We start from the raw sequence: 72,089 nt of genomic DNA on the forward strand, positions 1-72,089 counted from the left end.
AAAAAGCTTATTAAATTAAATAGACCAGACTTAAACTTGTTAAAAAACTTTATAAGCTTAATAGACCGATATATATATATATATATATATATATATATATATATATATATATATATATATATATATATATATATATATATTATTTTTTGGATATAATTAATTTTTTTTCAAACCAACAGACTTTGATTACAGATTATTGCTCTATAACTTCTATTCTTATAATCAAGACTTTAATTACAATTTAGATGTGAGTTATGTATTCATTTATATTACTCATTATTTTTATTGGTTTTTCTATTATAGTTAACGTTTTTTTTTCCATTAACTTTTCTATTAAGTTTCTACCCCAAAGCAAACAAATATAAAAAGGCTTTTAAAAAGGTTATGAGGCTAGGCTTTTAAAAAGGTCAGACCAAATCACAATAAAAGTCTTTGATGGGCTATAGGCCAGACTCAAGCCTAAAAAATTCATCGTAAGATAGACTTAGGCCTTTTAAAGCTTAGTCTGACATATTCACACCCCTATATATCATCTCCGCTTTTTTTTATACAGTTGTTCCTTTGTTTAAATGTTGGGAAATAATTGAGAAAGGAAATCTGTAAAAAAATTTGAGAAAGGAATTTTTTTTATGAAAAGGAATATTTCGAATTTAACAAAATGAGTAAAATTTAAATATCTGGCTTAAACAATTATTTTATTACACTTTATTTACCCCCAATTTGACCAGCCATTTTAAACATATGGGGAATACATGAGAATAATCCTTTTTTTAAAATTATATGTACGTGAGTAGAGTAGAGTAGTGTGTTAGCTAGGTGAGTGTATTAATTAATTATGACTAAATAAGTAGCATTTTACTTAATGTATTCTGAATTTCTCTTATTATAAAACTAGAATCTTAAACGAATGCAATTTTATAAAAGTCCTAGAAAGTAAAAAAAAAAAAGAAGAGAATTTTGTATTAAAAATAATTTAAATAAAATAATTTTAAAACCTTCTAATATTTTATTTCTTTATTCTTAGTCTTGAAACACACAACAATATTCCAAATAGTTTTAATTTAAAAGTAATTTTTAAGTTAAAGTAATTATAAATTAATTAAGAAACGTGATCATTTTAATTTTAAAGATCTTACTTTTAAATTTAAAATAATTTTTATGATTTACAATGTTTAAAACAAATATTACCTTTATGTGAGTTTAACTTATTTTATTTGATAAAATATTTTTTTGACAACTTTGTGAAAGAGTTTTAAAAAAATAAATTGTTTTCTCTTGAAAAAATTGTTACAAAACATTCACATAATTTAATATGTATGCTTAAAATTGTTTTTCAATAAAAATAATATTATATGCAATTATATATGTAATCAACATTATTTCCTTACTTTCTTAAAAAAAAAAACATTATTTCCTTACTTCTCTTATATTTTTACTTGACATTTTTGCATGCACATATGGCACAAGGTATTCTTTGTTCATAAGTACGTAGCATTACTATTTGTGAGCTAACACAGTTACATGAGAACGATTAGATATAATTTTTTAATATTAAATAAAATTCATATAAATTTTATTAAAAATTATATATTTCACTTAATAGATCACACTTTTTATTAAATAAACTTTATTCAAAAATAAAAAGAATTAAATATCAAATAAAAGGATAAAAATATAAAACTAACATCTAAAATTAAATAAAATATTTTTTTTATCTATGTTAGTAGATATAAAATTATAAATGTGGAAGTAATTAGAAGGATACGGGTCGTTTATCATTTCAGGAAAACGCGTATAATCTTGATCATTAAAACTGTTGAGTTTTAATGGATGGAATTGTAAACTGCATATGAATCAGCATGACATGTAATTCAGAAAAAAATTTTAAATCAATCATAGCCTTACATACTCCATCACATGCTTCAAATAGTAAATATATTTATAAATTTTAATGTACTTATAACGAAAATTCCAGTGTGGGAAATAAATAAGAAAAAAAATGTTACTTCTAAAATAAAAGTATTTTTAAATTCTTTCAAAATTAGTCCAAACAAAACATGCAGTGAAAAACGAAAGAATCCAGATTTCTGCTTAACCATTTTTCATCAAAACAGGGGCGGCTCGCAGTTAAGTGGGAAACGTCATACTCTATACGTTAGATTTTACGCATTTAGACACAATGGTTGTTCGTGAATTGCCGCACGTGAATTGGAGATAAAGCAAACTTCTTGTTACTTTCCTATCATTTTTTAAAATAATTTTATAAAAATTAATAAATTTATGATAAAATCATTATTTATAATTAGATGATAATATAAAATTATTTTATATTGTTAATTCATATTTTTTTTACTTTTAAAAATATAAACAAAAATTATCATATACTACGAGGATTAAAAAAATATGTAAACAATATATTAGAAATTATTTAAGTGACTCGCTTCAAATCGAGAAAAAAAAATGAAAGATACAGAAGGTGAAATAATATAAAAGAAAAAAATAAAGATGAGAAATATATGAAAGAAAGTATTAATTGTTAGAATTTGATATTCTCTTTATACGTTGGGGGTAGATATCGAATCAGGTTAAGTTCAGTTGGCTAACTTGATTAGTCCAATAAAAAATATGGGTTAAGTTAATAAAAATATTTTAATTATTCATTTGGTTATATAAACATTTATAGTTTGATTTTGTTCTTTTCTGTTAAAAAATATTTAACACCAAAAAGGATGATGGATGTGATATTGACTTGCCTTTGACATGTGTGGCATTTTATGATTTAATTGTTATACTTGCACTATCATTTATGTTTTGTCCAAATAATTGAACAATCTTTATATTTTGGTCCTACCTCATGTCTAGGAAATGTATTTGAACTCTACAACCTCGGTTATTATCTGATTTAGTCAATAGAAATTAGTTGTAAGAAACATAATCTAAAAATAAAAGAAGGAAATGGGTGTTGATGAGGAAAAATAAAAGAAGAGAGGAAAGAAAGAAGAAGAAAAGACATACATATGGATAAGAATTAAAATATAATGATCTCAAACGGTTAATCTAACCAAATCTACTAAAAATTGAGTTGAATCACATAAAATTTCTTTTTGTATTGGGGTGAAAATTCAAATCCAATCCAACCTATGGTGAGATATGCTAGGGTTGAATTAGTCCATCATCCCATATATTTAATAATTTTATTTGTCTTCAATTTTTTTCTAAATTTCTTAATCAAATATAATTATAAATAATAAAAATAATGTTATAAGATTACTAATAAAAAATAATTAAAAGATTGTCATAAAAGTGTAGGTGTTAAATATAGTTTAAGAAAAAAAAAACAGTAAGTTAAAAAAAAGTCAATCCAACTCACATAGGTTGGTTTAACGGATTACTAAAACAAATTGTTTCTAATGGTAGGGACCGAAACTTAAAAATTGTATAAGTATATAAAACAAAACGGAAAAATAGTGAAAAACTTAAAGGGACTAGAACCTAAAGTGCACATCACGTCAACGCTACCTCAACACCACATCCTCAACAGCTAATAACATTAAGTTCTTTTTAATTAACAATAAAGACAAAAAATGAAACTAAAAGTATTTCAGAATTAAAGTGCACAAACTAAAAAGTAAAATTTACATAATTATAAGGATGAAAATCAATCCTTAATAAAAAGTCTAAAAGCATGTTTGCCCAAACTCAATCCCATCAAACATCTATTAATTTTTTTAAACTCTTACATTATTCTGTAATGAGCTTTTAATTTTTTTATTATATTGAGTTCGTATATATTTTTTTATGGGCCTCATCAAGTCGAGACTTATGAATGTATTGCTTATAAAATCATTATATTTACTATATTAGTTTTAAAAATATGATAATATTATCACGAGTCATTAAATTATATAATGTATTAAAAAAGTAATTATTTCACACATATATTATATATATTTTTCTATAAGCTATATTATTTATATTGCTAAGAAATAAGAAATACATTTTTCAAGAAAAAATATAAATTCACAAGTCAATACTCTTGCTATACAATCCCTAGAGAGTTGAATTGGATTATAAAATTAGTAACTTATAAATAAATTCGTTAAACCGGGCCAGAAAAATATAATAATTTGTCAGGCTAGGACTCACGAGTGACGAGTCAATATGAATCAACATCTATCAAACCATATATATTCAAATTGTACGCGTATTATATTTTGACAAAATTCCTTCAATTTACAATTTCATCCTCGATCAAGTCTTTATTAATTGTTCCAAATTCGTCATTTTCTTGGCACAAAGCTCGGTTGTTAAGACATGATTGCTATGATGGACGCAGAATTGGGAGGAATCTTTATAATTATTTAGTTTATTGAAATTCTAAGGGGCATGAAACACGTTTTGCCAATAGGAACTCATGTAGTAGTTATATATAAATAAGTAAAGGTTTCGATGATTTTGGTCCGACATTAATAGAGGGAAACAACATCATCGTCCATCATCTGTTTCTTATTGTTTCTCTTACACACACGAACGAAGTACATCGCCAACACAGCATCAGATATGAGAACTCCATCTTCCTCTCACAAAAGTGGACTTAACAAAGGCACTTGGACTCCAGAGGAAGATGCCAAGTTAATAGCTTATATCACTCGTTATGGCTCTTGGAATTGGCGCCAACTCCCAAGATTTGCAGGTAATTAAATCAAACAACATATCCTATATATACTTGTAAATGCATGTGAAAATTAAGTTAAGTTAATCATTTTGAAGTGTAAGTGTGAGTAAAAATAAATAAATTGAATAATATATAAGTGAAAAAGATATGCTTTATAAAGTTCAGATTTATAGAATTTCATGGTATAAGGACTAATTAATATCATTGGTGCATTGATTTTCAGGACTGGCAAGGTGTGGAAAGAGCTGCAGGCTTAGGTGGCTAAATTATCTCAGGCCCAACATAAAAAGAGGGAACTATACTAAAGAAGAAGAAGAGATTATAATCAGACTGCACGAAAAGCTGGGTAACAAGTATGCTCTCACATTCCAAGCTAAACTAAATTTCCCACAACATTGTACAGCATCAAAAGCTAGACAGGGGAACTATAAGATTTTCCCTTACTTCAACACCTACAGACCAATGCATCTTGCAAAGTCCACTCATAATTAATATGACAATAATAATTGGGACAAAACTTATAAGTAATTCATACATGTTTATTTTTTTAAGTGGTGCTTTTAAATTAGAATTGAATTTTTGCTTAAATAATCTGGATAATAATAAAAGTTTTCTTTTTTTATAGATTAGTACTCCCTCTAAGACCTTTTTAGAAATTTATTTCTTCTTTTTTTATAAAATTCTTTTCTAATTTTAAAAACGGGAATTAGATAAAAAATTCTTATAATTAGAAAAAAAGTAAGTACCAACATAAATTATCTAAGAGAAATTTATATTTTAACGGATATATATAGTAACAAAATATATGTATACAACTATATATAAGTTTTATTATTATTAGTGGGATATAAATTTTGTCTTTTCTTCCTTCACTTGCAGATGGTCTGTGATTGCCACTCATTTACCCGGAAGAACAGATAACGAAATAAAGAACCACTGGCACACCACTCTCAAAAAACGTTTTGGAAAGAACACAGTTCACCCCAATAAAAAAGTGAAAGCCACAAAATCAAATAGTTCTGGATCCAAGGAAATTCAGAAAGTTGGTTTCTTTCACAGTAGTTCTACAATAACAACTTCTGAAACCTCTGATTCTGTCCCTTTGTCCCCAAGAGAATTCTCGTCCACAACCTCGGACTATACCACAGTTGTCACTAACGAAAATTTCTTACTGGAAGACGGGTTCGATTTTCTAGAAGCATGCTTAGAGGACGTGAACGAGAATATTTGGACAGAGACAAATGCAGCTAGCATTTCCAATTCCAAGACCCCAATGCTAGATAATGGTAATGGTAGTAATTTTCATGGTTCAGATGCTGCAGGGCCCATCATGGAATATAACGAAAATTTGGTTCTGGAGAATGATGAATTTGCGTTTCTAGAAGCATTGCAGCCAACAGTAACAACTGAGAATTTTTTGACAGACATGTCCCTTGTTCCAAACGAATTACTTGCCCCTTTGGTGAACGAATCTGAGGAATACTTTTCTTCCTTGTACGATGTGGACCTTTGGTGTCCCAGTAATTTCCATGATTTGCACGTGGGCTTATTGCAATGAATGAATAAATTGTTTTTCTTTTTAACCTCATTTTTGTTGCAACACAACAGTCAGCATCCTAAATTCCTAATAATATTATTACTTTAGCGCAACTTTTTTCGCTGCGTACAACGTATAAGGATATGTTCGGAACAGGCCAACAGAAACTGAGGTCCAAAAATTGAAACTTTTTTATTTTAAAGAAAAATGGAATATGTGAAACTTTTTAGTTAATATGTGTAATTTTTTTATTTTAAAAATTTAATAATAAATGTTAATAGGTCTAATGTCCACGCTTTAGTTATTTTATTTTTAACTGGATATATTCATATATATTGTGCAAAATTGTGGATCACGATTACCCGTTTATGACTAACTAGAGATAATTTTTTTAAAATACTTTCCTTCTTAAATAAAAATAAGCAACTCATTAGGATTACTGAAAATTATGTATTTAAATTAGTTAATCTTAATTAATATGTCATATGTTTAAATTTAATTTATTTCAAAATACTTATAAAAATAAATAAATTAAGTGGCCTGGTGACTTATATATATATAGTTGATGACACTGACTTAATTTATCTCCCAATTTTCACTTACGCTTTGCTTGCTCAAATAAAAAAAAATGAGAAGGAAGGAAAATAGAAATGAGAGGAATTAGATAGAAATACTAAATTTTCATCGATTGAATGGGAGGAAAAATAGTAAGGGTAAGTGTTTTTTTTGTGAAACCTCCGGAAAACACTTCCTCTAAATTGGCATAAAATGGGAGGTAGTTAATCTATTTCTTTTTCATTTATTTGTTTTAAATTCTTAAAAAAAATTGATAACCAAAAATTATTTAAAAATAATAATAATTTTATATGCTAAGAAAAAAATAATGGAATAAAAAATAGTTTTAATTAATATAAAATATTTTTATATTTTATTTATTTCTTATTACTTCAATTTTACTCATCCAAATAAATGTAGAGAATGTACAAAAGAGAACTACAAATGTACCAAAAAATAAATGGATTTTTTTCACTTCTTTACTTTTTGTTTCTAATCCATTCAAATAACATAGATTTCTTGTTTAATTTCTTTACTTATTTCCTTTCTTCACAGTTCTTTTTTTCCTCTCATATCTATGCTTTTTCTTTAATTCCTATCTTTTTCTTCTCTATTTCACTTTTAATTTCAAACAAATCCATCCTGAAAATAAGCCATGTCAAGCTTCAACAATTAAGCCATTTATATACAAGTGAATTTGCTAATCTAATTTTGATTCTTATATTCAATTACCAATTACTTAATTATCAATGAAAAGAATATTATATTTAATTATGTCGTAAAAAGGATAAAATGTCTTTAACATTTTTATCTAACCATACTGGTGAAGAGAGCAAAATCAATTTTAATTTTTCTCAATCCAAACAATTTTCTAAAAAATCATCTTCTATTCTTTTTCTTATTTCCTACTTTTTCCCACCCTACTTATTTTTCTTTCTGCTTCTCTATACATCCGAAACAAACTCTAGCTAAGAGTACACGAACTCAAATAATACTTGGTTACAATATTTTTTTATATATAAAAACAAGGTTTTTCTTCTAAAAAAGAAAGTTGTAGGGCTCCCACCCTTGCTAGGGACTCTTACCATGATCCATTAACAATTCTAAGTGATTTTGAGAGTGACCTGAGTTGCCAGCTTGGTTTTTGGTCCATAGACCAACATGCTTTGGATATGTCAAATATACCATGGGCCAGGCTTATTACCTGTGGTTTATTTTTCAAAATGGGCTATGAGCGGTGTCTCACCAGTATGCACAATACTTTAACCCCGATGAACACATTTTGGCGTTGACTGAAAAGGAAAATAAAAGAAGTAGATAAAAAATGATTTAGCCGCCATTTATAATTCTTTTTTACTCTCTTTTTTTAATTCCACTTCTTCTCTCTTTTCACTTCTAATGTGAAAAAAAGAGTACAAATCAAAGTGATAATTACATGCTTATCTTCTTGGGGCACACATAATTACATTTATCTTATCTTTTTCTTATTTAAAGTCTTTTTTTCTTCCTTTTTAGTTAGAATTTATTTAAAAAAATTATGTTTTCCTATGTTTTAAGTGAAAAAGGTTGGAAGCTCACTATTGAAGGAAGAAGAATCAAAGTAAAGAAGATGTTTTGAACTCTGGCCTAGCCAAATAGTGGTGTGCTTGTCCAGCCAGAGAGATTTTAGTCTCGAAGTGCTCCTAGCCTAGCGAGAAAAAGCTCTTGCCCAACCAAAACAAGTCAGAGAGCACCACATTTTGAAGACACTTCTAGCCCAGCTAACACAAGGGTGTCTCGTCTAGTCATGTTGTTCTAGTATTCATTAATGAAGCTCTGGCCATACAATAATATTGGTTAGCTAGGTCAGAAATGTTGCACTATCACTTTTTTAATAGAAAAATAAAGCATTAAAAGGAACTTTTGCAATAGAATAGATCATTCTTCTTAGACCTAGGTTTTGGGATAAGGGAGACTTCGCGGGCCTTTCTTTATTTTTCACCTTCTTCACTTTACCATTTTGAAGCCCTTTTCATCCATGAGTAGCTAAGCTCCCCTTGATTATGGTTTGATGTAACTAAACCTACCTAAATTCATGTATATCTTTTGAGTTATTAACAAATATTTATTGTTCACCGTTAAGTGTTTTTTTATTTACTTAATACTTATTTTGATTTGATCACCAATTTACTTCATTTTATGGTTTAAATGTGATTAGAAAATATATTTGAATTATGAACGGAGAAGACCACCTAATGGGTATTGTTGCTAAGAATAGAGTAAGACTAGACATGGCAATGAGGCGAGTCGGATACGGGTATTGTCTCCCCAATTCCTTACCCCGACTCCTCAACATATCCCCATGCCCGAACCCGATACTCGATGGGTTTGAGTTTATTGTCTCATCCTCGTACCCGTCGGATATCGGGTATCCCCAACCCCGTTTCACACACCATTTAGAAAAATATTTTTTTTGTAAAAAAATATTAAAAATTTGATTTTAGAAAAAAATAAATTGATTGTTAAACATTTATTTTTAACTACTTATATATCAATAAATTTATTATAACGCGTGTGTCAACATAAATAGTTAAGAAAATAATATTAAATTATGTAAAATTTTTAAAATAAAATTAACTAGTAATAAAAATTATATGCCTTTTGATTAAATTATGCAAAAATTCTAAAGATTTTAAGTGGCGGGGCGGGTTCGGGTTCGGGGTCGGGATGGGTCTAGTAATCCCATACCCGTATCCGTACCCGACTTTTGGTTATCGGGGAAAATCCGAACCCGAACCCATACCCGGTCAACTCAGGTATTACCCGTCAAAATCAGGACGGATTCGGGCGGGTACCCACGGGTACGGGTTTTCTTGCCATGTCTAAGTAAGACTCATTGGTTACCTTTGACTCTTTTTTTTAAAGTAAATAACTTGGCTAAGCTATACAAGAGATTGATAGTTTAGTCATAGGACTTAGGCTCTTATTATAAGAAATTAGGTATTGAGCATTTTTATGAGTTGATAATAACAAAGGAATGATAAACATAAATTAATAGTTTATTTATGTATGAGAGAGTGATTTAATGAAGTCGAACCCCAATCATTCCCTTCTATTGTGTTTCACATCATTCTTGTTTGTATCTTAAATCTTTGAAAATAAAAAAACTTTTTTTATTTGTTTTATTTCAAGTTTTCACCTTAATTTTTAAACCTTAATCATTGTTAATTTAAGTTTGCTCTATAGTTTTTTGTCTAGTAAGTAACAAATATGTAAATTGTCAATTATTAAACAAGTCCTTTAGGAAAACGATACATAGACTTTTCATTTTACTACTTGCGTTTATAAAAAGTGTAACACATAAATTTAATTTTCATGCATTATCAATCAACTTATTAAAATAGGTTGGCTACTCGGATCATTTCATTCAATCTTTTAATTCGCACAATTCAACCCACATAACCTGCTAACCCGTCACCACCATTAAAAAAGAATATTTTGGAACACAATATGTTTTCATAATCCAAATAGACTAAATCACAACGTGCCAAAATATGTTGTTAGGTAAGACCCCAATATAACCAACAAGGACGATTTTTTATTGGTGGACCTAATACATAGATTTTAGTTGCTTTACTCATAGACTAAACTTGATAACCAATCAATGCAGATATTACATATGAAAACTAGCTAGTTCGTCACCATTCAAGATAAAAATAAGTGATTACTATCTTTCTTCCAAATAAAATACAAGATATATGCATAAGTTTACTAAAAGGGAGTTTGAATTTTTTTCCTTTATAATTCTTTAAATATTTAACTTCTTATAAATGTAGTAATTTCCAAAAAAAAGTATTTATTAATTTTACACTTAAAATTATTACTAGTTTTTATTTTAAATGGTAATAAGCTTAACCATTATTATAATGGACACAACATAATTTTATACTGATTATAGCCTTAGTTTTTTTTTAAGATTATAGCCTTAGTTACTATTAAAATAAAAAAATAGAATTAATTTTCCAAAATTTTACCTTATTTAACTTTAATTATTAATTTAATAGCAATAAACATAAAAAAATTTACACTAACAAATTTAAAAATATAAATATTTAGACATTATAAATTTCAAGGGAGGGAGCTAGGGACCCTGCATGCGCCCTACTCCATCCGTCCATGTACCAACACATGAGGTAATACTCCTCTATTACACAAATTCTAACTTGACTCGACAACCCATCCAAATTAACCCGTCAAGATAATTAACGCAAGTACTTTTAGAGGATGAGAACATTTCCAAATTAAAAAAATTTAAAACAACATACTAAGAAATCAAGAGTTGACTCTTTACAATACCCGTGCCTTTAAGAAGTTGTAAGCTGATTTAATTGCGAAGAGGCTTCTACATCCAGCATCCCTTGCTCTAACTAACCTCTACACCAAAAGAAAGAACCTAAAGTATTAACCTAATCTACCAACATGTATGTTTTTTGGTGATGTTAATCTTTATTTTGGTAATGCACCAACATGCGTTTATTTATTTATTTTACAATAGCAGCAATGAAGATCAAACTTAAGCCTTCATGTATCTATCTCAACCTCCCATTACTAGGACGATCCTACACTAGTGAGTTTCACCAACATGTATTTTAACTTGATCTTAGTTTTGGAACCTTAATTAAAATTATGGTTTGAATAACTTTAACTTACTTTAATTTAATAGTAAATGCATCCTCAGATGTATGATTTAGAAATTGTTTTTGTTAACTTCAAAGAAACTTTGTCCATATATAGAGAGAAAGAACACGAGAAGAGAATTTGGAGTTTGTTAGTTTTAAAATTGTTCCATGCCATATATCCTAAATAAAACAAGGTGTGACAGTGCTCCATATGCACGCACGCATGATAAGTAAGCATACGAAGCGCGCAGTTATAGCTCAGCAGCAAATGAGACAAGGATGAAGACCACCTCGTATTATGGAGTTTGGAGGCTTATCATTGTGAGTTTGTGACCACTTTAACGATAACGATGACAAGTGCCAACTCTCTTTCTTCTGTCGTCTCGGAATTCATGTGACTTTGGGCAGGGCTGGGGGGTTCCACGACTTTAATTGCTCTGCTCCTGCATGTAGCCCTCGCTAGACAATTCAACCAAGAAACTAGTACCAAATCTCTTCTTGCAAGATTCTCCCACATTGCATTAATTACGTACGTATATACAAAAAATGTTCATTTCCTGCACAATGTTTTTTTTACGTATACGTTATTCTTACAGCAGTAAATTTGTTTAGCAGCCGCTAAATCATTAATTAAGAAGCTATATGGATAGATTGATTAATGAACTTATAAGAATCCGTTAGATTTTAAGTCACATATATGTAATTCTTACCTACAGGACACGTCCTTGAGAAGTAAGAAACATTCAGTATGACCAAGACTCTTACCAAGAATTAGTTAAAGACCAAAGCTTATAAGAGTATCTTGAGATTTCATAAGAGTAACAAAAACCTAGTTACAGAAATTAGAAAAGAGAGAGTACTATATGCAATTCTTTCTTTGCATATAAGCAGTCTTAATCTTAATTATATATGAATAAATTCTTGGAAGTACGTATAATTAAATATTGCTTAATTAAAAGGTGCGTAGAAATAGTTAACCCCTGTTACATATGTGATTATGTGTTTCTTGCTTAGCCAATGGATTCCTAGTTTTTCATTAACGGATATAAAGTTCACAATTAAGAATACAACAACGTTAACAATAAATTTTTTACATGACTAATTCTTATTCCGCATTTTCCTTTTTTTATTTCTCCCTTAAATTGTAAGAACTATTTATTGTAAAAAATAAATGCAAAGAGTAGAGTTATTCAATTGGCAATATCAATGCAACCCCATCGAGCTGAACTTTCTATTCATGCAGCTTATCTTTTTCACTGTGTCGCTGTCTCACTGACCCATTGATCTCGTTCGTTCGTTCATAAAATATGACCTCAGTGTGTGCATGACACCCAAATTTATTTGTCTAGCCTGTCTATAAACTAGTTTTGGGCTTATTGCAAAATTGGACGTACTTAGTGACAAATCTTCCTACGTACTATTTTCTTTAATCGTATTTTTGTCCCAATCTACTGTGGCGGGAGCGTGCACTATCCAGAAATTATGAACAAAGGCCCGCAAGGATTGGTCATCATTTTCAAGTTTTGTCCTTCTAGGTAGGAAATGAGTGAATCAACTTAAGTTATAATTGCACATATTGTTGGCTTCACCTGTTTTGTTTTGTGCCTATATCTCAAGCAGTAAAATTATTAGAATACGACATGTCTCCATTTCACTATAATTTATGTTAAGCAAACCCTGAGAAGCTATATAGAAAACATGTTGCTCGATGTACGTTTACTTTAGTTTACCGAACAGCAAAGATCCTTTCATGTTCAACCCCCCACCCCACCACTCCCCACGCACACAGGCACACACAAACCTGTTTGCACGGTTTACAGTGCGTCCTTGTAAAAAATAGAGTAAGGAAATGAAAAAAAAGTACAAATAAAAAGATGAATTTTTCACTATGTACTGGAGAGAAAAAAACTTGAGATTTTTTTTTTAGAACTCATCAAAACAATTTCCTCTCAATTTGACATAAAATTAATGGGAAGAAAATGACTTCTCTCTTTGTAATTCTTGTTTGTTTTACTTTTTTAGAACATAAAAGTAAAAAATATAGTACTTATTTTTTTATTAAGAAAAAAAGATGGAGTAAAGTCTTCTTTTTTAATTATTATAAAAATATTTTTCTATAATTTATTTATTTCTTTTTACTCTTTTCCACGTATTTAAATAAGTAAATAAGTAGAGAGAATTTTCTCCACCTTTTTACTGCTTATTTCTATTCATCCAAACAATACAATATTTTTATTGAAATTTTCTTTTATCTCTATTAATTATATTTCTTTCTTTTCTCCCTGTTTCAGTTATAATGCAAACAAAATATTAGGATTGGTATCCAGATTCAAACTCTAATTTTGGACCTTTATCAATTTATTTATTTATAAAATTTAATTAAAATATATGTACAAGTTTTTTTTTTATTTTCATTCAGTTTTAAATTATCGTTTATGATAAAATTATTGACTCTAATAATATATATTTTTTAAAATTTTATATTATATCTAAAATAATCACACTCTTACTTGCACGCTTAATTGTATTAATGGTACCCCACCGACATCATGCTTTATGCGAGTTAAAAACTTTATAAAACATTTTACATGCAAGGTAAATATAAACACAGAAAATTTACATCCAGTTGGATAACTGCGTGCTGTGGCGAAATTCAGCTACCGAATATAAACAAGGTTTCTGATAAAGGGTGTGCGTAAGTGAACAAGTAATATCTGTTAAAAAAAAGAGAAAAATAAATAACAGTTTCATATATGGTAATTCTTAACATATTTTTAAGCAAATAAATATTCAGTTGATAATTTTTAATCTGCACCATCCAATTATTTTATTTTATATCAATAATGAAAAATGAGGATAAAATTGACTTTCAACTAATAAAAAAAAAGTAAGAAAATACAAAATAACGGTTGGTGATATACTTTACCCGAATCCCCGCTACATATGTTCTATCTACACCAAAAAAGCACGTACCTCAACAGTAACAGGAATCTTCAGTGGCAGGTTTAAGTTTAGTTTTAAATTTTTTATCATTAGAATTGAAAATGCTGCTGCTATGTAACGTAAGTGACCATCTGCGACTGAAAACGCCACTCATGTCGCCATTATAATAAACACTGAAAAACGTTATTAGTTGCATGAGGAGGAGGATCATAAAAACAGAGAAAAAAAACTTTATAAAAGAGCAAAGAGTAAGACTATTATTATTTTTAAAAGAAAACAAACCCACGGTGGTCCCTATTCCCTCTGAGAAGTTGCAATCCATTCCCAGGTACAACAACAGAGATCTCAAAAATGGGTCCAAACAAATATCTTTGATAAAGAAGTGAGTATTTGGGACCTTTCAACGATTCAAATAAATTAAAATAACACTCGTTCACTAATTTCTCACAAATTAGACGCTCACGAGTTCTGTAACCATATTGATGACTTAAATAAAGATTAAAGAACTTGACAGATAGATGAAAGAAGATTATAAAAAGATAGATGCACACAAGAAATTATTATTTAGTCCAAAGTATCATGTGCATGTGTATATAATTCTGATCGACCTTCACGCAGCATGTACATGATTTTTTTTAATTTACGATAAAGAATTAATAAAACTTGAGTATTTTCAAGTTGATAGATGAAAGAAGTAAAAAAATAAAAAAGATAAATACATATATTATATGAGAAATTATTATGTGGTCCAAAATATATTGTATGGTTTCAATTGATCATCATGTGGCATATTTATGATATTTTTAATGAAAAAAAGATCATGTAATAATAATATAAAATAATTTTATACCATCATGATATTTATATTATCATTTATAATAAATTTATTGACTTTAACAAAATTATCTTAGAAGTCGTGTTCATAATAATTTATGATTAAATTACTCTGTAAAATTAGCATTGTAATACCGTTAAATCTTCTTTAATTTACGAGAGAAAAAATGATAAAGCTTGATTATTGTTAAGTACTGTAAAAATTAACCGGGATTATAGACATTGGAGACACTCACATAGAGATTGGGGACACTCTACTTCTTAGATGCTCAATTACTACCATAACGGTTTTTTGCCTCAACATATTTACAGCTAATAACTCAGACGAAATAGTATGCATTTATTACCATCTCTAGTTAAAAAAAAATGGTATTTATGCAAGTTTATAAGGGGATTTCGCTATTCTTGGTTTGCGCAGACCTGAACTCACTTAAGAAAGAAGCAACATGAACAATATACATGGGTGTCTAATGTCAATACATAAAAGTACTATATTTTATTTTCCAAGAAAATTGGCTGCTTCACTATTACTATTGTGATTATTCCTTTGCCAGAAGCTAAGAGACAGAACCACACTTGACTACAAAACAACCAACCAAAAAAAAAAACACTCAATCCTACAATTCAAAGTCACGTTTTGTCTTTTTGTTTGCTCTCTTAGGAAACCCAAAAAAAAAAAAAAAAATCCCATCTTATCTTCCATGCTCCTCGACACACCCAACAGATTTAATGAAGGCCGTACAAGGATCACGTTACAGTGATTTTGTCCACTAACTAAAAATTGATCGAATTCTCTTCTCCTCTCTTCTCATACTGAGTCCATCACTATCTCTCTTCCTATTACTATGTTCTCATTTGTTTTCCACATTATTTATATTTTTTGGTTAAACCACTAAAATATGATATTAATCGCTCGTGGATGGACCAGATGATATGATTAAATGTGGTCTTGTTGTGGTACTTTCAGCATTGATGAAAATGTGAAAACGGGACCGTGCGATTGTTGCCATAATCGGTGGTTTTCCTTCTTTTGAAATCCTGCTCTTGTGTCACAACGTTGGTTCCGTTGGTTTTTTCACTTTCCAAACTCAGAAAATGTTCGTCTAACACATTAACCGGTGTGTCTGAAGTTGAATTTATATTCAACACTGATTCGTACTCCTCCCTGGTTATGTCGTGTATCACATTATAACATTGCACCACAGTTTCCTGCAGTAAAATTATCGTACCCTCTATTATCCATATCCATGTAATAATAACAATAATAGTAATAGTAAAAAACTAAAAATAAAGAACTCGTTTTTTTCTTACCACTCATTTTACACGAGATAGTAATTCATACGTGTTGGATAACAAAAAAGAAAAAAAAATGAAAGAATTTATGTACCTTATTAATATATGAACAATCGGATATTGCTCTTAAGAAGCACGGATATTGAAAGGGAAACAACTCATGTGAAGCATACAGAAGGGCTGACGCAGCAACTGTAGATGGCTTGAATTCCAAGACCTTTATCTCTGAAAAAAAAATAAAGTAAAAAAATATTATTTAACTGTAATTCTATATTAGCAATCAAATTAACTCATCTTATTTCCAATGTTAAAGTCAATTAAGCATTAATTATGTTTACACTACCTCTTTGTGACTTGAGTATGATTTCTGATGCTCCATCCTTCAGAACCTGCCTCAATGCAGGGTCTTTAAGCCTGAACAAGTTGACGAAGAAGGGAATGAAAGAGAAGGGGGTGATCGAACGCATTCGCCATTGTAGAGCCCCCAAGACAATGCCTTCCATTCTTTGAATTGTCTGTGCCTCAAAAATGGCACCCCCATCACCATGATTCATAAGAACCTAGTCACAAGTAATACTAGTTCAAATGAATACCAATCCCTCTTACAAAAACTTTGGTTTCAAATTTCAATTCAGGCAAATTGATTACTTAGAAGGCACAAACACTTTACCTGGACATCAGTGGCAGAGTACTCTGTTTTCAACATCTTGGCAGCTAGAGAAAAGCAAGAGATTGCAAGGAGCTTGTTTGCCCATGGCTTTGGTTGCTGTTGCTCATACCCATTTTCAGTTAGATCTTGAGGAAGCATATTCTAATTGTTTGGTTAATATTCTTTAGATAACAATACTAAACAAGGTTATAAATTGCAGTTTCAGTCGCAATTTCGTAGCAATCCTTCATATTAAGGAAAATTAATCAAAATATAGACAAATGTGACCACGATTGCAACTACATTGCAATCAGAAAAACTCTAAAAACCTTGATGTTGCAGTCAAAATCGCGATTTTTTTTCCAAAAAATGGTGCTAACTGCTAAGTATAAACCAAGTGGAGAAAAATTATGAACAAGTTGTTTGGTTTGGTAACTTACCAATATTCCTTGGTGAGCGAGGAAGCGATCCAAGTAGTTAATAGCTAAGTAAGGAAGAACCGGATCGAAGGTGCAGGACAACTGAAGAGAAACGAAACAAGCAAGCCACGAAAGACAAAAAAGACAAGATTTTGAGACAACAAAATTGTCTTTCTCAGAAAAAAGTGAATTGTGGTTGGTGTTGCTGAATTACCTGCGAGATCAAAGAGACAACGTCTCTTCTTACAGAGATGTCGAAGTCGCTGGCCTTGAAACTCTGACAGTAGTTGGGTGGAGGGATGTGGTCGGATTCGATGAGGAAGAGGGAAGGGACAGCGTCACAAGGAAGGTCGTGGAAGTTTCCAAGAGGGTTTTCGAGGTCAAAATCCATGGTTAAGTCTTTTCTTGTGAAGTTGGTGTTAGTTAGTGAGCAACAAGAAGAAGAATAAGCAATGTAAATAAAAGGGAAGAAGAGAGAGAGAGAACAATAAGGTAAAAAAAGGTGTAGAGAGAGTTATGTAGTTTCTTCAAATGAAAGCTACTACGAGGGAGGTTGAGCTTTTCTTTTGGGAAGTACCAGCCTCTCTCTCTCTCTCTTTATTAGTGTTCAGAGAGTATCTGTGTCTCTCTCTCTTAGGGGTTAGTGTGTGATTGGCAAATAAAATATGGGAAATAGGAGAGAAGAGGACTGGGGGCTGAGGAGGTAGTTGGTTTGGTCCCTCACCTGTGCAGTGCTCAGGGCTGCATGAGGTGAGGATGGTGCTAATGCTGTGCCAAAAATAAAGGTTAAGACCAGTTAATAATCATAATTTCAGATCTCATTTTGAGGACTCAGATTAAAAACTTCAAAAATCTATTGAAGACATAAAAAAGAGAAAAATATAAAAATAGATGAGAATGTGAATATTGTGATTACAATAAAAAAATAAAAGAAAACAATCATTTTTAATTGTGTTTTTTAATTAAAAAGATTAAGTCTAATATCACTTGAATCAATAATTTATTGATATTTTTAATTAAGGGTTTAAGAAAATAAAATGTATAAAAATTATCACTCGGAGTAACGAATTCTTCATATTTTTAATTAAGAGTTTAAGATAATAAGATGTGCAAAAATTATTACTCTTAAAAACTGGTTCTTTGAAGACAATTTTTTAAAAAAGATATAAAAAAATATGCAATAAGGTAGTTGATATAATAGAGAAAAAAATATTATTATAAAAATAATATATCTTTTTTTAACCGAAATACTATTTGTAAAATAATTTTAGTAAGTAATTGCACAAAAAGAGATATTAACCAACAAAAAAATATCATTCACAAATCATGATAAGAGTTTGGCTTAATTGATAGGATAGAGAAACTTAAAACACCAATCATATTCTTTTATGAAATTCTTTTTCGCATTCTTCAACATTTCTGTTTTTTTAAGAAATGTAATGCACACACAATAATTTTTTCAACTATTTATACAATACTACTTTTATGTTATTTTATAACATGCAATAAATAATGTGTACAAGAAAAATTAACACAAAAAATATTGTTGTAAATTTATTATACAAATAACATTTCTAATAGCATTGTGATTGATAAATATATTTTGCAATTCAGTCATATATTAATAGATAACATTATAAATGAATGCCTAAATAATTAGGTAAATTAATTTCAAATTCCCCTTTAGTTGTCCAATTAATTCATATTTTTTATAATAATAAATAATTTATTTGTATATTTCAGATTTGAGTATTCACAATAAAGAATGAGACTTTTGTTTTTCTTTTTTCCAAAATTCACTTTTTATACTCACAACTATAAAAAAGTCATTTAATGACGATTAAAAATGGTTTTCAACGATGGTTCCAAATCATCTTTATAGCCGGTGTCATCGAAAGATAACACCATCAACGACAGTTTTACGAAAAATCGTCATAGAAAAATCGATGATATTAAGATAATTGTTATAATAATATAATGACCGTCTTAGAATGTATATTTTTTAAGACGATTTTTATCTAATAATTGTCTTAGAAAACATATATTTTAAGACGGTTATTATAACAACCGTCTTAGAATATCATATATTTTAGACCTTTTACTGTTTCATTGTATTTTATGTAGAACCTATTGACTACATTTTCTCTTGAATAATTAAGCATTCTCTCTTTCTAAATTCTATCCAAAATATTTTGTTTTATCTTCCTTTTAATCCCACCCTACCTCTAAATTCAACAAATCTATGTAGATCTAAATCACTAAATAAACTAATATGCAACAAAATTTTCAATCGTTCCTGAGGAGCAACTGCAGTACGTGAGCGGCACAAACACAAAAAAGTTTAGTGTGGTTAAAACTTAACACAACATACACCAAAATAGATCCCAGAATTATTGTCAAGAAATAGTTTCCAAGAAAATTGGATTATGGGTCGTTATATTTGCAACTAAATCTCATCTCACTAAAATGAAAATGAAATAAGTGAATGAAGATTTTCTAGTGAATTTCATTATAAACCACACATACAAGCACAACCTTATTCCAAAACCCCAACACCAAGTGGTTCTTCACAAATCACAAGTCATCCAATCCAATTAAAACAAAACCACACCCATTGACTTCCAAAATCACTCATTTAATTCAAAAGTCAGATTCAAAAAGGCCTTCTACATCGGTTCTAACGGCCTTTCTACATCGGTTATGACGCGTGGTGGTAAACCGGGGTCATTGAATCACAACATCGGTTTTATGACCGTCTTTGAAGGGCGGCTTTTCTACATCGGTTGTATAGCTACAACCGATGTAGAATGGGTAGGTCTCTATAGCGGTTCTAAGGCTGAAAATGATGTTGAATGGGTAGGTTTCTACATCGGTTGACTGATAACCGATGTAGAAAATGAAAGGTTATTATATCGATTATAATTCAACCGATGTAGAATGACTAGATATGGTAACGTGGCTACATCGGTTATCAATCAACCGATGCAGAAAATGAAAGGTTTTTACATCGTTTATCGTCAAACTGATGTAGTATGAGGAGATTTTCTATATCGTTTATCACTAAACTGATGTAGAATGGACACAAATGGAAAGGTTTCTACATCGGTCTTCAATCAACCGATGTAGAATTTGAAGAGTTTTTACATCGTTTATCACCTAACCGATGTAGAATGATGATATTTTTTACATCGTTTATAATTGAACCGATGTAGCATATGGATTTTTTTTTTTACTTTTTGGAAATTTATAAACTCAGGTTAAATTAGTACAAGAAGCTACGTTGCTTATATGTAATACAGTACATATAATGAAATTCAACAAAATATTTTGAACCTATGTAATACAATACAAATTCTCAAGCTTACATCTCCAGCATAATGGTTAATTGTGAATAAGTCTCATGAGTTGAGGGAACATGCTGCATAAAACAAGAATATAATTACAATTTCAACTATTATATAATCAATTAAAAATGCAACCCACAAAAGCATATGGATTATGGTAAACAGAAGATTTCAAAAATAACTAAAGAAGTAAGAAGATAATACACAATGTTATATTAACTAAAAAGAAAATAGATGATGAGAAGCACACCATTAACATATATATGGCCCAAAAAGCATTTAAAGTAATTAACTAGTAGGACCAATTTTAAAAATTAGACAAAACAGGCCATATAAAATGTCCTGAGTTATAGACATATGACTCAAAATAAAAGAACATCAAAAGTATACTCACAACTGAAATGCCACCTGCTATTGCAGCTTCCATGGCCACTTCTGCACTATATGTAGATGAAAATAAAAAAGTAAGTCAGCATAAAAGCGAATTAAAAAATAGTATTAACTAATATAAAGGATTTTTGGGGGGGGGGGGGGGGGGGGGGGGGAATGCATATGAGAAAGGACCAAACCCTCCATATGTACCATTGAAAAAAGATGTCAGTTTTTTATACCCAATGCGAATCACTAAGCACCAATTTAGACCCTTGTACTAACATTTGCTTCCTATTCATGCAGAGGAAATGTGATCTTAAGCATCCCCCTGGTGATGAAATATACAGAAGTGGTACACTGTCAATGTTTGAGGTACATTTTTTGTCAGTATTTTTTTTGTCATCAGTACCCCGCTTCCATTATGTTCAATTTCTCGATTTCAAAATGAATTTTGAATTTCATAGTATTTTTCTTAATAAATTGTTACAATATCTTGTAAAATAATATATATGATTTGAATATGATGTGCTAACTTGTGAAAATTCAAACCATAGTGATTGCAATCTGAATCTCAGTGCATGAAACATCCACAACCACAATTTAAAACTTTGCTACTTATGATATTAATGGGTGCTTGAAGGATGTTTCTGTTTCTGTCTGACATGTACAAAGATTGTGCTGCTGATAAAAAAAATGTACAAACATTGTGCTGCTATTCTGCATTTTTGTGTTTTGTACTCTGTTTTTTTTTTTTTTTGAAGGATTAATTATCCTCCTTCAATTGTAATAGAGTTCTTTTTTAAAGCCATTGATCTCCCTTGCCCTAATTTCCCTGGCTTCAACTATTGCTTGATGAGCATCAGCTCTGTAATGATTTTTTAAAAAAATTCTTTATCTTTTTCTAAAAGATTTAGACAATTTTTTTAATTAAATTATCTAATGGAAGTCAACGATAAGTAGCTACAAATCTCAAATATTGGAAATTATTTCAATTTATAAAATGAATGAATTTTGAGAACGTTGTGTTATGACAGTTGCAAGTGGCAAGAGTTATATATACATTTTTTTGTTATTAATGATTGATTACTATCATAATGTGATTACTTATAATTATTGCTATATCTGGTAACAGGTCGATGGCAAAAAGAACAAGGTTTATGGGCAGAACTTTTGTTATTTGGCTAAGTTATTTCTTGATCACAAGACCCTCTATTATGATGTAGACCTGTTTCTGTTCTATGTTTTGTGTGAATGTGATGATCGAGGATGTCTCCAAGATAAAATATTGCAGTGTTGTCATTATTTTGCTTTGACATGAGATATTTCAGATTTTTATATTTTACTGCTAATATGCCCATTTAACGTTTGTTTCTGATCTAAATGGCCCACCAAAACTGCCTCTGAATTAGCAAGCAGGACCATTAATAATATAATTATGAAGTTCTATTTTGGGGAGCTAAGTTTATGATGTTCTTTGACAGACCTTAATTTTAGTTGTTTTATGAAAAATGAACTTTGTTATAATTTTGACATATTTAACTTTCCAACTTTTTTATTTATTAGAATTCTTATTTGTTCATTAGTTTCTTTATGTTATGGATAATCTTATTGATTTTGTTTACTTTTTGATGATAAAGGAAAAACATTCTAAGGAATCTTACAATTTGGCATGTATCCTCACCCTACCACCTTACCAAAGGAAAGGCTATGGCAAATTTCTATTTGCATTCTGTAAGCTCTCTCTCTCTAAAGTTGGTCTCTTTGTATTTGCTAGTTATGTGTGATAAAGTGTGAGTGAAGTTCATTTAAATTTCAAAAATTGAACAGCATATGAACTGTCCAAAAAGGAGGGCAAAGTTGGTACCATATTCTTTTCTATTAATGTTTCTAAGACACAAAAGAATTCATCTATTCTGTTTACAAATAAAGTTCATTTGATTGTGCCTGTGTTCAATTTAATTAACTCCAATTATTATATATAAAGTATAAACGTGAAACCCCAATTATATCAACTAATAATTAACTCTTCTTTTGAGAAGCCAAAGAAAAGAAATTTTTGACAACCCAAGTGTACCTTAGGAACGAAGTATTGCAGGAGCTTCTAGTGCGACGAGAGAGAATATTATTAGTGTTGCACCCACTAACTTTGTTTGAAACTGAAGTGAAGTACACCCATTGTGTTATCAAACTTGTGCTTCCATGTTGAGCCTGCAAATCGAATCCAAATCTAATTTACTTTTGTTAGTGGCACATGGTCAACGGATGCCTTTACAAAAAGAAAAAAAATTGAACGATAAAGGTTGTTACAGTCCAAAACGAACAAACTCATAATTCACAAAAATGTGGACCTTGCTGGTGATTTATTTTGTAAATGTTCTTAAATCTTGAGGTCAGTCTTTTTTTTTGTGTTTCACTAATTTAAAGTTGGCTTTCAGTTCAGGAACAACAACTATTTCATGGTTTCATTAAGAAGGATGCCCGAAGGATATGAGTTGATTTCTCAATTAATTTATTGAGTAAAAATTTCAAGCTGAAATTGGGAAAATAAAGCCAAGATATCGAGGTTACCTTAAAGTAAGCAATTTCTACAACCTTTTCGTCCTCAGTAACTATTGGGCTGCAGGAGATTGAAAAGTAAATGCAATTCAGTCAAAGCCATTCAAAACCCTTCTTTCATACCTTCTTCATGGTACTAATAACCTCAGACTAACTTTGTACAACCCTTTTAAGAAATTTTGAATATGCCTAAACCCTAGCCCTAACATTCAACCCAAACACTAAAAATTATTTGTGTGCAAACAGGGTTTGGGCAAACAAGTGATTGTAAACACATTTCGTTACCTGTGGTCGAACAAGGGACTGTAGGAGGCAAGGGATGACTCCTGCTACCGCGCGAACTCAGACCACCAAAAAACCCAGCCACACCACGTCGAACTAGACAGGGATGACTGTTGGAAGCACACGAACTCAAGCAAGGGATGACTGCTGGTAACACGCGCAATAGACACGCACGACGGACAACGAGATGCGAGACACAGGCTGAGAGGCAAGATTGAAGCTTTTCGGGCGCGCACGCGTTTCAATAGCTAGGTTTTGTATTTTATTCAGTGAACATCGATAACACATTCCACGTTATTACAAAATTGCCACTAGGTGGCATTCTAAGACGGTCGTAAGGAACTGCCTTAGATTCTGTGACGTAAAAAAAAATATTCTGTTAATTACAAAAATGCCACCACGTGGCATTCTAAGGCAGTTCTGTAGAACCGTCTTAGATTCAGTATCGTAAAAAATTAATTTTCTAATAGTGCAAATTGATTAAATTCATTAACCACTCTGAAATTAAAAAACAAAAAACTTGCTCATTTAATTCAAATAGAATTACTGTTTAGAAGCAGGCTTTAAGGAGGAACTTAAAAATGACTAATTGACTTACTTAAGTCTATATGTGCATGTGAGCCTACATGCATTATCCTGTAGCACACTTGAGCTGGCCAATGTTGAAATTAAATTAACGGTAGCTTCTTGCAGCCACCTATATGGACAAATTGTTTGGATATAAGAAATTACAACTCATATACTTTTGATAAATGATAATAGATAAAAATGAATATATTTATATAGTCATGTGAGATATCAACCAATAGATAATAATTATTCAAAGTATTAACATCATATTATTTTAATATAAATAAAATAAAAATTATATGATTCATAAATATCTAACTTAACTCTGCGTAATTATTAAACTACTTATTTATTCTTCTTTGAAAAAAAAAAAGCAAACTTATAATAGGAAACGAAATTTGAAGCATGTGAAGTTACAAATAAAATACAAATGCTAAGGCTTCATGATAAAAAAAAAAAAAAGGGAACAAAACAGCGTACCACTATTGCTAGATCCAATTGAATTTATATTTTTTATGTATCTTGTATATTTTTTATGTATCATAAAAATCATGGAGTTGAAGTACTAGTTGAGAACATGAATCTATAATAATTTCTGATATGAAATAGTTCCTAAACTGGATCTCATGTACTTCATAAAATCAAATTTCCATGAAATTTTTTTGACTTACCTTCAACATTAATAGAAAACATGAATATTATATATTAAAAAAAAATTAAAAAGTTTTATTTCTATTTATTGTCATTATAATTAACTTATTTAAATTAGGTGTTTAATTGTTTATATAATTTAAATTATGCAATCTTTTATAATGTTGTTTGTGTGCGTGATTAATTAAAATTTTTGGCATATTTTTGTTGATGTCATCAACGGCTACTTGAAAAAACCACAGAAAATTCAAGACCCAGAAAACCAGCTCCAAAGGAATCCTGCGTGGTCTTTATTTTATATATATATCATATAATTTTAATGATAATATGTTGTAATTGTGGTTTTTCCAATTTCTTATAATCATTATATCAAAATCTTAATGTTTTAGAGGAAGAAAATGAATATGGTAATGACACATATATATTGATCGATAATTGAAAATATTTTTATAATAAATTATAAATTAATCTAAATTGTAATTTTATTCTGATTAAGATTCATGATTTTGGTCATCTTTTTTCATGATTTTGATTATTGTATTTAAAAAAATTCACAATTTTTATTCAACCCTTAATTTTTCATATATTTATTTCTTTTATTTTGGTTTATTAATTAAATACTAAATCTAACATATTCATTTAAAATATTATAAAAATAATTTAATTAATTAAAATATAAAAATATATGTAAAATTGAATATTGAATCGAAATTATGTATTTTTTAAACTAGAGATATCAAAAATAAAAAAACATTGGAGGACGAAAGTCATAAATAATTGGTGAACTAAAATTAAAATTTATCTATAAATTATTATTATCTATATTGTTATTATATATTATATTATTTTACTTTATTTTATTAGTTTCACTATTAATTACAATTTAATGGAATTTTAACTTATGATTCATTTTTATATTTTAAAACTAATTACTTCTAATAAGCAAAATAGTTTAAATTTAAATTTTTGAAATGAATCAAATTCATTTTCATCATAAATTTGAATTAATTGAGTTCAAAATTATGAGTATAGATCAACTACGATTTAACATAGTTGATATCATGAAAAAATGTTAATGCTTTTTATACCAAAAATGATTTTTATGTTTACACTTTGAAGAAAAGTAAAATGTATCATAATAGTGATGATACGCTACCAATATTTATATGTTCAAATGTGATTATTTTAATTTCATGTAATTCTTTTGTCTTATACAAGTTAAAATTAAATTAAATTGATTTAATTAATACAATTGGAATTTAATTAATTTAAACCAAACTATTATTCATTGCATAATAAATAGAGAGATAGAGAAATAAGATATTCGTAAAAAGGTGTATCCAATCATTACAATCTATGTCATGTATCTCTTTAATTTTGTATAAATTATTTTATCCTCTTCCCACCACCAACGTTCTTCATTTTGAATATTGACATTTCTATGTAAAACGATGTTCAGAAATCTTGAGCTGTATTTTGATTTGATTATTGATAATTGTTAAATATGAGTTATTTTTTATAATAAAATATATTAAAATATCTTTAAAAATATTTATTTAGTAGTTATGTTTGGCTTAAAGGATAAAAGTTGATATTTTTATTATTTATGACTTGCAGATATGAAAAAGATAGATTAAAAGAAAAAAAATCGAAAAAATATCAAAAAGAAAGATTTTTAGTATTAGGTCCAAGTCCACTTCAATCACTATAAATTGAGAGTCACGCCACGGAGTTTAGGATCACGACAGAACCCCTTTAATAGGGTTTCATTTACTTCTTTCCTTTCTTTCACCCATTTTATTCCATCCCTTCTTATATCCCATTTAGTGTAAAGTCCTCAATGGTCATAAATTGGCTAAATCTCTAGTTAGGGCTTGACAGGCCTAAATCCCTAATTATGTATGAATTTCATATCGGGGTAATTTTTTTAGACTTTTTTTGTCACTTAGCTTCAGGCTTGTGCGCGGCAACTTATATCATAATTAAGATTTAAAATACTAGCGCACATGCTTAACCTCTGGAAAGAGATAAAGAAGGACCTTGTTCTTTAATTAATGAATTGAAAGATTGGTGTCGCTTATTCAATTATTGATTCTTAACTACATTGTATGACATAAACAATAGTAAAACTAGTGGGAGGAATTTAATGGAAAATTAAGGTTAAAGTGTGAAATTTGGTCAAATCAAACAAACTAGAAACCTATCATAAATATAAAGCAAATATCGTGTTGTGTGCTGAAGTTCAGATTGTAGATTAGCATTTCACATCACATGTAACTAACTCCCCACCTTAATTGACCTACATACCTGAGAACGGGGACATTGTCATACGTGCGTACTTTGAAATTTACATCATACATACGCTTTCATTATGAATGAGTAATAGCAAGAGTGATAAGGTTTGAAATCTTTCCTTGCATGTTTTGAACCACATACGTGTGTGAAAGTGAGAAAGAATAGGTAAGAATTGAAAGAGATCATGTTTTATCCTAGGTTTGTAACAGGCATATACGTACGAACCCTCATAATTAAATAGGGATTAAATAGTCGGGTAGATTACTATAAATAAGTGCAACTGCTACTGTGCCGTGATACTACTTCCCTTACAGCTGTACAAACTTTAAATTACAAACCCCATTTTAACCCAAGCATGAAACATGGGACCATCCTGTACGAGAGCCTTAACCTACTTGTCCAACGGATACGACGTACACGTCTCTTTATATGTATCACTCAATCTAATGCATGACAACTTATAATTACTATAATTCATGCATCCACATACAAATTATATGTACCTCCAAATGTATATTCATTCTAATATAGATAAATTGATTTATGCATTTGTCTAACATTTTCTTTATCTTAAGTTGGGCTGTTCTAATAATAATAAGTGAGAACAAAAATACATTTTAAGAATAAAATTATTATTTTAAATAAAAGTTATATGTTGAATTTTTTTTATCATATAAGACCTTTTTTATATAAAAACTAAAAATAAATAACTTTCTTTGTTGGTAAGTTGTCTAAAGCTTAAGTTTAAAGCTTAAACTTTAGTTGTTTTATTTTTTATTTAGTTTTGACACTAAGGATTTTTTTTGAAAATGATAAATAAATCATACTAAAATTTATTTAAAAGATTAACATGTATATTTTCATCCACACAAACTTTGGAAACCAAAACTTTACCACGTACTTAAACAAAAGTTATCTATCAACCAAACATCCGAATTTTCCTTGTACGCATAATTAGCGCTCATTTTAAGAGATGGCACATGATGCAGCTTTAAAAGGGTTCCAGCTAATTTTCTTTTTGAACGGAAAGGGTTCCAGCTAATTAATAAAGAAGAAGAAGGTTCAAATAATATCTCCTATGTTGAAATTCTGCTTTAACGCACTAATATTTTAATATTGTGGGCTCCGTATTCGTTTTTCTTCTACTCAACAAGGTAGGTTGGGAAAGCAAGACACCTAGTCCCACTCTGAACCCTGGAGCGCAAAAACGATCATATATAGTGTCATTGTTAAGGGAAAAAATGTCACAACCTAGCTACAACGGTTCTCAGATCAATTGCACCAACAGAACAGATTCATTTAAAACATTGCCCCATCTCTTTGGGGGCCAGACCTGAAACCACACATGGAGGCACGCAGTTCCTTTTATAAGTCACTCTTGTGTGATGAGGGACAGCAATAATACAAATATATATATATATATATATAAGCTAGATCTTGAGCAACAAAAGACAAGACTGAAACATATCTGCCATCACAAAAGAAAAAAATTATAGGACTATATGTGACGGTTGGGAATTTAAAATGAACGTGAGTCTAGAACTTTGTCTTTGTTGAGTTATCAATCTAAGCAAATTAAACTAGTGGCTCCATAAAACAAAGACGACACATGTCTCAGTGTGTACCTCATCACCAATATATTGGTCAAAGGAATATATCATTGAGGTTAGTTTTTGGTAAGTATGTCTGTGGGAAATGCCTCATTAAGATGCAGGAAATTAAAGTTAGTTTGTGTGACTTTGGGATGTTGACTCAGTCTTTTTTTTTTTTTTTCGATTTGAACTTCATGTTTGGTTGAGAGTTGGATTAGGAACTAGTTTTCGTATAATGATGAATTAGGATTTGAATTTTAGTTGAGACTGATATCTGCATTTACCATCGTACTTTAAAATATTGCTTCCTGCGAACATTGATCCTTACGAGTATTAAAAAAAAAAAAGACTCGGTGAAATTTAATAATATATCAATTTTTTTGGTACAATTAATAATATAGAATTTAACATGTGACAAGTTAGCATATAGTCATGTTTCTTAAATATACGGTGGAGGAGTAATATTTAGTGTAGCATAAAAGCATTGAGTAACTGTTTGGTATAATAAGTAAACACAATTGACTGAGAATTCAATAATTAATAGAGTAAATGTGAAAGGAATAAAATAAAGTAGTACAGTAACACGTTGCAGAATAAGTATTAAACTCAGTCTTAAATTCATGTATCATAATATAAGTACTTTCATGATAAAGCAGCCAAGGATGTAGCCCGATGACAACAAAATTGGCCCCGATTTAGAGTCTGACATCATGAGCAGCAACCTGTTTAATATGTTGTTGACTAGCTGGGTGAAGAAGTTTTTATCATTAACTTGGAGTGACATACGATGACTATGTATTTGTAATAATAAAGCTATTGAATAAGGAATGAGAGTCATAATTTTTAAGAAATTTCAGTTAATAATAAAACATACTTAAAATAATATATTAGAGAATATATTATTACATTTATATTGTACTCAAATATATTACGTGATGCTGTCAAAATTTAAAATGAGAAAAGACCTAACTGTAATTGTTTATATTATTCGTGTTTAAAAATACATTATAGTAGTATTTTTTTTCTTCGTGTAGAGAGAGGGAAGGAATTTATATTACACTAGTAGTACGTACTATCAATGAGATCTCCTTGCCATCAATAAATCATAATCAAATTACTCATAAAAGTGCGAGTAAAAGTAGGCAGGGCACTGAGGACAGAACCTATTTGTGCGTGAGAGGTTGGTCAGCTCCCCAACATTTTCTTAAAGTTCAAAAACTTTGCATATAAATTAAAATTAAAATAAAATACTACATACTTCAAATTTAATTTTAATTTGGTCTTGGGAGTGTAAGGTATTTATATTTGATGACTCTAACTAAACTGGTCTAGCTCCTCCAAAGTTTTAATCATGAATTTTTAATATCAACCTTTAATATTTTAATACACTAATAAATCGTTAATGTGTTAATTGAGTTGTGAGACAAAGGGCTTTGGAACATTGCAAAATGCAACATGGCCTTTCAAGGGGCTCATATCACTTCAAAACGCGACATTGAAGAACGTTCTATTTTTTCGGTGTTGCTTCAAGCTGCTTGTTGTATCTCTCTCGTACAAAATATACATAATTTTGTTGAGTAGTTCTGCTGTTAGGAATTTTATAATTCTTAATTAATTAATATGGGTTACTTATTATATTATAATATTTATATTAACTATTTATATTTATATGGGTTCAATATAAAGTGATCTAATTCAATGAACCCATTAGACTATCAATCGAAAATTGATATAAGTTTAATGAGCGAAAACCAGGTTGATTCATTAGGGGATAATGAAAACTCTAATAGGTTAAAATCTAATGCATGATTATGATCCTCAAGACACCAAATTAAGAAACAGTTTCTCATTTTCTCATCTGAAGAGAAAACGAGGAAGGTTTCATAAGAAAAAAGTGATTTGATTGAAAAAGATTATCAAACCAATGGTTCATAACCACCTAAGATTTCCTTGCGTATTGATCAAACTCTATGGATTTAAATATTTCTTAAAACCACTTTGTTGAGTGTTATCTTCTTTGACGAAAACCACATATTCTGTTTTTATTGCCTTGATGCAAGAGAAGGCGTAAAGAGACCCATTGTTTTTACTCTCGTTGGAAGACTATTATCCGTTTCTTTTCACAAACTCTTTCATTTTATGAGTTTAATTTTGATGGTGTGGTCAGTATAGAAACTATACAATTAACTAATTAAATTATCACAAATTTAATAGTTACTCAAATAATATTTATTATTAACTCTAAAAATATTATTATAAGGTAATTTATAATTAATAAGTTGATAGTATAAAAAATTATATTCAAATTAGAAGATACAATGCTCTTATACAATTAGTGTCATAATTATTAAGAAAAAGCAACTAAAGAACAAATTTATATATAAAAGGTTCAAATAAGAAGATTCAATGTTCAATGTTAAGATTATTACATGAAAGAATCTCTAAATGTTAAATAATGTTTAAACCTTTCTAATCTAGTTTATGTACTGCTTTTGGTGTAAATAGGTAGTCCCTTAGCTTAGTGATCTTAGATGCAAGTTTTCAGATTTTGTACTTAGCTACTTGTGAGTGTTTCTTTGTGATAGTTGTATTCAATTTCTTGTTTCAAAGAATTTGAAGTTCTCTCAAAAGTTGTCATACAATATGTAGCAATCATTAGAGATTAAAAGGCTTAATTTGGATTATATAATTATATTCAAATAGTTATGATTATTTTAATTAATTATAATTTCAATCATACGGTTATATTTACTTCTCTCATGCGCGCTCTTATATCTCACTTGATGTCCTTTTTACACACACAATGTTTTAAAGTCCTCGTAACGTAAGCTTGCTTTCATTTTAGTCTCTTTTTTTTTCATTTTAATCCCTTAATTTTTTTTCTTATTTTGATTCTAGAACAAAATTCTTTTTTAATAAAAACAGGAAAATTTTAAGATCATTAAAACGAAAACCAGAGAGAGAGAGAGAGAGAGCACACAAGGGTACATAGAGAGATGGAGAAGCACATGATGATTTGGTGAGTGCATGTGGCACGCCATACCTCCCATGCAGATAACAGCATCATTCTATACTTTATTATTTCCATAGAGGGCGTAGACAAGGAAGAGGACCATTACCTAGCTACTTGGGACATGCAAAATAAAAGACACTTATCAACTATTTATGTTTTCTGGGAAGGGCATTACCATTCATGCCTCCCTTCAACGTCAAGATGAGGTAGAAACCGAGTCTTACTTTTGGTGTGCATTGCCCACGACTACTCGAGAGGAGGTGAGGTTTATCTTATCTAGATATTATCTGAAGTGTAGCTAATTTAAGTAAATTGTTGTTGATGTATTAATTAAAGAGTAAATTAAAGTTTTAACTGATGATATATATATATATATATATATATATATATAAAGTAATTTACTGTTCTTTAGTTGCTGATTTTTATAAATGTAAATTATTAATAATTTTAATAGTATGACACTAAATTTATTAAATGAAATTTTTACTTTTGATTTAGATTTTTTTTTATACCAATAGTATCTTGCAGTTAACAGCCAGAGATGAATCTCTTAGGCATAAAACATCATGAATGTGAGTTTTATCGCATTTAACAAAACATTTTTCATTAATATAATTACAAATCAAATCCTTATGAAGCTTAAAGGATTCAAGTATTTATACATCATGTCAACTTAATTTAATTTGATGGTAATGTGGTGGGATTTTTTTTACACGTGTAGTGAGATTTAAAATCTGAGTCTCTGACACATGAAAATGAAAAATTAGTCCCACATTTGATACTAAGTCCCATGTTTTAGTTTGAAATTTTAAGTTTATAAAAGTGATAAGCTTAAATATTTTTGGTGCATTATGTTTAAATATTTTTTTTTATTTTGATATATTAAGTTTTAAAAGTTTTATTTTAATATTTTATGTTTTTAAAGATTTTATTTTGGTACATTAAATTTAAAAAAAATTATTTTAATCATTTATGTTTTTAAATTTTTATTTTAATCATTTATATTTTCAAAAATTTTATTTTATTTTATATTTTATTTTTGATAGCAAATGTTACATGTGTTCTTTTAATTTTTAAATAATTAATTTAAAATAATGAAAAAAAAAGTGATGTAAAATTTAAAATTATCGTTGTGACATCTCAAACTTCTCATAATTGTTAAGATTCAATGTTTTTTTTATTTAGGTTGGTGTTGAATCGCAGTGTGACTATAAGATGATGTGACGATGTTATTTGATGGATGCATGTTACAAATGATTTGCTTGTTGATGATGATTGTTGTAGTGCTTGAGGAGGTTGTAGATCTAAGTGGACAATGATTGTATTGTTTAAGTTATAGTGAGTATAGAATTTACATAAGAAGATAATAGAAATTAAAAAAATAGGTGGTTGAATGTATTTTAGAAAGTTAATGGTGATTTTTAGACGTCACTATTTTAAATTAATTTATTTCAAATTTAATATTACCTATACACTAATGTTTGTTAATGAAAATTAAAAGAAATGATCAAAATAAAATTTTTAAAACTAGTAAAATAAAATTTTTAAAAACATAAAAAATCAAAATAAAATTTTCAAAAACATGAAATATCAAAATAAATTTTTAAAAATAATATATCAATATAAAACAATACTAAAACATAATAGATTAAAAGATACATATTAAAACATAATAGATTAAAAGATACATATTTAGCCGGAGGATAACGTCAAAGTTAACCGTTAAACACGTCTTAAAATCAATTCATTGAACATTCTGATATTTAAAGTGCATTTAGACATCAAACGAGCCCATTTTCTGACACGTATTAAGTTCCTTGCAAAGTGCAAACGGGACTAAGGCCTAAAAATATTTTGGGCCCGCCTGGTAAGCTCACGGGGCTTTGTTATTCTTAGTTGACCTTTTTCCTCTTCTCACTCCCTTGTTTGTTGTTTTCCTTGAATATCATATTCTACCCTTTTCTTCACCTCTCTCCTTCTCTTTCAACCTTTTCTCTTCCGCCACTCTTTTTTTTTTTTTCACAAGACACTCTCTTTCCTCTCCCTCTTCTATTCTTATCCCACCCTCATTGTTCCTTTTTGTTTCTTTTTTTTCTTTCACTTCTTGTTGATTCGATGGAAACTAGTTTTTATTATGCTTGAGTATGTGACTATACAATAAAAACATGTTCTTATTTTGTTTAAAAAATAACACAAAAGAACTACCCTTGTGTCAAAGTTTGAAAATAAAACTAATTATAAAAAATAATTCCTTCTTTTGGAAGAAGATTTTTCTGGTAAGAACTTCTTTCGATAGCTTTGTTCTTCTGGAAGAACCTTCTTCCGGAGAAACTACCGGAAGAACTTCTTCCGGATGAACAATTTGTTCTTCCAGAAAAACCTTCTTCCGGAAGAACAAAGCTACCAGAAGAAGTTCTTCCGATAACTTTTCCGGAAGAAGGTTCTTCTGGTAGAACAAATTGTTCATTCGGAAGAATCTTCTTCCAGAAGAAGGATTTTTTTTTTTTAATTAGTTTCATTTTCAAACTTTGATACAAGGATAGTTTTACCCATTCACCTAATTGTTGGGTGCACCACCAATGTTGCTGGGTGCACCAAATGTCCCAAAGGAAAAAAGCCTTAATCCTTAACAAGCTAAAATTCCATGACAAAAAAAGCAAATCAAGTTGCTGTGTTGGACCATGAGGACCCAAAAAACAAGATAACAAGGTGGTTTATTTGGTTGTTGTTGATTGGCTGAAGAACATGTGGCTATGTGGCACCTACGTGGCCTTAGCGCCTTATCCAGCAACTGTTGTGTTGACAGTTGTGGTGGTCCTTTAAGATTTTTAACCTGAAATCTTCACTTCACATCTCTCTATCTTCTCAATCTTCATCTCCAACAAGTGTTTCTGTAACCATGGCATCCACCACTCTATCCCCTACAACCCCTTCTCAGGTACTAAAAAAAAAGATTCTTTTTATTCTTTTTTCTCTATAATGTGTAGCATAGGTTTGGTGCTTTTCGAGTTAACAAAAGGGACTATTATGTTTTGTGATTTCAGCTATGCTCAGGAAAGAGTGGGATTTTCAGTCCCTCACAGGCACTTCTTGTGAAGCCAGTGAAGAGGCAGATGATGGGGAAGAGCAAGGGAATGAGAATTGCATGCCAAGCCACCAGCATTCCTGCTGATAGAGTCCCTGACATGGGCAAAAGACAGCTCATGAATCTGCTTCTTCTTGGTGCCATTTCACTCCCCTCTGCTGGAATGCTTATTCCCTACACCTACTTTTTTGTCCCTCCAGGGTAGGTTTTTGTTTTCCTACACAATTATACTTATCATCACATTAATTAGTTCTTACATCTTCACAAATTTTGGTCGTCAAATTAGTCCTTAAGAGATGCAAAATGTCATTGCCTTTGTCCTTGAACGATTTTATCATCAGATTACTTCGTTATAGGTTTAATTTGTCACTAAACTTGCTCTTCGATTTTATTATGGAGTAAATAATTTATGCAATATAGTATACTGTAATTTAATCACAAACCACCATGTATGATAACTTTATTGATTTTTACAATAACTACTTCAACTGTAATACCGACAATGATTTTTGATCAGTTGATAGTATATAGAAATTAAACTCCTTATTTTGTGTCATCACTTCCTTAAGGATGAATGTGGTGACATTTGAGATCTATAAGTGACAAATGTGGTGACAGAATTTTTAAAAAACTAACATGGCAGCATTTTAAATCACTAAGGAACTAATGAACTAACTAAAATTTAAGAAGGGCTAATGTTGTGTCGTGTGTAACTTTGGAGAAGTAATTACTCCAGTAGCATGAATTCCCCAAAACATAAAATAACAGGTGTTGATAGTGCTCATGTACTAATAGGATCAGCTTTAGGGGATGCCTTAATTTGATGGTGCTTCCATGAGAAGCTTTTCTCTTGAACGTTGAATAATTACCTTCTGCTTTGCTAGATGTGCAGCCTCTTTTTCAATAGTTGTACTATTACTTGAAGCTAATTCATACATATTACTTTTGGTATTATTATTATCATTGTAATGATTTTTGTAGTGGGAGGGAAAGAAGCGATGAAAGTTAAAAATTTGCACATTCCTGACATTGGGGGAGGAGTACTGAATTGATTATTTCTTAATGTTTTGAATTTTGCCTCAATTCTTTAGTTTTGCATTCTAGTCACATTAGTTTAAAAGCTATCTTCTGAACTTAAACTATCAGTTGATTCGAAGAGGAACATATAAATTGCATTGAAAGGGAAGAAAATCTATCATATTGCTCATTACTTGTTGCATTTAGCACCCAAAAGTTTGATAATTAACTCTTAACCTTCCAATGTGTTGCTTTTTATTATTCAATCCCAGTTTCTTCATCTATACAAATCATTAACCTGACTGGGGAAAAAATTACAGTTCAGGTTCTTCAGCTGGTGGTACTGTTGCCAAGGATGCTGTTGGAAATGATGTAATTGCAGAGAATTGGCTCAAGGCACATGGACCTGGTGACCGAACCCTTGCACAAGGATTGAAGGTAAGTGTACCGCTGTTTAGTTAGTGTACTCATAGATCTTCAACAAGTTGCAGATGCTTTACATGTAATATTGAAAGCAATAGCTTCCCTAGACTGCTTTGGCATCATTTCTCATTGCTTCTTTTCTTCAATTATTAGACCTCTTCTCTTTCCTCAACAAATTTATCTTGCTACACTCTGCCCATTTTATCCAGTGGCAGTGTTAGAGAAATTTAAACTGTAGTTCTAGTTACAAAAACCAAAGGTTTGGCTTTGTAGAAGTGGAAATGATTTCCTTCTCACCTTCCAACCATAATAACTATTTTCATAATTCTACAATTTGAATCCACCCCCCTTTATTTACAGGGAGATCCTACCTATCTTGTTGTGGAGAAAGACAGAACCCTTGCAACATATGCAATTAATGCCGTGTGCACTCACCTTGGATGTGTCGTGCCATGGAATCAAGCAGAGAACAAGTTCATCTGCCCTTGCCATGGATCTCAGTACAATGACCAAGGAAGAGTTGTGAGAGGACCTGCTCCCTTGGTAAGTAAATTGGAAAGAGTCCTATTACCTTATAAAAGAAAAAATTAAATGAAAAAGTAAAGCGTTTAATGTCTTGAAAATATAAAATGCATTGAATACTTATCATGCAAGAAAGTAGAATGATTGGGTAAAAAACTGTTTTTGATTCCTAAAAGTATAAGAGTTATGACATTAGTCTCTGAAACTAAGAAAATTCAAATTAAATTGCTAGATGTCAAATATGTTCCTAAACTTAACTACTTATTGTTACTTTAGTCCCTAAACTTATGTCAATATTATGGCCTAAGTCATACGACTTTTTGAATTTTGGACTCAAGTGATTTACAGATTGCATTCGTAGGGGTTTCTTTTGAATTTTCGTACTTTTGTGGACTGATGTGACAGTACTATATACTTTAGTGGATCTGAGTAATGTTTTACCTTGGAATGATTAGTAGGAGCCTAGGGGGATTTATAATTATTCAATTGGAAAACCATGTCTTTTGAGAAATTGTGGTATTTAGAGTTTTAGAAGTATCCAGAATTCGTTATGATTAGTTTCTTTACAACCTCAATTTTATTTTTCAATTTTCAATCTCTGCTACACTTGTCTATTACTAGAACAGTGATGTATACTTCTGTTGTTCTTGTTGGACAGTCTCTGGCATTAGCACATTGTGATATAGATGATGGGAAGGTGGTGTTTGTTCCTTGGGTTGAAACAGATTTCAGAACAGGTGATGCTCCATGGTGGGCTTAGACTCCTTAAAGCCGTCCCTCTGTTGTCATGTATATTTAAACATGAAATTCAAACATTCTGTTTTGTATTAATGCATAAATATATTTTGTAATCAAATTGATATTTTGTGAACTGAAGCTAAGATGGAAAGGAACCTGAACGGGTCACTTTTTACCGTGTAACTTTTCACCATCACCTCTCCCGTGGGCTTTCTCTCCCTTTTATTTTCTTCATTTAATGCAATACATAGCTTAGTGCTGCCAAATATTGAACCTTTAGAATCCTTGCTAATTGCTAGGCCTTTTTATAACGCTGATGGTTTATTTTTAGCTGCCAATATGTGGTCTTGTGATTTAAAAGTTAAAACCAATGTTTAGTTATTGAATGTGACACTTAAATTTGATTCATTTTCACAACAAAACACTTTGATTTTATGTAATTATGATAACAATTACATTACATTATTAGTGAAGTTGACATCCGTGGCAAAGAATAAGAGTCGCAACCTGACTAAAAGCAGAATAAATTTGCTGAAGTGTTGACAGAACTAAAAAAAAAAGGTAAGTCTTTCCTGAATTTGAAGAAACAAGAAGAAGCAGAGATGAATTTGGAGTGAGAGGGGGATAGAGATAGGGCGAAAAGTGGAAAAAAAATGAGATTGAAACTGAAGATCTCTGCACATACGGCGAAGGTCTGAGGATTCTTGAAAGATCAGAACAAAAAACTTGAAAAAACAAAGAAATGATGTATCTGATAGAGGAAGAAGAAAAACAAAACTTGAAACGCTATCTATGATTTCAATTTCTTTGATGAGACGAAGGGAGAAAGATCATATACAAGATGATAATATTTGTAATAGAACAAAGAAAATGGAAGAACATGGAAAGAAAGATGTAGCAAAATATGATCCTTGGTAAATACCATGTGAGTAATGGTTGAACCTGAGAGAAGAGAAAATTGTAGAAAATTTACATAATTGAAAATAGAAATGTATTGAAATAAGAGATAATTCTATAAGTACACTGAAACTTAAATAGTCAATGAGAACAACTAATAAAACTAATCTGTAACTAACATTTTACAACTCTATTGTAGTGGAAGATCAAGTTGTTCTATAGATTAAGACATTGTAAAGATACAGTTACATACAACATTGTTGTAAAAATACATCATCCAATTCAGGTCGTGTTTTGTACAAATTAGTGTGCAATGCTACAACCTTCAAATCAATAATCAGTCTGGTAAAAATTAAATTGAATTCAATGGATAAGTTTTAACCTTCTGTCTGTTAGTGTTAGGTCTTACAACAACCATTTTTACCATGTGCAAATGAATGGATTTAATGAAAATATTATACGTGATTTGAAAGAATCCATTTAAATTTAAGGAAGTGATGTTTGTTACCAATAATTAAATTTAAACAACCTTTTGTCAATTTATTCACATGTTCATAAATAAATAAATTCTCATTTAATAAGAACTTACTCAGTATTTAATCAAACCTTGTATCCAAACACTACATTGAAGACAAAATATTCGAGGGGGGGGGGCACTTAGATCAAGTTAGTCATTACGGCCCAATGCCAACCATGCATAGTTGCATACGGTTAAAATTCCAAAAAATTCTAAAATCTATATTGAGTTCTGTTATTAAATGTGATAAGTGAATGAAAGAAAAGAATAAGATTATATGCAAATAAATAGGAGAAAGATTAATATGTAATTGGATTGAATAACATTGTGGATGAAAAAACATAACTGAGAAGAAAGCTTCACAATCTTACACAGTTATATGTCTTCATCATACATTCCTTTTTTTTCTTCTTGATATTCTTTTATTATCTCACTTTCTTTTCAATCGTACCATCCTACTTTTTATTATTCTAAAACAAATGTAAGAAAAAAAGATTATACTTAAAAAAAAAAAGAATAACGAGCACAACAAAACTATAAGAGCGCAAAAAGGACAATTGAAAAATCGCATTACAGTCCTGGTCACATTGGCATAAATAATTATAATCTTATATTCCCTTTATTTTATCTTCATATTATTTTAATAAGTCACTTTCTTTTTAAACACATCATACTACTTTTTATTTCTAACTTAAATATATAAAAAATATAATGAATAATGCAATAAAAAATAAAATAAAAAGCGGAAAAAGAGACTTACAAAAGAACAAAGATGTACAAAAAAATTAATAGGTGAATCAATAGAGTCCAAAATTTACAGTGAGAAAAGACAGAGACTAGGTTGCATGTTTTTGTCTAATAGCTTCACGTGACACCCCCGAATACACATTAGAAACAAACCGGGCATGCACGCATCAAAGAAACGTCCCTCGCAAATCGCAATCAACAAGTGGACCCTTCAATCACATGCAGAATAAAATGAGAACGATCACGAGCACAATCCAAAACAACCTCAACGGCGACGATGAACCCTTGCTCGTTTCATATCGCAGCGAATCAACGGCCAAGGGCATGTTCTCCTGGTCCGGACTACACGTCGATTCGTGTGGATGCGCACTGTACATCACAGCCCGCAACACCGCCGAAACAGTGGGTATGTACGCCGTTTTGTTCCGCCCTAGAAGCCACGTCAGCGCCATCAGTTGGCAGTCCCGGTTAAACATCTTCTTCGCCCTCTCACTCTCACTCTCCTTCTTGTTATTCCCTTTTATCTGCATAAAAAAGAACCAAACTTATGAAAAAAAGATACATTGGCTACACTTAATGCTATGGCCGTACATTGGAGAAGCACATGGCAGTGTCATTTTCGCAGGTCAACCCCAAATTAATTAGGACGACATTGGAATTCAAGTAAAGAAACTATTCAACGCTGCGTTATGAAGATAAGGCCCACATCGTCGAAAGGTGGTGTGGTTTTAATGTTTATAAAGGGAGGAGATGAGAAACGTGTAACCTTTTGTAGGGCGATGAGGCATTGGGTGCAGCCAGCGTAGGAAGCGTTGCGGCAATTCTTTTCCAAGTTGCGAACGATGGCGGTGGGGGTGGCGTTGTGGGTGCCGCCGGAGGACGCGTTGCGAAGCGCGGTGGTGACGTTGAAAGCGTTGGGGCAGGTCAGGGAGGTTATGTGGTGGAGCCTGATGCCACAGAAGCAGAGAATGGCGTCACAGGTGGCGTTGGGCTGTGGGATTCGGATGCTGCGGTTGCGGAGCGAGTCTTGGAGAGAGTTGACGCATTTTTGGGAGTCGTCGGCGGGCATCATGGGGAGGTCGCCGGAGGGGGGAGGCGACGATGCAGCGGAGACTTCGAGGGCGGTGCGGGCGTGGGCGGCGAAGAGCCAGGCGGCGAGGACGGGGCAGCAGCGGCTGCGGTCAAGGGTGGGGCCGCCACCGCAGGCGGCGTTGACACCGCCGAAGAGCTCGTTGGAGAGGTCGAGGCGGCAGATTTGGGACTGGGTTTGGGTCGGGTATGCGGGGACGGTGTTGGAGTCCAGAGTTTGTGGAACAGTGTGTGATATGGACGCGAGGAAAACGAGGTACGCTATAAAGGAAGTGAATGATTGCATTTTCGCTTTTAAGTTGAACTGTGGGCACTGGTTGGTGATTGGAAGTCGAGTGTGGTGGTTTGTTTTGGTGTCGGAGAAAGTGGCAACGTTGTTCTGGGAAGTGGAAAGAAAGGGTTTGCGCGAGGAAAAAGAAGGCACTGGATAAGAAAGGATTAACGTTGTTTGGACTATAATTTTTTTATATAAAAGAAAAGAAATGAAAGATAATTCTGAGATAAAATAATTGAGGTGACAAAAAAAAATGTACTGGAATATCAAGGTTTCGTAAAATTCTTATTGTAAGGATAAAATAGAGTGGTTCCTGTGCCTTTTAAAATGGTTTACGCATTTTGAAAGTCTAAAACTTATTTTTATTTTTTGACAGCAATTAAAACTTAATTTTGTACTAGTATATTTTTAACATTGTTCATATTAAGGATTAAAGTTATATAAAATTATATTATGGTTGATAAAATGGAATATTCGCCCTAACTCGATTCTTCAAGTCTGAAAAATGAATTGGACTAACTCTGACTAAAATATTTTATGAGATGTATTTCTGTGGCCCGTGGAACAGGTCAAATTGGCTTGTTTTAGTTGTCTAAATATATATATATATATATATATATATATATATATATATATATATATATATATATATATATATATATATATATTAAAATTAATAATTAAAATAATTACGAGTCAAAATAAACCTAATTGAATTCAAGTCTATAATTTTTTTTTACTCGACTTGGCGTTTAACCCATCGATCAGGGCTATATTGACACAGTTTATTTGATGTCACATTATTTTGGCCCTACTATGCCTGATGAGTTGGGTTCGACCCATTTTACTAGCATTAATTTCTTTGCCAAAATTAATCAAGAGAATAATTGAACATTTTAATCCCCTAAAAATCAAATATATTATTAAGTTAGTTCCAAAACTAATATTTATTAAAATAAATTAGGCGGTTCCTTTGGTGCATGTTTTGATTAGGGGGTATTGAAACCCCCTCTAACGTGGACCAATTGTAATGCACCATGCATGATCATGCCATGGTATAATCAGTAACTTTGACTCAGAGTTTTTTTGTATTTTTAAAAGATTATGGGGTCACTTTATAATTTAAAAAACATTATTTTATTATATTTTAACAATACATTTTGAATCTATCTTTAATTTCTTATTTCATTCTAAAATCCCTAATTGACCATGGTTTCTCTATTCTTCCTTCTTCATCACTACTTTGGCTCTCCACCTTGTTCAAAATCAAGCACCACATCCTCCTTCCTTCATTGCTCCAAAACACAACCCATCTTGGTTCCCCTCACAGTTGTTAAAGCACAATTGCTGAACAAAAATAATATGATTGCCTATACACAGATTCAAGCTATGGTTCCGTCGGGTCAAGCCACTGTTAATTGAGATAAGTAAAAATTAGAGAGATTTATACTAATGAATTATAAAAATTATAAGTAAAAATAACATTATACTTTAATAAAAAAACATTTTAAATTTATGGATTTTTTTTCTCTTTTACCTCACAATAATCCAAACAGTCACCTCGGTGCCAATACAACAACGTGACCGGTGAGGAAGGCACGAGGAGGGAAAGTGACTATTCCCTTTTCCCCCTTTAATCACTACCAATAGAAACAACAAAAGCACAAACACAGAACACTCCCTCCGAAATTCGTCTCCGACATTACGCTCTTCCTCATTGTCCACGTTGGAAACGCCGACCTCGTACGACGTTGGGCCTTCAATTTTCAAATCGCGATTTCAATATTTCTTTTGATTTTCTTTTTTGATGCATCCGCCACTATCGCATGAGTTCCTACGCGAGGCAGTTGCCGCTGCCATCACTCCTTTTTACATTTAGATTTAGCTTTTTTGTATTCAAACCAATTTACCAAAATCTTAAGCACCAAGCATAAATTACTAATTTTTTTGTCAACCATAGAAACAACCAAGTCATTACAAAAGAAAAAATAGATATAAATATAATAAAATAGTATATTGCAAAATTATAAAGTGACCGCAAATCCCTTGAATAAATACACTAAACCCCAGTCAAAACTGCTGGTTATGACCTGAATGATTGCACAATTGACACATAATGATTGGTCCACGTCAGAGGGAGGGGTTTCAATACCCCTAATCACCAAAGGAATCGCGAAAAAAATTATGAATTGTATTTCATTGGTTATTTAAATTCAAGAGTTAATTGACATTACATGACAATCACATTTTTTTTTTTATTTGGCATCCACGTGACATGCTGATGTGTTTAAAAGGTCATATTGCCTTTCATGTGTAAGTTAAATTAATTTCAAATTTAATTTCTATTTTTTATTTGGATTAACTTGAAAGTGAAGGGTTTATATCCGGTTAAATGGTTATTTTGATCTTTATCTTATTTATGTTACTCAAAATAATATTTTATCTTTTTTAAAAAAATTATTTTATTCCTTTATCTTTTTTTAAAAGATTCAAGATAATTTTTTATTTTTTCAAAAAATTTACTTTGATACCTTATCTTATTTAAAATGATATTTCAATTATTTTAATATATTTATTTTTTGTTATTTGAATAACACTTGGATGAAATTTCATTATGAATATATTTCAATAATTGAAGGATCATTTTAAAAATAAGATGAAGTATCAAAGTGAATCTTTTAAAAAGTAAAGGATCATATTAAATTTCTTAAATAAAATAAAAGATCAAAATTAATTTTTTAAAAGATAAAATATAAAACTTAAAAAAATAAGATAAAAGATCAACACCATCATTTATCCTTTATATTAACTTTAATATTTCCATGGAAATAATTAATTCATCAACTTCATTGGCTCATGGCCCACTTTTCCTTTTCCACTTTCGTTGTTGTGGCTCGAACTTCCCTCAAGCCTTACAATTGTTTAGTGCTTGTAGACAATTTTGAATTGTAAGGAAGTTGGGTTAATTATGGGCTTTATTTTTTAGCCTTGACGTAATTTATTTGAAATTTTAACTTAATTTGTTAGTCTATTTAAAAGCATATTTTATATTAAATTTTTTTATATAAATATAACTTCTCTTTAAATGGACTAGTAAACTCATAATCTCCTTGAAACTAATTAACATTAAAGTGAAGTTAGCCTCTCATTCAAATTATTGATCCTATAATAGTAAAACATTATTCTTGTCAAACCAATTAAAAAAGATGATTTGTTGTTGAAGGCACCATGTGTGTAGAACGTTTTCTTATTGAGGAAATATCCTTTGTACTATGTTTTTTTTTTTTTCAAATCAGGCACGTTATATAATAATATTGTCTATTAGCCTTTTAAAAAAAAAAAGGACGCTGATTAATATTAATGAAGTGCCTGACGATGATGTTTTCTTATTTTACTTAGTTGTATTAAAAAAAAGTGCTTATCGTCAACACATGTTAATCCAAGTAACAATGAGGCTCCTTTCAATAATAATAACGAGTTTGGTTTTCTTTCCATATAAAATTTTTCATGTATAAAAATGTTTTTTTTTATTTAATAATTTCACGATCCATTAACACAATTCTTGTCCTCAAGCGTTTTTTTTTTCTTGTTTAAAATTCCTCAGCGCTTCTAATTTCTTACTGAGAACAGAGTGAAGTCAATGACTCAATGTTTTTGTTGAAAAATGAAAACCTTATCTGTCATTGCATGTTACACATCTTATCAAGAAAGTGCCAATAGAACAACTCACATTATTGCAATGGATTATATATTAGCTTTTAATAAAAATCATAACTAGTATTAATAGTTTTTGTATAATATGGAGAAAAAACAAAGAGAGTAAAGCAATTTGTACTCGAAGTAAACGCTGCCATTCAATTACGCCCAAACAAAATTGCATAAATGTAAACAAGCAAGGGTCAACAACAACTTGTCTGCTTTTGAAAGATGATGTGGCTAACGTGGTGAAGCTTTCTTTCACACCTTGCAGAAGAAAATCTTCTCGAATATAGTTTTTATGGTTCTCTAGCTAATTCGTTGTAGTAGAATTTGTGATTATAAAGCAAAGAGAAGAGGCGTGATCATGGCTCAGGAGTAAGGACAAAGGTGCACTTTTGTGCTCTTAATTGCGTGAACGCATGAGCTTTCAAAATTCAAACAGCTCAAGTCTTTTGCGTGGGCGGTAGAAGGACCAGAAAGATAAGAAAGACAGAAGAACAATATATGAATACTTTCTCAAACCAACAAGGAAAAACACATGAAATTTAATTTATTCATTAAAGAATAGAAATAAAAAGATTCTAAATCATATTAAGTCTTGTTATGTTGTTAACCACAAGAACAGAGAAAATAGAATCCCAAGAGACAGAAAGAGAGAAATCATAGAGAGAGAGTGTGGGTTCTCATTTATTAGTTAAGAGTTGTCAGTATCAATACATAATTACAGTATTTATGAATAACCATTGAGAAGCTTTTGGCGGTAAAATTAGTTGCGTCACTGTCTTCTATTTATGTTGGATTCCTCACCATTGAAGTTATATCACATGTTGACTTTGTGTTGTATGTTGACTTCATATTCTATGTCAGTTGTGTGTTGATTTTGTATTGTTATTAGTTGTATGAATTTCATCTTGATATCAACATTGAAATTCTTATAATAGTTGTTCCTAAGTTGGTGTACTTTGAAAAAATAATGCCAACTTTGAGTGGAAAGTAAATATCTTCCTCTTCTTCATAACAAGTCTAAACCATATATTGAATTATAATACCATCTCTAATTTAAGCCTTAACTAGCTAGCTATATCTACCACAATGATAAATGTTAGCATGCCTTGGTTATGGTAGGTTTAAAACTCCAAGTTCTTATGGAGAGTAAAAAAAATGTTCATAAAGGAAAGAGAAGACTACTATTTTGAACGGGTCGGATACCGACAGAATTGGATCGAAGCTTGGGCTTTATTCCAAATTGCAATTCAAAATCCAAAATAAAGTGATGCAATTCTACCGTATTGGGTGCGTCATGAATCATAAGGTACCGCAAAACATAGTGGCCCAATTTTGTTTCAAGTCAAAAAAAGGCACTTTACATCAAGACATCAGACATGTCAAAAAACGGTGCAGACTATGTTCTGTATTCAAATGCCACGCTGCCAGCTGGTCTTGTAGAGTCCAATAATTTTATGGATTTAATTTAGTTTCTATACACTCTTTGAGGCCAAAAATATTTACATTATTAATTAATAAGAAATTATAGTAGTAAGATTTTTAAAGTAAAAATCAATGAGTTTATCATATATATTATTGACTTGAAATTATTAAATATTTGTATAAAACTTTTTCATACGGATAATGCATAGGATATTTACTCTAATTTTATTATTTAAACATCAAATAATTGGCAAAGTATAACATTATAAATAACTATTTTATTGCTTATTTATTTTTCAACTTTCCATGTAAAGACATTTTAAAATAGGTTGATCTAAATTAAAAGGGATAAGTGTCCTATTTTAATTGCATAAAAGCATTTCTGAAAAGTCATTGTTCCTTGAGAAAAATGCGCTTGGAAATTCACCAATCTGCATGCACTTTAAAGTCACTATCTCATTGCAACTGAGGGATATGTGGTTCCATTTTTGCTTCTTTTTCTTATTGTCAAAATAAAAGTTTGCTTTAGGACTTGGGGAGAACGCACACACAAAAGGATAAGTCAAGGTACAGATTAACTCCCTCATAGTGTCATGTATGACGTGTCCTTTCTTTTCTAGAAAAATTAATCCACAAAGGAAGGGATAACTGATCGATTTTGCTTCAAAGCGATAATAATAGTTTCATGCATGACACGATTTTTGCCTCCGCTTTTGTGGAAGATGCTTTCCGTGTTTGAAATGTCTCCAACAGCGCAATTTCAGAGAAAATTAAATACTTGTAATTGTAAAGCTTTTAATTTCAACTCTGTAACGATGAAGTTTCTGTTGCGCGTAATAAGGAACAAATCCACCTCTATGTCTCATCAAAATATGAAAGTAATAACTCAATTTGTATGAGAAATAAAAGATACCGTATAGTACAATGTAATATGGGTTGTAAATACGGAGTTATGGACACAAATGTGCCGTAACAAATTTTATGCGGCGTAGAGGTTCGTTTCCCACTTAATGAGGAAACAAATTTTATGTGGTTCTCTTTCACAGAAGAGACCACGTAAGGACAAAGACACACTTTTTTGATCGCCGAATAACGTCAAAAAGATCGACATTCAAATTATACGATTTCCACAGTGTTTTGGCATGGTAAATGGTGATAAACGTGGCTATAGCGGCTCCATTGTTCAAAGTTCAAAGTTCAAAGTTCAAAGTTCAAACACTTTGTGGAAGAGAGGATACAATGCGATAAGCCGAAAGATGATCAATAGCGGTCCCCAGAATAGATTGATTAGAACACGATGGAATTCATGTATGCTTTAATTAGTTTGTCCAATTATATTTACCATGTTTTTCGAAGAAGCCATGCAATAAATGGCACAAAAGGGTTTTGCACGAACCCATTACCAATACATGTGCTTTTTTTTTTTTTACATATTAAAGTTTTGGAACACGGAAAATAGTTTTATAGTTGTGACTTAGAAGAATATTTGTTTGAATGTTTATTATGTTCAATATTATGTTTTTTTTATCTAATAATCCTTATTTTTATTTTTTATTTTCAACAAGTGCCTTTATGACATTTATTAGCAATATCCTTTTTGATTTATAAGAGGCCAAATAGATATTTATTTTGGGGAAGTTCTTTAAATAATTGTCTTTAGAGTAGATAAGTAGTAAGTGAAGGTATATTTATTATTGATCTAACCTATTGAAATTTAAAAATAAAACTAAAAAAACTCTTTTCAAAAAGTTAAAACATCAACGTTAACGGCCTTGTTTTTCTGTTAACGAAACATCAAAATTATATATATATATATATATATATGGTTTTTATCAAAAAATCATAATTTGTTAGAATATTAGTTTTGTTAATTGAAAAAATTGAACTTATTATATTATATTTCCCATCTTCTCTTCTTCCTTAACCATAAAAAAACCCACCTTATATCTCGTATATATACAAGCTTTTAGTTAATTGGTAATGGCTCAAAGACTGTTAGCCCTCTTCCTTAAATTTTCTAACAAGTGCTTTCAGCTTTTATATAACTCAGCTCTTTTAAAAGGAAAAATGAAAATTTCTAATCTTTGTACTTGCATTTAACTCTTTTGAATAAAATGAATAAAGAATAATTAAAATAATTTAAAAATTCAATAATTGAGACTTTGACAACTTTAAAATTCTCAATGGATTCTCAAGTCATTTTTCTAGCCTATATTTTCTTAAACAAACATTATTATTTATTAAAAATAAAATAAGTTATGTATTACAAATAAATAACCTTAAAGGATATATTTCCGATTGAATTATGATTTCATAGTACAAATTAAATATTCTAAGACAGTACTTTATTTTTATCGTTGGAACTGGATTTGTAGTACAAAATTTTCTTACAAATTCAACGAGTAACTTTCCCCTCTCTCTTCCTCCTTTTAGATAAGAAGCCATGTTAAAATAATTATAAAATCATGTTAATCCTTCATCTAATTTAAAATATAAATTAAGTTCAATCTTGACAAGTACACATTCTTAATATATTCCAGAAAAAGTCAAGTTTCACATTCTCTGATACTATGGCGGCATATACTGTTCATGATGTTTGGTAAATTATCCAAACTCTTTTTCAGCAGTTAATAGCCCGCTACTACTTAACTTTTTAAGTTCATTCTCTTGTAAGAAAAAGTAATCAACCTGTTAAGCGCATTAAATTAATTACAATTGAATTTCCTGATTAATTTTATTTGATTAAAGCTGTATCAAATGTTTTGTTTTCAGTTCATTACTACCTTCATGACCCAAGGAATTTTGTAGTTCCTAAGACGGTATATTTTGTTATCTAATTAACGTTTAGAGAGTGTAATCAACGAAACTCCACCACACAAAAATGTAACTGCAGAAATCATTCAAAAGAAAGACACTGATAAAAATTACAAAGACTTGGTGTCATATATCATATTAGAAATATTGACAGCTGCAAAGCAAAAATGAACAAAGATTTAAAAAAACCAACCCGAGTACAAAATTCTGCATGCCCCACATATTTAAATAACAAGAATAATATAATATATAAATTCAAACTAATTAAACAGCAGTGTGCAAATTAAACGCAATATTCACACAGACACATATTTACAAGAAATCGCTAATGTCAAGACTCTCTGGAATTTCTAACTTGAATACATCGCTGCAATAGGTGTCCCTCTCTTCCTCCGCGCAACTATTCACATACGTGGACGATGAATTCAATGAGGTAGGAGTTGACAAAGGTGTAACTGATTCATGGCCTATGTTTTGGTTTATACTGTTTAAGTAATGTTCCAATTCGGGGTCCAGAAGCAAATCAACTTGGTTAATTTGTTGAGCATTCAGCTGGTAATTATTCTCCCCAAGATAAGAAGGAATTGATGAATTCTCTGGGGAAATTGATGATAAGCCATTGTTCACGTTGTTGTTGCTTAGAGTTGGTGTCTGAAACTGATTTGGAGCAGCAACTTGGTTCTGTACTTGACCATTCCCAGCATTATTATTGAATTGTTGTTGCACTTGTGAAACTAAGTTTGATGCGTTCTCATGATTCTTCAAAGATAAAAGTGTGGCAGTGGCAGCGAGCTTAAAAAATTCTGGGTTCATCAACGCTTGGGCACCCAATAGGCCTTGCAGATTCAGAAACGATGGGTTAACGGTTCCTATTGCTGACCTTAGAATCGAGGACATGTCAAGAAGATCAAGGCGTGGAGCGTGTGTAACTGGGTCAATTCCCATTCGAAGCAACCTCTTCCTAATGTTTGTGTTCCAATAGTTCTTTATTTCGTTGTCGGTTCTCCCCGGTAACTTAGCTGCTATAGCCGACCACCTAAATATGAACACATAAATTAAACACATAAGAACAACAACATTCTTAAAAAAAATAAAATTGAGAAGATTAAGGAAAATCCAAGACGTACTTGTTTCCCAAGACACTGTGAAGCTGAATGATGGCCTCTTCTTCTTCAAATGAGAACTTCCCTCTCTTGATATCGGGTCTAAGGTAATTAGTCCATCTAAGGCGACAACTCTTGCCACATCTTTGTAGACCTATGATTAATCAACAAATAGTTCAATATATGTTAATATTCAATAATTAGATAACACAAAAAAAAACTTTTAATAAAAATTAGAATTAGAATAATCAAAATGGTATAGCTAGGTACCAGCATTCTTGGGGAGGGTTCGCCAATTTCCTGGTCCATAAGTCTGAATGTAGTTGGTGAGCAAGAGATCCTCCTCAGGAGTCCATGGACCCTTTTTGAGGTCATTCTTGTCACAACAGGGTGCTCTTCCCATTTTGGAATTGAAGAAGATGAATAGCAAAAAGTATATAATAGGGTGAATATAATGATTTCTAAAAGGGCAGCCGCAAAGTGCACTCAAACACGACAGAGAAGAAAGAAAGAAAGAAGGTTGCGCTGAAACTGAAACTCAGGGAAAGTAAACGTTTGTTGGGTCTAATGAAAAGCAAGGACGTTCCCTGACTTTATAGCAAAAGAAAGTGGGGATCTTCGTTTGAAGTCAAAAGGATTTGGTGCCGTCCTTCTGCTATGTATTTATCAACAGATGTATACACATGATTGCACTGTAAGTATAATTATACGCATTTAATACGTACGCAATACATGCATACAACATACATTTCTTAAAAATCAGGACAAATATATGATATCATGTTATTATATAAATAAAGTGAGGTAAATGTATGGTAAAAAAGAGACAGATAAAATGAAGAAATTCTATTAAATTTTAAGGAGCAGTAGTATAATTTCCTTTGAAAAATATACATGCAATACACATTTATCTGATAAAGTTTCAAGAGAATGATATTATTTTCATTACCATTTTTGTGAGAATAATGTATATTATCTATTGTAATTATTTTCACTTCCCAATTGTTATGTTATAAATTCGATTTTCCGATCTCTGTTGTGGTCATTTCTTTTAATCTATTTTTTTCATTAAATTACATGATTATTTTGCATAAATTATTTTATATTTCTATTACTGCTATTACAAAAGTTTAGATCTCTCAATTGTAAATTCAATGCTAAATTTTAAAATTTGAAGCATCATATCAAATTAACAAATATAAAGATTATATGTATATATATAAACATAAGCAAGTGGAATGTTAGGTAATGTAGTTACACTCAAAGACAAAAATTTATCATTTGTAGTTTTTTTTTTTTTTTTACAAATCTCAAAAGCAAGATCTTACTTAAGAAATTCAAACTCATCTTCACTTATACCAACATAGTATTAATAATTAAAAACACATTTATTAGCATTTTTATAAATATTTTTCACTTCTATGTAAATATAAAAGAAACAGAAAATTTGCTATTCCTATATTGATCTAAACATAACTAATAACTAAAACAACTTGTGTGTTATTGGAGTTATAAAATTTTGTTTAAATTTAGGGTGCGTGATATATTACTATTTTTGTTTCTCAATTTTCACTCTTTTATGTTTTTTTTTTAAAATATTTCTTAAAATGACTTTATTTGGTAGTTATTTTCAACCATTATAATAATTTTTTAATACAAAATCACTTAAGAATTAATATACATTTTTTATAGACAAAATGATTTTTATTATAATATAAAATAACTGGTAGCATAAGATATGATAAACACCTACTAGGATCAACTTAGTGGGGAAGAGTTTGGATAATATAAGTGAGATTATAGGATCTAAATTAATTCATTGTAACTTTTGTACAAACAAAAAAAAGATATGGTCTCACTATCAATAATACTTAATATATGTTTTTACAAATAATTACAAAATTGCACAATTTAGAAGATATTTTTTAAATCAATTTCACACGTTTCTTTATTTATGTATTAATAATTTATTTAATTTGAGATAATCTAAAGTACTGAAATATAAAAAATATTGGTTTTAATTCCTTCACTTTTTATGTCAATAGGAGTACTTTTTTAATAGAATTATATTATTTTAATAATTTTTTGTTACCTTGTTTTAAGAGTGAAATATCTATTGATTTTTTTTATAATTATTTTTTTGTTAGAAAAACAGACTGTTCACTTTTACTAATAAATTTTTTCTTCCTAGATATATTTTTTTTAATCCACGGTTCTTGAATTTGATATCTTGTTATTTAAGACTTTCGAACTTAGTTTTACTTGAACTATGTAATGCTGGTATCTAATTTTTTAAATACAAAATATTGGAATAATTTTGAAGACAAGAATCTAATTTTCTTTTTTAATGAAATAAATTAATCTAGAAACTGCTTATATGGTTTAATTTAGAATGATGAAATATAAAATCAAGTTTTGATCATTGGTTACTTTTTATGAAAAATTGTAGTTTACTTAAGTATAAATTCTTTGCCAAGCTAAAATAGTTATCAAAACTTAAAAAGAAAATGAACAAATTGAGTAACATGGTGTTTGATTTTCTAAAGTCTAACTGCATCAATTGGTTTAAAACTATATATATATATATATATAAAATGTATTTGACATAGAGAATTATAAGTTTTTGTGCTCACTTACATTTTAATTCTTATTTGGAGTTTCATATAATTGCTTTTGAGCAGTCATGAATAAATTTAGGTTAAATTATTGATTTATTTTGCATTGAAGACAAATATGGCTCTTATTACCGGTGAATGTGAACTTTCAAACAGAACTTTAACATGGAGAATCACACGAGCATATTCAAAGAACACATGCACCTATGTCAGAGGTTTCCAAGGGGAAAGAAAACGATGAATCAGCTGGAATTGCAGTCACAGCCACGGCCACGTCTACTCCCGTTAGTCTTATATTAGGCATTAGCCACATATTCACACAATTAAACAAATTAAATGTATCCGTAGGGACTAATTTATTAATAGATAGGAGTTGAGGAACTAAAATTTTCATTATTTGTTTTTTGGAATTAATCCTCAACTTTCCGGAGGTTTTTCATTACTGTTTTATTTGTGTTGGAACATCATCATAACCATTAACTTAAGAAAAGTTGAGCATTTTAATTAATTATTGGATGATAATTAATCTGAAAAACAGTTTTGCAATTATATTATACGAAAATGAATTTATAAAATTATACTTTTTTAATATCTTGAATGATTTATAATATATATTGCAATTTTTAAAATTACAAAAATTACGTTTAAGTGATCAAAGGACTATGAACAAATATATTTAGAGACCAACTTTATTGATCCAATTCTTAAGTAAGGTTTTGTGTTATGGTTTGAGTATTTTGGATGAAAAATAATTGTTGAGAGGAAATTTTTTACAAAAGGTAACTAACTAAATTTTTAACAAAAATTAGTTAAAATAATAACTATTTCGTCATAATAATATGATTAAAAATTTATTATATATTAAGAGACTAATTCAGACTGGATGCTCTTAGTCCACACAGCGTACAAAGAAATTCTCAAAATTTTTAATTAAGAATTAATACACGAAGAAATGGAATTTCCGGTATTTGTTTAGTTGAATGTATACTCAGTGGCAGATCCAGATACATATATAGCTAATTGCCCCACAATAAATTTTTTTATATTCAAAATATATTTAATAATTATAATTTTTCCCCACAAAAAATTAGTGTTGTTCCATATAGGACCATTTTTTTAAAAAAATAATTAATATAAAAATTTATCATTCAACATTTTTAAAATATTTGAAAATATGTAGGAGGAAATTATAATATATAAAAGCTTAAGTATTTATCATTTATTTTTGTCATAACATTACATAGTTTGAAAAAACTTATAATATTTTTTTCTATTAAAATATTTGAATTATTTTTTCTCCCAATAAAAATATTCAGTATCAACCACTGCGTATATATACATGCATACATATTTAAGTAGATTGGGGCACTGACAGCCATATATGAATCATAACACGTAACATTAGGTTGAAGAAAAACGATTAGTTTACACGCCACATTTTTTTAATGTCACTTTTACCTAATTAAGTTAAAAACATAGAGTAGCTTCTCTTCAATAACTAAGGCATGCCTCCATTGTTTATAGAAGGAGAGGTCTATAGAAAACACATGGGGGGGAGGGGGCTTTTTCTTTTTCATTGTAAAACTGTGTTGGGATCAGGGTGAGAAAATGAACATTGAATTTGAGTTTGACCTTATTAGCTTTAGGTGTATTATGGGGAATGATTGGACGGTAAGTTTGTTCAGTTTCCTTATCAACATTTGGAGAAATTTTATTCTACTCTTACGTCGTATTACTTTACTTGGCTGTCTCCCTTCGTTTCCGGGCTTGACTAGGGATGTTCCTTATTTGATTTGGTTTAATTTTTTATAAAAAGAAATTATCTGAATCAAATTTAAAAAATACATAGGGTTTGATTTTTATTTAAAATAAAATTTCAATCAAACTAAATAAATATTTTTTGATTTAGTTCAATTAGATTTTTGTGATTTTTACTAAATATTATTTCTTTAAAATTTAAAATAAAATTCAATATTATTTCTTTAAATTAAATTATATTACAAAAAATTGTTAATAATAATATACGAAACTTATTTATATATTAAACCTTCTGCAATAAAAATTTATTAAATTTTCATCAATTTTAAATCAAATATATCTTTAAAAAATTTTTGAAAAAAAGTGATATATATTATATAAATTCATATTCGTAATAATATAAAATATTATAAAACTTAAGTAATATATACACAAAATATATTAACATTAAATTAATATAAGTGTTATTATAAGTATTGTAGTTTGATTTAGTTTTAAAAAAATACAAACGACTAAACTGAAAAAATAAAATGAAAGATTAAATAAATTTTTAAAAAATATAAACGACTAAACTAAAAAAAAGATTAAAAAGATAAATTAAACTTTCTAAACAATAAAATATCAAACTAAAAAATAACTAAATAGGTTATTTAACCTATTTAAGACTATATATGTTGTCTAATAATGACCACAACGAACGTCTCACACAGCTCGGGAATCTTCCGCCTACCTACTAAGACTAATGTACGTACAAATTAAAGTACAAGATCATGAACACAATTGGTTAATATATCTAAATCCCGAAATCGACCTCAGAAGCATTTATACCACATCTAGTTACGTAAGAAATACTGAAATACTAAGTTTAATTTTACAAGCCTCACATAAATAACTTTCTAATTTTATACTACATTTCATCTTCTCCTGTGAATACTGATTAGAGAGCATCAAAATCTATTCCACCTAAGCTTGACTCAAAGATCATCAGAGATTCCAACTTCCACTTCAAATATTTCCTGTCTTGGGATGGTGCTGAATTAAGTGTCTGTTTGGTTTAAGAATTTTTCGCATTCCAATAAATGTTGAATATAATTTTATTGAGAGAAAACTTTGACACTTAATGTACTAAACACCAATACAAACACAGCCTAATTTATCAAAATCCGAACGAAAATATACTTTACTTAATGTATACACTATACACCTTAATATATAATTTTAAAGAATTACTTTTTTATTTTTTAATTGAAATTACGTAGTCTAAGTTTGACTTTTTGGTTACTTCTGTCCTATGTCAAACTTAAACACTTTGATGAATTGATGCACGCATTGCAAGGGATTTATTTTTACAGGTGCAACACCAATTAAAATGTGCGAGCTAGTAATTACTCTGTCCGACGTATATTATTGTCTACTTTAGATTATTTTACATAGATCAAGAAAAAGACAATAAATAGATAAAAAAATAGTAAAATAATTTTATATTTTCATTAATTTAATTATAAATTTTGTTATCCACAGAGATATATATAAATAGAAAAAAATAATCTTACATTAAAAAATTAAAATAATAATTTTTTTAAAATAATTTTTTTCTTACATGATAAAAATAATATCTTATGTGAGATTCATAATGTTTAAAATATATATACATTTTTTTATTTTTGGGCCATTATATTTCTTTTTTTTATTATGTGATTTTTTATACAAAAGGTTATACAAATTCACATAGAATATAATAATTGATTATTTTGTGGTTGGTTGTTCTGTTAAGCCTACCAAAATTAGTGCTTATTGTTTAAAATTATTTTCTAAAATTTAAAATTATACCAAACTGATTGGCTTTGATGATGTGTCAACCTAAACTCTTACCTTCTAAGTTATAACAATAACAAGAGGTCAACCCCAAATTCTTGGACACATGTCTGCTTATGTGTGGCCAAATTTCTGTGGCAGGGAGCATTTTAACGATCGTATATGACAGTTGTCCATTTTTGTTCCAAGAGTGAAGTCAATGATGCCATAGACTCTTGACATTTGTGATTTGCAGTATGTTGCTTCATCTATTTTAGCATCCGTGCCCATATATTCAAAAGCCATGGAAAATCAGGTGCCAAAATTCATCAACCTTCCATCTAACAACGTGGGATTTAACGGTCAAATGTTATTTTAGTTCATTCTCTCCTATTAGTTTTTTACTTTTTCTACCAAGAAAACATTATTATTATACATCTCTCGGAGATCTCACACGATTGTGGTTCCTGTTTTCTTAAGTTACAACCTGCAGAAGGAGAAAAGCTTCATAGTGATGTCACTTTTGTTGTTGCTTGCTAATTGTGATCTCCTTGTACTTCACTGTAGACATGGTGGTCCATTATTCGCTACTAGCTAGCAGAGAAAATGATCTAGAAGAGTCATTTGTTATTTGCCCATTTGAATATGTCTGTTTATGGTATTGAAGAATGGCGCTAATCTAAGATAATGATTAATGTTAATCTTTTCTTTTAAATAGATGATGATGAATGTGAATCTGACAAATTTTTATTTTTCACTTTTTAAAAATAATTAAAGCAAAAGAATGAGTCTAGAGATGACAAAAATATTCATATTCACAAATACCCGCAAATAAAATGTACAACCAATTCAATTAATTTGGATAGTTAAATGAATATTTACCTCTCATTTAAATTGTTCTTTTCTCTATCTATTTATTGACAATGCGGGACATATATGAAGGTGCTTGAGAAATACTAAAAACACATTCTCATTCTCTCTTAAGCTTTCTTTCTAAGATTCTCACTATGATTTGTTAGAATATATTCGAAATCATCTTTTTTAGTAGGTTTTGGTTATCATTTAACGATTCTCTTTCTTAATTTATATTAAATAAGAATTTTTTTTTATTAAAGTTTATGATTTTCAATAAATTCTAACCAATCATATAAAGAGTCTTTGAGGGAGAATACCAGAAAGAATGCCACTAACATTTCTCATATCAAAGTTTGGTGTATGTCACTACTTGCTTATATGCATAAAAGTTAATTTAATAATTATGTATTGACGGTATAAAATAATTGTATATTTTCATTCAATCGTAAATAACGATTGAAATCAACTGTAAACAATTTTACATTGATAATTGTTAACTTCTTGACAAGTATATCAATTCATCCATGTATTATTTTAAAATGATAAGATCAAGTGTCAAGTCAATAGGGACTTTGACTATACTCAAAGTTTATGTATATCAATTTTTTAAGCAATTAATGAATTGATTCAAATATGTGCAACATGTGACATTAAATGTAAATTTGACATAAAATTAAACTATGAAGTTGCATGTGCAAGGGGCGAGACAACAAACACTCATAGTAGTGAAGTGATGGTAGATGCAGAATTATGGACATGTTGGGGGCTTAGCCTACCAAAATTACTCTTTATGTAATATTAATGATTTTTCTCTATTCAATATTATTTCAATTATCACCAACATCTACTTGCATACTCTAACTATGACTCCTCACATGAAAGAGTCTAAGCTACCTAATTCCTCCCCTAATCCCTTAAGAGATAAATTAGACATGTTGCATTATAAACATAGATGTATAAAATAGGCTAAATAATACCATTTCATCCCTAGAGATGACTTATCTATATGTTCTTTTCTAGTTCTTAAGAGATAAACATTTCTCAATGCATAAATCCTATAACATCACATGAGCATGGATGATCATACCACAAATATAAAAATAAACACAGAAAAGAGACAATAATACTGAAATAACATTAAATGGATAGTTAGAACATTACATCTTTGATTACTAAACTCTCAAGAATGGATAGTTTAGCCCCATTGTCATAAGAGACTTACAAATACAAAAAGGGTGAAAGTAGTGGAAGGGAATAGAGAAAAATGGAGAGGAAAGGAAAGAAAAGCTCCCAATGGGTGGTTCTCCCTCCAAAAGGACGAGCCCTAGTCTTATGCTCTATGGAATGCTAAATGAAAATGTTCCCTCTTTTTTTTTTCTCTTAAAATGCAGAAAAATCATTTTTTTTTTCGATATTAACCGTGTGTTAAGCGAGACTACACGCTAAGTGCAGGACAAGGGGTCACGCGTTAAGCGCGCATGCATGAGACAACTGGCTTCCCATGTGACTTCTCGCGCTAAGTGGGGGTGACGCGATGAGCGAGACTCCTAATGTTTAACACAAAAAAAAGTAATAAAAAAGAAAAGAATCACATAATTTTTTTTTGATTTAATTACATAATTTATGTATACATAATAATTATCAATAATGTACCAAATATGATTATTTGTGATTGAATAATAGTATAAAATTGTTTTTTTCTCTATTATGGATTGTTAATTAGTATAATTGTTGATTTTTTTTAAAATTTTATTTTTAATAAGTATCCATGAATATCCATTAATATTCACAGGTGTCTACTTAACAATACTTGCGTGCATATGAGGCAGACATGAGACAATTTTTTAGTCAATAGAACAAGTAATGAAGGCATATTATTTGGGCTTGCTTTGTCTCTCTAATATCCTTAGGTGAGTCAGGTGGAATATAAGAAAACTGACAAAGTTTATTTCCTTTATAAAATTATAAGAAAAGAGTAAAGAAAAATAGATATTTGAATAGAAAATTAAAAAAAGAGAATAACTAGCAGTTAAAACAATAACCAAGACAAATAAATAATTAAAAATCAATTATGAGAAAACTCTAACTCAATGTATAAATCTTAGTTTCACTTCTTAAGATTGCAATTTTTCTGACAAATTGATTCTAGTTGTTAACAAGTTCTAATAATCAATCCTTTCTTACTTTTTTAATAACCAAGAGGACTTTGTTGATTAATTTCCCAATAATAGACAACCCTAAACAAGCTGCTAGGATTTAACTTACAATGCATCAAAGGGATCCAATTCAAACCAACAAACGCACAAGGATGGTCATTCATTTAGACTAGATTATATTTCTAAACAACAATGCAAGTGTAATTTTACCACTAACTATATTTGTGCACTCTACAACAAGATGTAGTTATATTTGACTTATTATTTCCTTTCTTTTTTTGATTTCAGTTAACTTTCATCTTTTTTAAGGATTAATTTCCCCCCTTTCACATAAAAAATTAATAAACCAAACAACAGTAATAGAACTGAGAAGATAAAACTATACAAATTAATAAAGAAATGTTATCAATAGTGTTTGTTTTTTACTTCCAATTTTTTAGTATAAAGTTGATAAAAGTTGTTGTCTCCTTGTTTGATGTTTAGGAGACATACCTATTTTAATTTGTAGTCAGTTGCATTAAACAAAAATAAGAAACAGTAGATATAGTTAGAGTTGCATTCTCTAAACAATAAATTAAATATGAAAGTTATCAGCAAAAACTAAAATATGTGAAAATAATGTGTTTCGAAAGCGAATTATACATGCACGGTTTTCCTTTGCGTTTCGTAAATGTTCATCGATCTCGTGCCTAGATCTATACTACATGATCAGTGTTGTGGGATAGCTGGATAACAATCACGCGTCACCATATCTTTATATACATTTTTAATACACGGTTTTAATTATTTATTTGAAGCACCATATCACACCTAATCTTAGTCAAATGGCTGAGGATTGTATTTTACTTAACATATCATAGGCATAGCCACTTAGATGATTGCATATGACCTGTTTTTGGTAAGTACTTTGCACAAATGAAAGGTGGGTGACGACAGCTTGCCTTACACAGTAATCTAACACCTCTTAATTAATTGAATAACATATATGAGTTTACAATGTGAATTTTGTTATGTTAGTTGTGTGGTTTTCAAAACTCCAACAAACTTTTAGTCTTGCATGGTCTTAATTGGTTTGTTAAAATTTTTTTGGTATAGTGTTGGTGGGGTTCGCGGTACTTGAAGAGTTACACGTAGAGGGTCACGCTGGTCTCAAGAGCTTCAAGATTGCCATCTTTGTTTTTGGTGGAAGCTTGCAAGATTACATGGGGACGTGCTTATGTTTATTCAAGTGGGAATCACACGGAACTTAATTAATTGACAAAAACTGAAGAGTTGGCGCTTCACGTAATAAACACGTATTATCATTGCCTAAGTTCCTTGAAGTTTATGATGAATTTAAGATAATAAACGATTGCGAAAGTTTATAAGTTAAAAAAATAGTGAAAATTTGGTAAAATTTTGGATAAGGGTATATATATATATATATATATATATCGTTGTTTGAAATCTTATATTTTGGTTGGTATGTTTTTATTAAATAGAAAAATATTTAATTAAGTAAATTAGCTCGTGAAAATTTTGAAGAATAAAAATGAGATGAGAGTTTGGGTAAAAGAAAATCGAAGGAGATGAAATTTATTGAATGTTAAAAAACGGAGACATAATTAGTTAAAAAAAAACTTTGGAAGACCAAAATGATACATAATGCAAATTAAAGAAAATAAAAGTTCAATTAAATCTTGTTTTTTAGCCAATTAAATCTTGTTTTATTTTGACCTTTTTTAGAGATGAACCATACACCTAATATTTAATCATCTTTGATTTTGTATTTTTTACTAAGAAATGTGTATACTCGATTTTTAAATGACTACTTGACTAGACTTCCAAAAATATGTTGCCGATGAAGTCGACCTAAGTTGATTAAGTAGGAAGTTTGAGTTCTTATAAACTTCCAACTTCCAGTTATTCTTATGGATAACAAAGAAGACTTCCTAAATCTTCTATCATTTTGTTTCGTTGCGGTAAGTTTGCTAAATAGTGCTAAATTCAAGCTAACGATATTATCTTGGGCTAATGACGCAAAGAGTAAGCCCGTGGGCCAATGACAGTGTTTTGCAGTGCCATTGTGTATTTCAATGATATAATAGGGTGAATGAACCGATTCAATTTGAAAATAGTTCAAATTTTGATTTGATAATCAGTTTATTAAATTTGGTTCATAAATTAAATTAAATAAATTAAATTTGAACTAAAAATTGACCTCATTAAATAAATGGGCCTTATTTAAATTGTGTATAGTGCAAATTATTTGATTCATGAATTGGATATATATAATTGTTTGGATTTTTTATTTTTTTATATATGTAGTGTGGAGTAGTTTTTATTTATACAGACTTTCATTGTAATTATATTTTTTTTATTATACTTGGTGACCCTTAATAAAATAAGCTTTATTTTGCCTTTTTTAAAAACAAATCAAATAATCATTTTATCTAAAATCTACTGATAAATTGAGACTTCAAAATATATAAGATTTAAAAAATTTAACTGTTAATATATGTGAGGGAGATTCAAGAGGTACACCTGTGGAACACAAGTCACCACATAAAAAGACCTGACACTATACTCTAACCCAAAACCTTAATGCTCAGGATTTATGGATCTTCTCTTCACTGGTGCTCAACCTTTCCCCTTCTACTCGATGTGAGACTTTACGTCACACTTGTAACCCAAGCAATACCTGCAGGAGTATGTGTGTGAGCACTCGAGCTAGCAGTTAGGCTGTTAGCTAGGCCGTTAATTCTGTTACAACAAACTATAGCATTTCAGGAAGAATTCCAATTGTATAAATTCAGAAATGACAAAGCAATGAAATAAGTCAAAACTTAGCTCCATTTTAGCTTTCTTTCGTTTTTATCTGATCTCAGTCCTCTAACAGGTTACTACTTGGTGGACCTATCTCGTTGGTAGGCTTATTTAAAGTGCATGCATTCCTTCTTATATGGAACCTTACCTCTGCATGTAATAGCACTTCTTGCGCGCTGTTATTAATGTTATTCTATTTGGCTATAAAAAAAATTTCATTAACTATCCAAAAATTATTATTCTCAGCAGACTAAATTTCTTAAACAAGATAAATCACCAAATTATAATAAATATAACATCAGAAGATCCTTATTACAGTTGGGGAAGCTAAAATCAACCGAGTCATTGACTCGATTTTTTTATATAGACCTTAGCTTCAGTTTTTATTTAAATCGCACGAATAAAATTAGAATTTTGAAACTTGAAGTCCTTGTTCAATGGCAGACCTTAAATATTCAAATTCTGTACTTGTGCACACCAAGCCAATCTCAAGTCCTCCTTCTTTATCCTCACTTTCAGCCAGAGACATACCCTTGAAGGAATGTATCATTTCCACTTTGGTAGGCCTTCCAAATCCAAAATCAGTCTCATAAACAGTGAACTTTGGTGATCCTGTAACCATCAAGGTACTTTCCAACACAAACATCTTTGTAAAAGATTCCCTCCAATTTTCTGCATCGATCTTTGAAGAGTTCACTTTTCATATCAGTCACTGCTCTTTCGATGACCTTGACCACATTCAATGACCTTGACCACTTTCCAACACAAACATCTTTGAATTCAATAACCTTGACCACATTCAATGACCTTGACCACTTTCCAACACAAACATCTTTGAATTCAATGACCTTCACCACATTCACCAAACCACTTTCTCCCTCGAGGTTTTTTCTCTTAAGCGTTGCATAACATAGAGTTAAGCAGTTTCCAAAGTATGTTTCTGGCGCAGAATGCTCAAGGCGATCTCTGCAATCTGCAGCAAAACGAAAGAACTCCTCTTTGACATCTTCTTCATCATCATTTCTGCATCTTGTTTAAACCAAATTAGCCCACACAAAGGCACATTACACCTCAAATCAAAAACTGAAAACTCACAGCAACAGACCTAGTTTTTTAAATTATTTTTTATTCAATTAAAATGATGTTATCTGATTTGAAAAAATCATGAAACTTAATTAGTTATCAGTGTAAAGATGGTTTACATGCATGGTACATAGCTTTTAGTCTCTAAGTAATAATATAAGCAACAAAATTGATTATTCTATTGTATTTATTTTATACCTGTGTGATTTTGACATGAAATAAGTATTTTGCTCATGTTAACAAAATAAATTAAATGCAGGCGGACCAAATTAACATTCAATGGAGAGAAGCGAAGCTATTGTGGATAAAGGTGTAATTTTGACGCTGTCTCATTGTCAACCCACTTGGCATATTATAATGGCCCTAAGAATTTTAGTTCATCTAATGAGGGAGTTTAACAACCCCAATCTGCATAACCACTTGATTAGTCAGGAGGTTGGGGCGACTTAAGGGTGGTTAGGCCACAAATTATAATTACTAGAGCAAATATTTTTAATTTGATTTTGGCTACAGAAATCTTAACTTGCATTGTCAAAGAATATTTAACTAGTCCTCTATTTTAAAGTAATTTGTGCTCACTCTTGATTAAAGTATTTTTATCCCCTTTAACCAAAAGTATCTTTAGTTTTTTGTCAGAATATATTTATTTTCCCTTTGATTTTGACTAAAGTATCTTTATTAAGCCCAAAGTATATTTAACTCAACTTCAACAATATATAATAGCTTCGTATTAACTTTACAAAAATATCTTTAATTTGACCTTGATCCAAACATATTCTCCTCGGTCAAATTAATTCCAACTCAACCCCAACTAAATTATCTTTGTGACACCAATTCCTTTCTTAACTCCTGTTTGAAGGACATTTGAGCTAATCACAAGAGATCATTAAGTATAAATAATGTAAAACATTATAAATAATCGTGTATGAGTTTCAGTATATATCTTACCAAAACCAAGATTGTGTTTTGAATTGACAGTATAAGATTATAATGTTAAGGTGAACAAACAATCAAGAGCTTGTGAATTTAATTAGGGTTAGTGATTTTAATCATAATCTTAATTTTCTGGAAGTTGCATGTGTTGTTATTTGGACACTGAAGATTAAGATGACTGGATTTTAATCCAATACCCTAGTGCACCGACTTGAAAAAAAATTAAAGCTGAGGAAAATTGCTCTGAGCCACACTCTAAATAATTCCTAGCTACATGTCCTAAAAGTTTCTAGCAGTGTGACATTGACCAGCTAATTTCATGAATTAGAATGATAAAATAGTTGCTTACTGTGCTTATTAAGTGTTTCCCCTCTCTCCCCCACTTTAGCTTATAAGAGAAGCCAAGCACCTAAACACCGTCATTTCCCCCTCCCCCCATCTTGAGATGTATTTAACTTTTAATTCTCAACACAAATAAGCAATCGAGTGGGAGGGGTATGATATAATAACTTATGTTTATGGAACATAATTAAGTGACCAAACAGTACAATATTGTTTTTTAGGTGAATGCAAACAGTACATTGATCACCTCATAAAACCTTCATAACAATCATGCATTAGAAATTAAGGAAACAAGATATCCAAGTAACTAAACATAAATCCAAACATCCTTATTAAAGTCGAGGAAGTTAATTAAAATCAACCATGATAACTTGTTAACACAAAGTTAACTTTTGGATAGACCTATGTTTTGATTTTTATTTAAATATATATCACAGTATAATAGATTTAGGATTTTGAAGCTTTTAGTCCTTGTTCAATGACAGAAAATAAATCTTCAAACTCTGTACTTCTACACACCAAACCAACCTCAAGTCCTCCTTCCTCATCTCCACTTTCAGCTAGAGAAATACACTTGAAGAGATGTACCATTTCCACTTTGGTAGGCCTTCCAAATCCAAAATCAGTCTCATAAACAGTGAACTTGGGTGACCCTGTAACCATCAAGGTACTTTCCAACACGTACATCTTCATAAACGACTCCCTCCAGTGTTCTACATCTTTCAAGGGTTCAATTTTCATATCAGCCACAGCTCTTTCAATGACCTTGGCCGCATTTACAAAACCATTCTCTCCCTTTAGGTCATTTCTCTTAAGCATTGCATAACATAGAGTTAAGCAGTTTCCAAAGTATGTTTCTGGTATAGGATACCCAAGGCGATCCCTGCAATCAGCAGTGAAACCAAAATACTTCTCTTTCACATTTTCTTCTTCATCATTTATGCATCTTGTTTTATCCAAACTAGCCCACACAAAAGCGCATGCCACCACAAATTTTGACATATATTGTGGCGTGTTGAATTCCTCACTCTTCTTCCACTGATTCAGCACCCATCTTCTTAGCCCCTCAATGTCTTCTCTTCCAAAAACAATCGTTGCTTTGACATAATCTTCAGTATTTTCATTGGAAATCTCAGAAGTTTTACCAACCTTCCAACTTGACCTCTCTTCAAAATAATCTCTTAAGAAGATAGCTTCGAGTCCTTTGGGGTCCTTCAACACTTCCCTATCAAAGCAAGGCGTTGACTTCTCCACAAGAGTCAAGTCAACTCCACCACTTCGACAAATGGAAGACCAAGACTTCATGAAATGGCTGCAACAGTTATCATCCATCACGTGGCAATACGTGATTGCGATGCAAAGGCCATGGTTGGGGAAAACCGTGGCTTGCAATGCCACCAAAGGGAAAATGAACGTGTCATCGTGTGTATATGTGCATGTTAACTTGGGAACCAAGTGATCCAAGTCTTTGAGGCTTTTGGGGTGGTTTGATGATAGATTTTTGAAATCTGCTTGGGACTCGATGATGGTTAAGGTGACAGAGTCATCATCGGTGCAGCGAATGAAGGGTTTGTGGGGTGGTGGAGGACAAATGAGGTTTCCAGCGAGAGGGAAGAAGTGTTGAAGGGTTTTAGAGAGAGAGGTTTTGAGAGAAGGAAGGGTGGTTTCAGAGAAATGGAGTGTGGAATGGGGGAACTGATAGAAGAATTGGCGTCTCACATAAATAGGACCTGCCAAAGGCAAATCAAGGAATGTGAGGGGAAGAGTGGTGATTGTTCTCACTGCTGGAACAACCTGAATTTTTCCAACAAGCTTGTGTTCTCTAAGAACCACCATTTTCTTGGATGGAATTTCTGAAGAATATGAAAGGAACTTATCTGTTGAAGCTAGCATGTTTAAGAGATGCAGTGTACGTATCTATATATATGTTCTGTCATCTTTTCGTCTTTGAAGGATTCAAAATAGAAAGGCATATATTGCATGCCTATGTGACTACTAACAATTTTGAATTTCTGATACGTATTCTACATCATATTTTTATTTGACTTTTGAGGGGGGGAAAAAGTTTGACAAAATATGTATACAAATACGGGGTTTTATTTATTTCTTTAAAAAATAATTTGAAATTAGTGTAAATATATTATTAGCAAATATCATGACTTGATACAAATAATATAATGATTAGTCTCGGTAGAAATAAATTGTATCTCTTGATGGATTTATATGCAATAAAAATGTTAATTATTTTAAAACTATACATGTAATCACTAAAAAAAATATTATTATTTTTATTGGACTGGACAAATAAAAAATATTGATGGTTAGAATTGCCTTCATTGATAGAATTTTTATTTAATAAAAAATAGTTAATACATACAAGGTTAATCTATTCATTAAACTAATATATTATAACTAAGAAGAATTCAGTGACTTTGTTGATAAGGATTTTCTTAGAAAATTTGAATGATCATTTTTAATAAAATTTTTCTTTTTTCAATTATATTTATTTATTCACCAAATTTGAATCTCACTTTAGACTTTAAGAGATTTGTATTCAATATACTCGGACCAACATAATATTGAGACAGAGGTTTAAATTAAGAGACACAACATTAAAAATAAAAATATTCTCATTAGAAATAAGATTTTGAGTACTTATAATTAAACTCAAACCCAATTATCATCCTTAATTGTCTAGACTTTACATTCCATTTTTTAATTTATTACTGCACTATATATACAAAAGCTTGATGGTAATTTTTATGATCACTAACAATCTTTATATGTTCCGATTTGAGTAAACTCCACTTCATAAAAAAAAAAACAATTAAAAAAGTGTTTTACATTAATACCACAAATGCGGAGAAACTTCCAATTACAATGTGACCATGTGAAAAAATTGCGTTTCAACTGCTGATTTGTCCCTATTTTGTATATTTATTGTCAGTGATAAGAAGTTATATAACTTCATTTTCCAAAAGCCTGTTAATGTAAGCATGGAAAGTGTCATTGTAGCTTTTACAACGCTAATTAAGCATTTGGCTCTTGGACTCTTTGCTAGAACGTGAATTAAGGCCCCTTTATTTGTGAATCAGTTGTTTTCATATAACTAACCGATTAGCACGAAAGCATATTGGTCTTTATTATTATCTAAAATATGCACAGATTTTTACATGTAAAATCAATTGATATAGTGATGTTAGGTTTTCTTCAATTCTAATTCTACGCAAGTGGTGGGAAGAAACTAGGCATTTTTTTTAATATAGAATGACTCAGTCGAAGTCATCATGTTGGTCTGCTAATTTGAGGATCTCGTTCTTATTTCTATGCTCTGCTAGCTACGGCAAGATTGTAGGAAACTAGTAAAGGGTAGTCAGATGGTTTAAGATTAAAAAAAAGAGTGATTCCGTTAAAAAAATAACTTAGTGATTATTTTGAAGAGTTTAATGATTATTGTTTTTTTAACTAAGATATCTCTTCGTCTAGAATTAAAGATTAATCCCTTAAAGTATTCGAATTTATTAGAGGAGTTGATATTTTCTAATAAATATTTTTTCATATACATAATTAGAAATTAATATCACATTTTTAAGATATAATGTTATCTTCTAATTAGAAATATAAATGAGTTAAGTTATTTGTAAATTATTCAAGTCTAACTCATTAAATAATTCATAAAGTTTATTTATTTAATTACATTAATAAATTCAAACTTAGGATTGAACTTAATTATTTAAATAAGTTAAATTCAAGTTTGACATTAATAATTCATATATATAAAGAGAGATGATCAATTATATAAAAATGATCAAGAATGATTAATGTCAACAGTTATATTAAAATAAAAAATCAAAATCAAAATATTTTAAATTAAAATTAAAATCTCATTTAATCAGAAATTTTTATAACAAATTAAAAATCAAACATCATAGAATTAGAAACGGAGGTAATACTACATTACAAGTTTTTCTCTAAACGACTTGTGTTGTTGAATAAACTAATTACAGGAGCAAAGAGCCTTGAATTTACTTAGATGTCTTGGAATATTACGTCTGGGAACGCCTCAGAAATTATCACGTCTTGGAATTATTACTTCCCAAAAATAATCGCGTCTTAGATATGTACATGAATGTGATTAAAACCTGTGGATCATGATCTTCCACGTGGCACTTCATCGGGGGATGCAATCACGCGATCAGACAAACCAACGGTACAGTCCCTTAGATGTCATCACACCGAGGTATAGTCTCTTTATGCTTATAAATTCGAGACTGATCGATGGGTTGTGTATAGAGTCTGAGGGGTTTATATTCATTGGTTGTCATTGGTCGAGCCCAATGACCAATAAAACAATTATTTTATCTACTTTGATTTGTTTTTGTTATCTTATGCATAGGCAACTTTTTGGGACATTTAGTATTTTTGTTGGGATTTCTAGTAATTTTTTAAAATGTGAAAAATATCATTATGGGTATTTTTATTATAAATAAGGGGTTTGATTTTTCATTATTTTTGTAGTACCTTCTTTTTTTTTGCAAAATTTCACACCCTTAACTTAAGTTATTTTTATTAGTCTCCTTTTTTAGCATTTTTTTTTATCTCTGATGTACGTGCATTGTTGAGTATATGATGAAATTGGATAATTATTTATCGTCGAAGAAGAGATATGCAATGAAAAAAATAGAAGCATACAAATTGTCAATCCATATGATTCATACGAACGAATCATTAATCTATATAGTCATACGGATTGACAATCTGTATAACTCATACAGATTAGCAAGCTGTTTGAATCACACAAATTGCATGAGTCATAAAGATTGACAATTCATATATTTTCTAATTTTTAAATCTGCATATAGTGATTGATATTTAAATTTTAAATCTTAAATTATGGTTTCAATATTTTTTATTACTACCAAATTTAATATATTTTTAAATTTGATTTTAATCATTATCTTAAACTAACAATCTTATCATATTTTAAATTTTGATTTTCATATTTTTTATAATTATCAAATTTAATATATTTTTAAATTTAATTTCAATCTTTATCTTAAACTAACAATCATATCATATTTTAAATTTTGATTTCAATAATTTTTAAAACTACCAAATTTAATATATTTTAAATTTTGATTTCAATCATTATCTTAAACTAACAATCTTATGATATTTTAAATTTTGATTTCAATATTTTTTATAACTACCAAATTTAATATATTTTTAAATTTGTTTTCAATCATTGTCTTAAACTAACAATCTTATCATATTTTAAATTTTAAATTTTGGTTTCAATATTTTTTATAACTACCAAATTTAATATATTTTAAATTTTGATTTCAATCATTGTCTTCAACTAATAATCTTATCATATTTTAAATTTTAGTTTCAATATTTTTTATAACTACCAAATTTAATATATTTTAAAATTTGATTTCAATCATTGTCTTAAACTAATAATCTTATCATATTTTAAATTTTAGTTTCAATATTTTTTATACCTACCAACTTAAATATATTTTTTAATTTGATTTCAATCATTAATAATCTTATCATATTTTCAAATTTAAATTATGGTTTCATAATTTTTTGTGACTAACAGATTAGTTGATTGTACAATTAAAAATTATGTTTTGATATTTTTATAACAAATTTTAATTATTTAAAATTTTTGTTTAAATATTTTTTGTAACTAACAAATTTAAATTATTTTTAATTATGATTTCAATATTTTTCATAAATAACAAATTCAATATCTTTTAAATATTTGTTTTGATTTTTTAAAAAAGTTAAGCAGACGAATCAACAATTCGTATGAGTTTTTTTATGTTTTTTTTGTTGAATATTTTTTTTTCAATTTTTTTCTTCTAAATTTGTTTGTTTAATTTTTGTTTACATTGTAAATATATATTTGTTGATTATTATTTAAATTTTTTCATAGTATAATGTTATTTTGTAATGTTAATGAAATTTTATAATTTTTTCTAATTTATATGTTAAGTATTAATTTTATTTATAAAAAAAAATATATTAGTTATTACTAAGACTAGATTAGATTAGATTTGCTAAAACTAAGGTTAGATGATATTAGATTGCTAAAATTAAGATTAGATTGGTGAAACAATTAATTTTTAATATTGTTATATTATATTTCAACATCAATCCTTATGAAATTTTTCCATAAAAATACCATTTTTGTTTGTGACATTGCTTCAAACAACAACATCAAATCAATATCAACAACATCCAAAAGGAGCACCAACAGGGAAAGGAAGAAAAAAAATCACAACGGTGCGGGAAGTGAAGGAAGAAGAAGGAAAGAAGAAGAATCACGATGGCACGAGAAGTGGAGGAAGAAGAAGGAAAGAAGAAGAACGAAAACGGCGCATGAACAATGACTCGTACGGACAAGTTACCCTTTTTTTTATAGGCAAAAGATAATGATATTTTAGTCATTTCACCTTCGTTGTTGGGTATCCCAACATTTTCAAACTTAAGGGCAAGTTACCCTTGTTTTTTATAAGGCCAAAGTAATGGCCTTATACTTATGCATTGAAACTTAAGGGTTATGTATATTTCAAATGTCAACCCAACATCCAATAAAGTAAGTTGGATTCCAATTGATCCGATCTATACTGATGATAGACATCTTGACACTTTATTTAGATTAATATCCGTTCTCATTTATTATTAACTATTCGTTCATATATTATCATGTTTAATCATATCTAATTTAATCATCTTATATGGAGATAAAATATAATCAAATCTTATCATACATTATACCGAATATCTAGTAAACGCTATGAACAAACATATGAAACACTTGCATGCTTTAGATAAACATAGCTATACCGGAACATATGTTATGGAGGTTCACATAATTATTGCTCTTAAATCATAGTAATAAAATTGCAAATTACTTTTTTTAATAAAAGGAATTGCATATTACTTATAAGTCTTTTTTTCTCAACAAATTACTTCAACTCCTACAATTGCATGCGCCTTTTTTGTTTTGTCTTGATTACACAAATGATCGTATATTATCCATCATCATTGTCTCTTAATTAGTTCTTCACTGATCTATCCTTGTTCCCTTTGGTCCATGTTAGCTTTCGAGGGAAAGGAGGAGAGAGAGAGAGAGGTATGAATGC

The 72,089-nt window shown here is 29.9% G+C and overlaps 8 protein-coding genes and 1 non-coding gene across 9 annotated transcripts; 4 read left to right on the forward strand and 5 right to left on the reverse strand.

The window, feature by feature from the left end:
- The first annotated feature begins 4,445 nt into the window (after window positions 1-4,445).
- LOC100811124 (transcription factor MYB15) lies at window positions 4,446-6,258 on the forward strand. Its single transcript, XM_003540284.4, has 3 exons — window positions 4,446-4,693; window positions 4,899-5,028; window positions 5,555-6,258. The coding sequence occupies exons 1-3, from the start codon at window positions 4,561-4,563 to the stop codon at window positions 6,231-6,233; spliced, it is 942 nt and encodes a 313-aa protein (XP_003540332.2). The 5' UTR covers window positions 4,446-4,560; the 3' UTR covers window positions 6,234-6,258.
- A 9,417-nt stretch (window positions 6,259-15,675) lies between these two features.
- On the reverse strand, window positions 15,676-18,286 carry LOC100811659 (putative cyclin-D6-1). The gene is made up of 6 exons (XM_003540285.4): window positions 17,778-18,286; window positions 17,585-17,665; window positions 17,166-17,261; window positions 16,839-17,055; window positions 16,590-16,720; window positions 15,676-16,411 (listed from the first exon to the last, which is right to left on the reverse strand). The coding sequence occupies exons 1-6, from the start codon at window positions 17,952-17,954 to the stop codon at window positions 16,166-16,168; spliced, it is 948 nt and encodes a 315-aa protein (XP_003540333.1). The 5' UTR covers window positions 17,955-18,286; the 3' UTR covers window positions 15,676-16,165.
- On the forward strand, window positions 17,953-23,770 carry LOC121173169 (putative MYST-like histone acetyltransferase 1). The gene is made up of 7 exons (XM_041007248.1): window positions 17,953-17,960; window positions 18,029-18,055; window positions 21,585-21,651; window positions 22,412-22,550; window positions 22,891-23,010; window positions 23,107-23,139; window positions 23,715-23,770. Exons 1-7 carry the CDS (start codon window positions 17,953-17,955, stop codon window positions 23,768-23,770), a joined length of 450 nt encoding a protein of 149 aa, XP_040863182.1.
- Window positions 23,771-34,518: 10,748 nt separating this feature from the next.
- MIR5030B (microRNA MIR5030b) lies at window positions 34,519-34,653 on the forward strand. The gene has a single exon (NR_161648.1). It is a non-coding gene; the product is annotated as a microRNA MIR5030b (primary transcript).
- A 360-nt stretch (window positions 34,654-35,013) lies between these two features.
- Window positions 35,014-38,302, forward strand: PETC (Rieske iron-sulphur protein precursor). Its single transcript, NM_001250719.2, has 5 exons — window positions 35,014-35,176; window positions 35,283-35,524; window positions 36,661-36,778; window positions 37,124-37,306; window positions 37,944-38,302. Exons 1-5 carry the CDS (start codon window positions 35,138-35,140, stop codon window positions 38,043-38,045), a joined length of 684 nt encoding a protein of 227 aa, NP_001237648.2. The 5' UTR covers window positions 35,014-35,137; the 3' UTR covers window positions 38,046-38,302.
- A 1,908-nt stretch (window positions 38,303-40,210) lies between these two features.
- LOC100810917 (uncharacterized GPI-anchored protein At4g28100) lies at window positions 40,211-41,831 on the reverse strand. The gene is made up of 2 exons (XM_006592769.4): window positions 40,951-41,831; window positions 40,211-40,708 (listed from the first exon to the last, which is right to left on the reverse strand). The coding sequence occupies exons 1-2, from the start codon at window positions 41,557-41,559 to the stop codon at window positions 40,400-40,402; spliced, it is 918 nt and encodes a 305-aa protein (XP_006592832.1). The 5' UTR covers window positions 41,560-41,831; the 3' UTR covers window positions 40,211-40,399.
- Window positions 41,832-49,624: 7,793 nt separating this feature from the next.
- Window positions 49,625-51,138, reverse strand: LOC100812189 (transcription factor MYB41). The gene is made up of 3 exons (XM_003540286.4): window positions 50,862-51,138; window positions 50,616-50,745; window positions 49,625-50,524 (listed from the first exon to the last, which is right to left on the reverse strand). Exons 1-3 carry the CDS (start codon window positions 50,992-50,994, stop codon window positions 49,801-49,803), a joined length of 987 nt encoding a protein of 328 aa, XP_003540334.1. The 5' UTR covers window positions 50,995-51,138; the 3' UTR covers window positions 49,625-49,800.
- Window positions 51,139-62,980: 11,842 nt separating this feature from the next.
- Window positions 62,981-65,013, reverse strand: LOC106795345 (coumaroyl-CoA:anthocyanidin 3-O-glucoside-6''-O-coumaroyltransferase 2). Its single transcript, XM_041007249.1, is given in 4 exon segments — window positions 62,981-63,253; window positions 63,255-63,302; window positions 63,423-63,597; window positions 65,000-65,013. Coding segments are annotated over 4 exon segments (510 nt in total).
- Window positions 65,014-65,161: 148 nt separating this feature from the next.
- On the reverse strand, window positions 65,162-66,825 carry LOC100811456 (coumaroyl-CoA:anthocyanidin 3-O-glucoside-6''-O-coumaroyltransferase 2). The gene has a single exon (XM_006592770.3). It carries the CDS (start codon window positions 66,823-66,825, stop codon window positions 65,380-65,382), a length of 1,446 nt encoding a protein of 481 aa, XP_006592833.2. The 3' UTR covers window positions 65,162-65,379.
- Between the last annotated feature and the right edge of the window lie 5,264 nt (window positions 66,826-72,089).

Source organism: Glycine max, chromosome 12 (assembly GCF_000004515.6).
Source record: "Glycine max cultivar Williams 82 chromosome 12, Glycine_max_v4.0, whole genome shotgun sequence".
NCBI lineage: Eukaryota > Viridiplantae > Streptophyta > Magnoliopsida > Fabales > Fabaceae > Glycine > Glycine max.

What these genes read in the sequence shown, in the direction of transcription:
- LOC100812189 (XM_003540286.4), bottom strand. Translation starts at nt 50,994, where the DNA reads ATGGGAAGAGCACCCTGTTGTGACAAGAATGACCTCAAAAAGGGTCCA. An exon ending in AACCCTCCCCAAGAATGCTG is followed by an intron (nt 50,746 to 50,861) that starts GTACCTAGCTAT and finishes GATTAATCATAG; the next exon opens with GTCTACAAAGATGTGGCAAG. An exon ending in CACAGTGTCTTGGGAAACAA is followed by an intron (nt 50,525 to 50,615) that starts GTACGTCTTGGA and finishes GTTCATATTTAG; the next exon opens with GTGGTCGGCTATAGCAGCTA.
- LOC100811124 (XM_003540284.4), top strand. Translation starts at nt 4,561, where the DNA reads ATGAGAACTCCATCTTCCTCTCACAAAAGTGGACTTAACAAAGGCACT. An exon ending in CCAACTCCCAAGATTTGCAG is followed by an intron (nt 4,694 to 4,898) that starts GTAATTAAATCA and finishes ATTGATTTTCAG; the next exon opens with GACTGGCAAGGTGTGGAAAG. An exon ending in CACGAAAAGCTGGGTAACAA is followed by an intron (nt 5,029 to 5,554) that starts GTATGCTCTCAC and finishes CTTCACTTGCAG; the next exon opens with ATGGTCTGTGATTGCCACTC.
- LOC100811456 (XM_006592770.3), bottom strand. Translation starts at nt 66,825, where the DNA reads ATGCTAGCTTCAACAGATAAGTTCCTTTCATATTCTTCAGAAATTCCA.
- LOC100811659 (XM_003540285.4), bottom strand. Translation starts at nt 17,954, where the DNA reads ATGGATTTTGACCTCGAAAACCCTCTTGGAAACTTCCACGACCTTCCT. An exon ending in TTGTCTCTTTGATCTCGCAG is followed by an intron (nt 17,666 to 17,777) that starts GTAATTCAGCAA and finishes GTTTCTCTTCAG; the next exon opens with TTGTCCTGCACCTTCGATCC. An exon ending in ACTCTGCCACTGATGTCCAG is followed by an intron (nt 17,056 to 17,165) that starts GTAAAGTGTTTG and finishes ACTTGTGACTAG; the next exon opens with GTTCTTATGAATCATGGTGA.
- LOC100810917 (XM_006592769.4), bottom strand. Translation starts at nt 41,559, where the DNA reads ATGCAATCATTCACTTCCTTTATAGCGTACCTCGTTTTCCTCGCGTCC. An exon ending in GCCTCATCGCCCTACAAAAG is followed by an intron (nt 40,709 to 40,950) that starts GTTACACGTTTC and finishes TTTTTTATGCAG; the next exon opens with ATAAAAGGGAATAACAAGAA.
- LOC121173169 (XM_041007248.1), top strand. An exon ending in GTACACTGTCAATGTTTGAG is followed by an intron (nt 21,652 to 22,411) that starts GTACATTTTTTG and finishes ATCTGGTAACAG; the next exon opens with GTCGATGGCAAAAAGAACAA. An exon ending in CAAATTTCTATTTGCATTCT is followed by an intron (nt 23,011 to 23,106) that starts GTAAGCTCTCTC and finishes AAAATTGAACAG; the next exon opens with CATATGAACTGTCCAAAAAG.
- PETC (NM_001250719.2), top strand. Translation starts at nt 35,138, where the DNA reads ATGGCATCCACCACTCTATCCCCTACAACCCCTTCTCAG. An exon ending in TACTTTTTTGTCCCTCCAGG is followed by an intron (nt 35,525 to 36,660) that starts GTAGGTTTTTGT and finishes AAAAAATTACAG; the next exon opens with TTCAGGTTCTTCAGCTGGTG. An exon ending in TGAGAGGACCTGCTCCCTTG is followed by an intron (nt 37,307 to 37,943) that starts GTAAGTAAATTG and finishes CTTGTTGGACAG; the next exon opens with TCTCTGGCATTAGCACATTG.